This window comes from Ictalurus furcatus, chromosome 5 (genome assembly GCF_023375685.1).
Source record: "Ictalurus furcatus strain D&B chromosome 5, Billie_1.0, whole genome shotgun sequence".
Lineage (NCBI taxonomy): Eukaryota > Metazoa > Chordata > Actinopteri > Siluriformes > Ictaluridae > Ictalurus > Ictalurus furcatus.
The window spans coordinates 20,982,269-21,043,216 of record NC_071259.1 but is presented as its reverse complement, the minus strand read 5'-3'; the positions used below and the strand labels follow the sequence as shown (position 1 = coordinate 21,043,216).

General features: G+C 37.3%; 5 protein-coding genes across 9 annotated transcripts; 1 reads left to right on the top strand and 4 right to left on the bottom strand.

Annotated features, from left to right (window-relative positions):
• Positions 1-2,853: 2,853 nt before the first annotated feature.
• LOC128607899 (pepsin A) lies at positions 2,854-10,073 on the top strand. The gene is made up of 10 exons (XM_053625154.1): positions 2,854-2,921; positions 5,222-5,293; positions 5,625-5,766; positions 5,937-6,054; positions 6,186-6,304; positions 7,415-7,614; positions 7,832-7,945; positions 9,306-9,450; positions 9,556-9,654; positions 9,780-10,073. The coding sequence occupies exons 1-10, from the start codon at positions 2,869-2,871 to the stop codon at positions 9,921-9,923; spliced, it is 1,206 nt and encodes a 401-aa protein (XP_053481129.1). The 5' UTR covers positions 2,854-2,868; the 3' UTR covers positions 9,924-10,073.
• Positions 10,074-10,842: 769 nt separating this feature from the next.
• LOC128607902 (uncharacterized) lies at positions 10,843-13,085 on the bottom strand. Its single transcript, XM_053625159.1, has 6 exons — positions 12,823-13,085; positions 12,429-12,734; positions 12,194-12,296; positions 11,899-12,008; positions 11,740-11,783; positions 10,843-11,556 (listed from the first exon to the last, which is right to left on the bottom strand). Exons 1-6 carry the CDS (start codon positions 12,860-12,862, stop codon positions 11,392-11,394), a joined length of 768 nt encoding a protein of 255 aa, XP_053481134.1. The 5' UTR covers positions 12,863-13,085; the 3' UTR covers positions 10,843-11,391.
• Positions 13,086-13,207: 122 nt separating this feature from the next.
• On the bottom strand, positions 13,208-30,556 carry LOC128607896 (zinc finger protein 335). 5 transcript variants are annotated; one of them, XM_053625151.1, is made up of 28 exons: positions 30,422-30,556; positions 28,676-28,886; positions 28,294-28,564; positions 28,063-28,140; positions 27,126-27,806; positions 26,553-26,693; positions 26,289-26,453; positions 25,663-25,924; positions 25,338-25,515; positions 24,897-25,009; positions 24,677-24,695; positions 24,421-24,558; positions 23,160-23,236; positions 22,865-23,025; positions 21,871-22,088; positions 20,919-21,018; positions 20,734-20,822; positions 20,311-20,591; positions 20,003-20,141; positions 18,820-19,026; positions 18,567-18,709; positions 17,856-17,995; positions 17,650-17,750; positions 17,468-17,545; positions 16,037-16,120; positions 15,742-15,807; positions 15,475-15,580; positions 13,208-13,910 (listed from the first exon to the last, which is right to left on the bottom strand). In XM_053625151.1, the coding sequence occupies exons 2-28, from the start codon at positions 28,865-28,867 to the stop codon at positions 13,786-13,788; spliced, it is 4,353 nt and encodes a 1,450-aa protein (XP_053481126.1). In that variant the 5' UTR covers positions 28,868-28,886; positions 30,422-30,556; the 3' UTR covers positions 13,208-13,785. The 5 variants fall into 5 exon arrangements, with proteins under 5 accessions (XP_053481126.1, XP_053481125.1, XP_053481127.1 ...); XM_053625150.1 differs by having other exon boundaries at positions 28,676-28,874; XM_053625152.1 differs by lacking the exon at positions 30,422-30,556 and adding an exon at positions 30,205-30,407 and having other exon boundaries at positions 28,676-28,874.
• A 1,637-nt stretch (positions 30,557-32,193) lies between these two features.
• On the bottom strand, positions 32,194-38,815 carry LOC128607898 (matrix metalloproteinase-9-like). Its single transcript, XM_053625153.1, has 13 exons — positions 38,492-38,815; positions 36,389-36,627; positions 35,948-36,096; positions 35,580-35,708; positions 35,152-35,325; positions 34,886-35,059; positions 34,501-34,674; positions 34,223-34,378; positions 33,857-34,085; positions 32,991-33,130; positions 32,744-32,894; positions 32,532-32,635; positions 32,194-32,386 (listed from the first exon to the last, which is right to left on the bottom strand). Exons 1-13 carry the CDS (start codon positions 38,624-38,626, stop codon positions 32,280-32,282), a joined length of 2,061 nt encoding a protein of 686 aa, XP_053481128.1. The 5' UTR covers positions 38,627-38,815; the 3' UTR covers positions 32,194-32,279.
• A 10,290-nt stretch (positions 38,816-49,105) lies between these two features.
• On the bottom strand, positions 49,106-53,859 carry mmp9 (matrix metallopeptidase 9). The gene is made up of 13 exons (XM_053625147.1): positions 53,616-53,859; positions 53,142-53,380; positions 52,704-52,852; positions 52,303-52,431; positions 51,877-52,050; positions 51,615-51,788; positions 51,270-51,443; positions 50,991-51,146; positions 50,621-50,849; positions 50,209-50,348; positions 49,967-50,117; positions 49,741-49,844; positions 49,106-49,577 (listed from the first exon to the last, which is right to left on the bottom strand). The coding sequence occupies exons 1-13, from the start codon at positions 53,748-53,750 to the stop codon at positions 49,471-49,473; spliced, it is 2,061 nt and encodes a 686-aa protein (XP_053481122.1). The 5' UTR covers positions 53,751-53,859; the 3' UTR covers positions 49,106-49,470.
• Between the last annotated feature and the right edge of the window lie 7,089 nt (positions 53,860-60,948).

Genomic DNA, 60,948 nt, shown 5'->3' with positions numbered 1-60,948 from the left:
CTTGTAATACCCTCCCATTAGATTTCTAGCTATAAACTTTAAAATTGTGCAGGCTGTGTGAAGGAGATTTGTTATCCTGGTGGGTGGGGACATCTTCCAGTTCTACATCATATCAAGCAGAAAAATCAAACAGCTTAGAGTATCACATGTTTTCTGTGAAAGGAAATCCGGCAACAACAGATAATTTATATTTCACCATTTCGGATGAGACGTTAAACTGAGGTCCCGACTCTCTGTGGTTATTAAATATCCCAAGACACTTCTCGTAAAAGAGTAGGGGTATAACCCTGGTGTCCTGGCAAAATTCCCCCATTGGTCCTTATCTATCATGGCCCCCTAATAATCTCCATCCCTGAATTGGCTACATCACTCTCCTCTCCTCTCCACCAATAGCTGGTGTGTGGTTGGCGGTCTGCCGCACTATATATGCCGTTGCATCATCCAGGTGGATGTTACACACTGGAGGTGGTTGAGGAGATTTCCATACAATGTAAAGAGCTTTGAGTGTCTAGAAAAATGCTATATAAATGTAAGGAATTAAGGAATTAAGTCATCCCACGTGGAACAATAACACGTGTGGACTGAAAAGGAAAATGTGAATTTGTTTACCAAGTCACCTTTAAGAAAGAAAGAAACATTGGTATGAGGAATTTGTTTAAGAGACGTTTGCCCTGTAGTTTGACACAGATGACAGCTAGGACGAGGGAGCTGACCACACTAAACACAAAAGAAAGTTGCAGGCAAGATTTCTAGCTTTTTATTTTTATTTTTTATTTATTTTTTTTTACAGGCTACAAATAGCCTTCAAAGTGGATACAGCCACAGAGAAGCTGACTGTACAGCAGGAAATTGAATAAAATCTAAGATTAAAATATGTCATTGTGTCAGTTGTAAAACATACAAAGGATATAAAAAGTCTACACACCCCTGTTAAAATGGCAGGGTTCTGTAAAGTAAAAAATGAAACTAAGACAAATAATGTCAGAACTTTTCCCACCCTCAATATGGAATTACAATGTATAAAATTTGTATATTACAATGTATAAAAGTGGGCGGCTATGGCTCAGGTGGTAGAGCGGGTTGTCCACTAGGGTTGGCGGTTCGATTCCCGAACCACATGACTCCACATGCCGAAATGTCCTTGGGCAAGACACTGAACCCCAAGTTGCTCCCAATGGCAAGTTAGCGCCTTGCATGGCAGCTCTGCTACCATTGGTGTGTGAGTGTGTGTGTGAATGGGTGAATGAGACACAGTGTAAATATATATATATATATATAAGTATATAAGTGTGCCATTTACCATTTAAAAGTTAAGTAATCATCAACAAGTGGAGAAAATGGGGCACCACATTGACATTAGCAAGAACAGGACATTCCTCCAATATTTACAAAAAAGAGCAAGAAAAAAACTGACCAGTGAGGCTGCCAAGAGACCTACAGCAACATTAAAGGAGCTGCCGGAATATCTAATACTCGCTGCATGTGTCAACAATCTCTTGTATTCTTCACATGTCTGGGTTATAGGGCTGCTTATCTTCAGCGAGAACTGGGGCTTTTATCAAGGTGGAGGGAATCATGAATAGCTACAAATACCAGTCAATTTTAGTGTAAAACCTTCAGGTGTCTGCTAGTAATCAGAAGGTGAAAAGTAATTTTCCCCTACAGCATGACAATGACTCAAAGCCAATGCACAGCTGAGTTTTACCCCTAAAACACCAACCCAACATTATCCTTAAAAAAAACAAAAACAAAAAAAACCCAATTTACTCTGTCTCTTAGACCTCTACTCTGCACACTTTGCTTTTCTAGAACTCAGTTTTAAAATCTTGCATGGTAGCACTACTTGTATTGTTCTCCGCTTGATATATCGCTTTGCTTGTATTTCCTCATTTGTAAGTCACTTTGGATAAAAGCGTCTGCTAAATGAATAAATGTAAATGTAAATCTAAATCAAGAAAGCAATGGCTTAACCAAAAGAAGATTAATGTTTTTAAATGGCCTAGCCAGAAGCCAGACCTGAATCCAGCTAACAATCTGTGGGGTGACCTGAAGCAGGCTGTGCACATGAGATGACCTTACAATTAGATGGATCGAGAATGTTTTTTCAAGAAAGAGTGGGAGTATATTGCCAAGTCAAGATAGCTGATAGACTCTTATGCAAAAAGACTGAGTGGTGTAGTAAAATCAAAAGCTGCTTCAACAAAGTGTTAGTTTGGGGTGTGCAAACTTATGCAACCAGATTATTGTACTTTTTCTGTTTTTCCCTTAAAAAAGTTTGATTGTTTTTTCACTTTATTTGAATAGTCTGCAATTTCACATTAAAGGTGGGAAATGTTCTGACATGATCTAGCTTAGTTTCATTTTTTCTTCACAAAAACCTGCTGTTTTCACAAGGGTGTGTAGACTTTTTATATTCTATTCTATATTCTAGTTCATATTGCATTCTTCCAAACCCATTTAGATAGATGAATGAATCCATGCATAATCCATACAGAGGCTATGAAAATTCCTTTTATGTTGGAATTGCACTGTGTCTGTGATTTTATTCATTTTTTTTTTAAATTGACCTAGTTCAAATGTGTAAACTTATTTATTATTTTTTTTTAAAAAAAACAAAACTCTCATGTGTATGGATTTATTAATTTTACTACAATAGGCTTACAGTTTCTAACAATATGTTTTAACTTTCAAATTTGTACAACAGAATTTTCTCTATAGATCTACAGTAAAAACCTAAATAAATGACTGGAGAAAAAATGTGCAGATGCTTTCAGACAGAGGAACTGAATGATAAAATTGACATGTATAAAAATGCTGAGCAGGTCTGTGACCTCAGTTTTGGATTAATCTGGAAAGAGGAAAAGGTCTATGGCACTTCATGGCACTGCAGGACATGAACAGACTCGCAGCAAGAATATTTTGTGGGTATATATATTATAAACTATATATTATAGAGATATATTATAGTAGGCTGCAGTACATAGACCTCTTATCACAAAGACAAATAGAAAATGTTATTTCAGTGGGGAAAATACATGTTATTTCAGTGGGGTCGGTGAGTATGGCATATACTCCGTTATAACGTGGAGGCATTTTACTGGCATGGTTTGGGTCCACTTGTGTCACTGCAAATGAACACAGTTTTTTTCCTGACTGATCACCTTTATCCTATGATACATTTTTAACCTCAGTTGTCTTTTCCAGGAAGATAATGTTCCCATTCACAGGGCACAAAGGCTCACTGAATGGTGTGATGAGTATAGAAATGGTGTTTTGGACCGACGTTTTACACAGTGTTCTCCACAACCATCATTAAAAAAACTTATATTTTGGAAGAAAGGTGTTCATCCCTCTAGTAAATTTCCAGAGACTTGTAGAATAGACTCCACGGCACATTGAAGCTAATACACTTTCTCTTGGGTTTTCCTTGAATATCTATGTATTTTCTTAAATTGTATTTATTATTATTATTATTATTAGTAGTAGTAGTAGTAGTAGTAGTAATAGTAGTAGTAGTAGTAGTAGTAGTAATAGTAGTAGTAGTGGTAGTAATAGTAGTAGTAGTAGTATATAAGTGCAAATGCTCATTTTCTTCAGTACATCACATGGTTCAGGATTGAAGAAGTGTTGCAATAAATGTCACATGTCCAGTATTAGTTCAGCTACTTTCATTATTTTCTCCTCTATTCCTCTATTTCTATTTCTCCTCTAATTTTCTAAATTAGCTTAAAAATGAGAAGGAAAGTAAAACTACACTAATTATGTAGTATTTACATATTAATAGGTTATGGTGGATATTTTACTATTGCAGGCTTAAAAGTTAAAGTTCAGTGGAGTAGTATTCTTCCATATCAGTATTATTATAAACAATCCATTGTGTGTGGAAAATAAAATCACAGGTATATAAACATGGCACTGTGTTTACATGGAAAATACTGATAACACAAAAGATGTAAGTCATACCAGAATTTATCATTGTGTGAAACAGATTAGATTTTGAATCTCATATCTCGATTTCCGCACACATAAATGTTATACTTCTTTAACCAGTTTGATTTGTCACAAACTCTTTAGTTGACATCACTGTTAATTTCTTACTTCTTACTATTTCTTAAATTAACTTTTTTTTTTTTTAATTAAATTCTTATGTCACATTAGGACAAAACAACAACAATGCCTTTCTAACAAACGATCAGTTAAAAGGTTTCAGATAATAAATACACTGAGACAGTGAGATGAAGCTCTACCCTAATATTTGATTCATGCAAACATACAGTACTGTGTAAAAGTTTTAGGCACGCTATTTTATTTAGTACAAACTTTGTTATAGATTTTTATTTTATGACTTCTTTATCGAATCAGTACAAAAACATTTTGGATTACCAAACATTAGTTTTCAAGCACAAAATTAAATGTTAGAGAAAAATGTTTGTATGTCAGTAAAGAAAGCAGAATATTACGTGGTAAGCGACATTTTTCAGACAAAAAACACAATGAAGGCTGCTGGGCTTTGCTGCAAAAATAAGAAGCAAGTCCAACAGTCAACGTCTCCAAAAGAACTGTGGTTGGTTCTGCAAGATACTCAATAAAATGTACAGCTCATATCCTCATAAAACTGCACTAATTCTACATGAGACTACTTTTTTTTTTTTTTTTTTTTTTAAAGCAAAGGGTCGTCACACCAAATATTGCCTTTGTTTCATTTATTACTGTTTACTGCTCTTTATAGTATTTTTTTACATGGAAAAATATTTAATTTAATTATTCCTGAAGTCATCTTTGCTCTACAGCATTTCTTTGCACGTGCCTAAGACTTTTGCACAGTATTGTACATAATTAAATATATAAAGTATCATACATTTTACTAATAAATTTGTTACGACCATGTATTTATGTATATCTATGTTTAGCTTCCTTTGAATATAGTTGTCATAATGCCAGCCCATTATTGACATTTGATATAATTCCTTTATCAAAGGTATTCGGTTATCACAGTGAAGAGGGGGACCTAGTAACCTTGACAAAAAAAAGTTTGATGTTCCAAGATTAAAGCTCCAAAACAATTTAGAAAAACACATATGAAAACAATTCCAGTGTTATACAACAAGATATTCCTCACCTAATCATTCTTTTATCAGTTTCAAATGGAAAAGTAAAGTAAAGAGACTGTAGTCTACCAGTATATAAAGCATCAGGTCTCTCTGTGTTTTATCTTATACAGAAGACCTTCAGTGAAGAAAATGAAACAGATTCTGCTGCTGTGTATGCTGGTGGCACTCTCACAGTGCATCAGGTAAGACTTGACTTTTTTTTGTCTTTTTTTTTAAAGAAATATTATACATTACATGTAAGGACAGAATTTGGTGTTACTATTTAAAATGTCTGGACATGTAAATGTGCTATTTGTATGTCAATGAGGACATTACCTGTGCATTGATATAATATATATATATATATATATATATATATATATATATATATATATATATATATATATATATACTTAATTATGCTTATGGGCTCTGTGCTTTCACTGTTGGTAAATCTGTGCTGGATTCTGTTTTGTGTCATTTTCGATGAAAGCTATATAAATGATATTAATATCATAATAATTTATGGTACAGGGTGCCATTGATTAAGGGCAAAACTGCACGGCAGAGGCTGCAGGAGAAAGGCCTATGGGAGGAATACAGAACTAAATATCCTTATGTCCCCTGGGTCAAGTTTGTTCAGACTGGTCAAGAGTCCATGACCAACGATGCTGATGTATGTTAACCAGAATCATGTTTTTTAATTAGGCTTTTTATTTAATTTGTGTGTCTTATTTTGCTTTCACCCACAAAGAAATAAATATTCAATATATTCATAAAGTGGAAGAAATGCTATGTCTGCTATAACAAAAATTATGTGCTGACATATATTCTTGTCCCTTTTAGCTTTCCTACTATGGTGCGATCACCATCGGGACTCCTCCTCAGTCCTTCACAGTGCTTATGGACACAGGCTCGTCTAATCTGTGGGTGCCGTCTGTCTACTGTTCAAGCCAAGCCTGCCGTGAGTATTATAAGACTTGAAGTTACTGAATATCTAAAGATCTCTTCACTGAAATCCATCTTTCCATGGGGTCAAATGAATCGTATATCCATGGCAGGTAAAGTGGGACTAGATTTTTTTTTTTCCTTTAGAGAACCACGATCAGTTCAATCCACAGCAGTCCAGCACTTTCCAGAGCACCAATGAGTCTATCTCTGTTCAGTACGGCACGGGCAGCATGACCGGATATTTGGGATATGACACTGTGACGGTAATTATAATTTCTTTGACACACAAACTAATCACTGAAACTCCTTCTGGGCGACAAAGGAAATTAATTATTTTTATTTTATATTTAACTTGAGAAAAAATGCAACATGAAAAAGTGGCATCTCTTAATTAATGGCCTACATAGACATATTCAGCGAAAAAAAAAAAAAAAGAAACTGCTTTAATTTCTACCAATTTTTTTTAACATGTGTAAATATTTGTATTAACATAAAAACATTCAACAACTGAGACATAAACTGAACAATTTTCACCGACATTTGATGAACAGAAATGGAATAATGAGTCCCTGAACAAAGAGTGGGTCAATATTAAAATTAACAGTCAGTATCTGGTGTGTTCACCAGCTGCTTTAAGTACTACAGTGCATCTCATCCTCATGGACTGCACCACATTTGTCAGTTCTTGCTGTGAGAAGTTACTCCATTCTTCCACCAAGGCATTTACAAGTTCTCGATCACGTCTGGGGGGACACATGCTTACATGTAATTTTCCATTGCAAGGACGATCAGCTGTCCTTCCTGTCTGCCTGTAGCACTGTCTTAGGTGTGTTACATTGCCAACATTGCAGCTTATTGCTCTGGACACATCTGCAGTCCTCATGCCTCCCTGCAGCAGGCCTATGGCATCTTCACGCATGTTCAGGCATGTTCATACATAAACACGTAAATGTCTAGTACAATATACAAATTCAGGTTTATCTTGTGGGTAGCATGGCATTACTGTCTGAGTTTCTCATAGTTTTGTAATGAGCTCTGGGTTTTCTGCAATTCTGGCTGACATGTTTTATTACCTCAACAAATATACAGATAACAGTATTAAATAACAAAATGCCATTTAAAGTAATAAGAGCAACAACAAAAAAAGTCCTGTTAAAACACTAATACCGTACAGGACTGTCTTGGAGTTGCAGGGCTTAGTATTTTTATCTGAATTAAAAAGGAATTTTTCAAAAGGAATTTTAAATGTGTGTTTGGATATAAAGATGTAAATGTTTATTATTCAATTGCAAGATTGATTAATTGCTTAAAGTCATACCTAAATAACTGATGTTATGTTACTGGAGAGTGACTCCTAAGCGTTTGTGCTGTAGGTTGGTGGAATCTCAGTGCAAAATCAAATCTTCGGACTGAGTGAGACTGAGGCGCCCTTCATGGCCAGCCAAGTACCAGATGGCATCATGGGTCTGGCCTACCAGTCCATTTCCTCTGATGGTGCCACTCCTGTCTTTGACAACATGATAAGTCAGAATTTGGTCTCCCAGAATGTCTTCTCAGTCTACCTGAGCAGCGAGTATGGTGATCCCTAAAACAACTAGTTTTCTAGTGTATCATTAATATTAAAATATAAATACAATTCCAGAAATATCTGTCATTCAAGACTGCTTGCCACTTCAGGTTAGAATTCTTAAGCTCTGAGTGCTTTGAAACTTCTACATAAAATTGTATTGTCTCAAAGGTCTGCTAGGTTTGCTTTGAGAAAGTGAAATGGATCTGTTTATATCTTTTAGTGAGCAATCGGGCAGCATGTTGTTCCTGGGAGAGATTGACACCTCCTACTACACTGGCAGCATCTACTGGATCCCTCTATCCTCTGAGAGCTACTACCAGATCGCCATGGACAGGTAATCTGCAACATGTTATAATCAATTGTATACTGAATCCTGGAGTCAACATAAATAATATTTACAGTAATCTCTTAAACTGCAGAGTTTAATACGTTGGCAATTCCTGTCACACCATTCCTCTTTTCTTTATATTATAAATCTATATTAGAACCTTAATTCCAAAAAAGTTGGGACAGTATGGAAAATGCAAAAAAACCAACAGAAAGAGTAATTTGAAAATTCAATTCACCCTGTACTATATGGAAAACACATTATTAACACATTATTTGATGTTTTACTTTGTGAATTTAATTTATTTGTGAAAATATACTCATTTCAAATTTGATGACTGCAACACACTCCAAAAAAGTTGGGACAGTCGACTGTTTACCACTGTGTAATATCACCTTTTCTTTTAATAACACTTATTAAGCATTTGGGCACTGAAGACACCAGTTGGTTAAGTTTAGCAAGCTGAATTTTCCCCCATTCATCCATTATACATTTCTTCAGCTGCTCAACTGTACGGGGCCTTCGTTGCCTTATTTTGCACTTAATGTGCCACATATTCTCAATCGGAGACAGGTCAGGACTGCAGACAGGCCATGCTAGCACCTGCACTCTCTGCTTACGCAACCATGTGCTTGTAATCCGGGCAGAATCTGGTTTGGCGTTGTCCTGCTCTGAATGGCAGCATATGTTGCTCCAAACTGTGTACATATTTTTCTGCATTAATGGTGCCCTCACAGATGTGCAAGTTACCCATGCCATGGGCACTAACAAACCCCTATACCATGACAGACGCTGGCTTTTGGACCTGACGCTGATAACAGCTTGAATGCTCCTTTTCCTCTTTGGCCCGGAGAAAACGACGGCTGTTTTGTCCCAAAACTATTTGAAATGTTGTCTCGTCGGTCCACAAAACACGATTCCACTGTTCTACAGTCTCGGATGAGACTGAGCTCAGAGAAGTTGGTGGCGAATCTGGACAATTCTGCTTTACATCCTACCGATTTGTCTTTGGGGAATGTTGTTGACAAAGTGTTGGATTATTTGCTGATGCATCTGTTGGTAGATTGGCGAGCCTCAATCCATCGTTTCGCTTGAAGGACTAGGCCTTTTTTGGAGGCTCCTTATGTACTATGATTAGACAATTGCCTCACCTATTTCAAATCACCTTATTTCAACTTGTCACATCGCTATTAGTCGTAAATTGCCCCTCTCCCAACTTTTTTGGAACGTGTTGCATGCATCAATTTCAAAATAAATGTTTACTTTTACAAATCACTCCTCTTTGTTTTTATTGCCATTTTCCATACTGTCCCAATTTTTCAGGAATTGGTGTTGTATAACTCTAGCTTCATCTGGTCTTTTGCAGTGTTACCATCAATGGACAGGTTGTTGGTTGTAGTGGTGGTTGTCAAGCTATTGTTGATACCGGGACTTCCCTTATTATTGGACCAAGCAGTGATATCAGCAACCTGAATGCCTATCTTGGTGCCCAGACAGACCAATATGGAGATGTGAGTGGATGTATAACACCGGCTTTTTGATTTCTACCTAATGTAACTACCTCTAACTAGTTCAAAATTGGCTCTATTGACAATACCAAAATGTTTTTATTGCAGGCTATTGTGAGCTGCAGCAGTATCCAGAGCATGCCTTCAGTTACCTTCACCATTAATGGCTATGCCTTCGCCATCCCTCCATCATCCTTTGTCACCCAGGTCTGTATAACACTCTTTGTGACTTAAATGTTCAAACTGTGTGAGAAATATGATTAACAGATTTGAGCTGGAACATAAAGAAATGTATCTAGGTGAGTAATTCCACGACATTATGCTGCTTCTAGGGCTCCAGCAGCTGCCAAACAGGTTTCTCAGGTGGCAACTTCGGAAGCAGTTTCTCCTGGATCTTGGGTGATGTTTTCATCAGGAATTGGTACACCATCTTTAACAGGGCGAACAGCACTGTGGGCCTGGCTCAGCTGGCTTAAGAACTAATGGCGAAGGGGTTGAAATATTAACCCTTTATGTTTGTCTTTTTCAAGTTATATGTGAAAACATGTAAGATAGCAAATAAAGTGACAAACAATAAAGGAAAAATAGCAACATCACAAATCAACCTGTTTGTGTTACTGCTTTATCACTGTAAAGACATTACAGGTAAATTGATGATACTAGATCCATTTGTGCATAAGGATTAGAACAGGTGCATTGGGTAAAATAAGATGTCTATTTTGAGGTCAAAATGTATAAGATATCATATTAGGAATTTGTAGGAAACAAAACAAAAAAGGCCCTGGCAGTTGTTCACTTATTTGTATAACCATGGTCACATATGTAACTTACCACTCAATAGTCTCAGGCTTGCTTAAATTAGTTTAGGGTTTATTTAAGGTGTGTATGTCCTAGTATGTTTACACTAATATGAGCTGACAACCTATGTGCTCAGAGCTACTACTGGGTCTAATATTATCTTCTTAACCACACTGTAGTGCATTATTCCTCTGTGATTAACTATTTGAATTGCAAACACTATGTTGAAGTGCATCAATGTTGAGAGCAATCAGTCATGGAATCTTTTCCTATTTGTTCCATCAGATGGAGTCAGCATAACACAGTATCATGTGTTTTATACTTTGCTGTAAAGAAAAAAGTCTGATATGCCAATATTTTAACGGTTTTTATTTCCATTTAAAATCGGAAATGAACAGAAGGATTTAGAATTAATATTTAAAACAAATGCTCAACAAACAAAAGGCAAATGCTCAATATCTTGAATATTTAATATTCAAGACTGTACACTATTTCCAGGTCCTTATTTTAAAGTAAGCAAATTTGTGATATTTACCATGTTAACTGCTCTGTACAGAAGTTTAGATTTTCCCCATTGCTAATCTCTTCTATTGAAGCATGTATTCAGACAACACACCAATGAATTTGATCTAAAATGGATCATAAGGTTTTGCACAAACTTGTGGAATCCAAGCCAGTTTGAGTGCACACTGTTGTTAATGCGAAAAGGGGACGTACCAAATATTAAGAAACTCTGAAAATTCATATTTCAAAGACTCTAGTTTTCACTCAAGTTGTTGTCAATGATATAATTAGTAATGGAAATTGTTGTATTAAATTAGAAAAGAATGCAAAATCGTAGCACTTGTGGTCTCAGACTTTTGGACTCCACTGTATTAGACAAGTTCATTAAATATTGAGTGTCATCAAACTTACTTTGAGAAAAAGCAAAGATTGCAATGAACATAAACAAGCAAGTAAATACTGGTATGTGCACATTTACACAGTATAAAAGCTCATACCTTTTTGTTTTTGCTCATACAAAATTGTTTCTACACAAATAGGCCATTGCGGCCTATGTAATATTGTAAAATTTTAGTGTCAAAAAATATTTAATCAACCACTCTAATAAAAACAGTCACATATCATGATTATGTTTTTCACTGATCATAAAACTCCTGCTATTGTAGCGTACTCTACACTGTCCTGTGTTTTCAGTGTATTGCCTGAATCAGGTCTTGAGTTGTGGATGTCCAGGTTGGCATATATGTTGGACGTTTTTTGATGGAGCTTGAAATCCACTGTGGTGTAGATGAGCTCCTGATGTAGCTGCTGCAGAATGCAAAGACACTGAAGTCAGAAATATTACAATAAACTAAATATAATGGTTCAAAATTTGAAATGGCAGTCAAGTGAAAATAATGGCAGTCAAGTGAAAGATATATCCCGGTGTTAAAATGGGTTGCATTTGTTCCAAGCATGTGAGGATGAGTCAGTTAGATGATTCAGTCTTACTTGCGTGACGTTGAGTGCACTAGGGAAGCTTCTACCACACTGATCTAAAATCATGGAATACACAGTGTTAAGTAATATGAATTCATGCTATCTATATGTGAGGTCTTGTTCATGATCTAAAAATCATGTGATATTAAATGTGTCGTTTCTCATGCCTACCTCTTGACTTCTTTTTAAAGTAGACCACGGTCAGTGTGATGGACATGATGAGAATGATTGCCACGATGCCAAAAATGGTTCCCAGTGTGACTTTCAAGCTCCATTTATTGCTGATCAGCAAACAAGAGCGAAGAAGTAAAACTGGACTTAAATGATACCACTATGCAATGATTCAAATTACTGTAGTCAAGAGCAATGTGAGCAGATTGAAAAGTGTAACATGACTAACATATAGGTTGTCATATGCTATGAATGTGTGTTAGAGCTAGGTAGATTATTTAGTGTTTGAGCTTACCTAGATATCTCTTGGTGTTTCTCTAAGAGGTGCTGTGCTGAGCTGACTGGCAAGATGGTGGATTTTGGAAAGGCTAGTATTGGGTTCAGTTCGGTCTCACTGTCTGAATCAACATGCAAGAAAACACTCATTTATGAAACAACAAAACACAGAGTACAGAAATAGACATTATAACATAACTATGAAACAGGTTGTCACAAATCATCTGAACCAAGTTAAGTAATTAAGACCTTACCAGCTATAACAACTTGAAAATCCTGGTATTTTTGTGTCCCAAGGATTTCACATCTGTATCGCCCAGCATCCATTGAGCGCACATTCCAGATTCGTACATCAAATGTTCCAGAGTATGTATAGGTTTCTATTCTTCCTTTGTAAGCGTTATGAACATATCCATTGCTAATCACAAAAATTATGCACCCATAGATAGTAAACTTACAACAGGATTTGTCATAGGAATTATAGTTTGGAAGAAACACAAATCTTAGAAGCATTTCTCCAGACAACTCCAGATGTAGTAGTCCTTTTGTAGGACTTATACCTGATGATGCAAACAATGTAGACAACAATAAGACTTAATTAAAAAAATATCCTTTCTTTTAAATAAACACAAGCAGATACACCCTCACCATTTGTGAAACAGAAAAGGAAGAAGTAGAAAAGCTTCATTTTGGCTCCTCAGACTCACAGGCTTCCTCACAGATCCAGGATGATTCTGCTCAGTGACTGAAATGAGGAACCACACTTACAAGGATATGATGTACTGCCTGATAGAACTATTTTGCTTATCAAGACACCAGTCTTGCGTAAGTTATTTCCCCTTTTTCACAATGCGTTCGCTCCAACACAACAGATCAGAAAATTGGGATATACAATAGTTTATCATTATAAGAAGTTCACATAAAAACAATTAAATGCATAACTAAACACCCTAATGTGAATACAAGTATACATAACTGTATAATATTAGTGCATTAAAAGTTATAAAAAAATATATGAATAGCAACAAATAGCTGAGACTTAAGTGGTATTAGCTTTATTAATGCCAAAGCAAAACCTCATGGAAAAATCATATACAATTAAAAAACAAAACAAAAACAAACAAACAAACAAACAAACAAACAAACAAAAAACATGAATGAAAAATGAATGAAAGCTACTATTTCAGAACAGTGTTTCAGGAAAACATGACAAAATAAAGACCACAGAACTAAACCAGACTTCCAAAGTACATACGTAGTACCACCAGTAGTCGTTATGCTCTCTTAATCGCTACAGCAAACCAAGCAATCATTTAAATTTAATTAAGTACAGAATTTTGTATGGTTTTTTTTTTTTTACAAAGCAGAATAGTGGAGGCAGAGCAAGATAAATCATTTTAAATAATTACAAGGCATGATTTGCTTTTATATTCCACTATTGTACTTCCCCACTCTTTCTATAATTGTACTTTACATAATATACAAAAACAAACAAAAAATAATCATTTGCATGTTAATTTTCCATTATGGATAGTAACAGTGAGTTGTTACTATGGCCTCTTGATCGTAATGCTCCATGGCACCAGCAGGCCATGCAACCTGTACGTGTCCTTATTCCCTTGTAAATGTGATGACATCGTATTGAATGCCTTGCTGCTGCATCTGCTCCAGCTGTTCAGGTGTGGCCTCTGTGGTGTAGACTGTTTGACCTTGGGCCATGGCTGCATCAGCTACAGCTAGAAACAGAAAGCCACTCTTATTTACATCACCAATCTGCTGCTTCGCCATTTTCGTATTGAAATCTCTTTTAGAAAACTACTTCCTGCCTGAAATTTTGAGCCCATGGACATCACAGATTGCTGAATTTCCTCCCTTGAGATGCTTTGCCAGGCCTTTACTACAGCCGCCTTTAGTTGCTGTTTGTTTGTGGGTCTTTCAGCATTCAGTTTTGTCTTCAGTAAGTGAAAAGCATTTGTGTTTAAGAACATTCCATTTCTTTGCCTTAAGAAGCTCTTGGGTTGCTTTCATGGTACGTTTTGGGTCACAATCCATCTGTACTCTGAAGCTCTGTACTATGAGTTTTGCACTATGTGACTGAATCTAAGCAGAAAGTATAGATGTATACACTTCAGAATTCATCCTGCTACTTCCATCAGCAGTCACATCAACAATAAACACCAGTAACCCAGTTCCATAGTCAGCCATACATGACCATGCCATAACATTACCTCCACCATGTTTGACAGATGATGTGATATGCTTTGGAACATGAGCCCTTCCTTTCCTTCTCCATACTCTTCTCTTCCCATTATTCTGGTACAAGTTAATCTTGCATCAGAATTGGTCAGGTTTTTTATTATTTTATTTATTTATTTATTTATTTTTAGAATTCTTTTTTTTTTTTTTAAAGCAAAGTCTAATCTGGCATTTCTGTTCTTGAGTGTTACCAGTGGTTTGCATCTTAAGGTAAACCCGCTTTATTTACATTCATGAAGGCATCTCTTGATTGTAGACGTTGACAATGATATGCCTACCTCCTCTAGAGTGTAACTGACTTGGCTAGATGTTGTGAAGGGGTTTTTTCCTCACCAAGAAATAATTCATTTTCTTTAGTTATCTTCCAGGCCTTTTGGTGTTCACCAGTGCATTCCTTCTTTTTAAGAATGCACCAAATTGTTGATTTGGCCACTCCTAAAGTTTCTGCTAATAGTTTTTTCAGCCTAATGATGGCTTCCTTCACGTGCCTCAACACCTCTTTGGACTGCATATTGAGAGTTCCCATGTACAGCTAGCAAATGCAAATTCAACACTTGGAATCAACTCCAGACCTTTTATTTCCTTAATTTGTCATGAAATAATAAGGAAACAGGCCACACATGGCCATGAAACTGTTTATCAATCAAGTGTCCAATTACTTTTATGCCTGTGAAAATGGAGGGACTCTGTAAAAATGTCTGTAATTCCTAAAGTGCTTCATTTCAAATCCCTTGTGTTGGCGTACAGAGGCAAAATGCAATAAAATTGTGTTACTGTCAAAATACTTATGGACGTGAGTGTATATTTTACAGTTATAGGAGGTCCATGGGTAATAAAAAAAACCTGACAATCCATGATTATTACAATTTTCCATCAGTATTTTTTCCATAGGCAAAGAATTCTGGTTTAACTCACATAAATGTCAGAAGATTTATTCATTTGGGATGCTTGTTGGTGAAGGGGAATCATCCTGCCATAAGGATTTACCCCAGTGATTTGTAATGATTTTACTTAAACAATGAAAGCAGGTGGAAAAGGTCATACCGGTGACAGCAGAGTGTGCAGCAGCTTCTAGATCCTCAGGGCTCACTATCTGTTGCTCAGTGCTGATAGGGAAGTACTGGATTTGTCCATTGTGAGTCACAGCAATCTACACACATGCACGCACACACACATACACACGCACACACATACACACGCACATACACACACCACGTGAGGTGAACATGCACTGACAGTAAACTTACCATAAATTTAAATTTACCATAAATTCAATAATAAAAGTGTGCCACTGTTGTTTCTGTTCCACACCTGCTGTTCTTGTAGGAGTGTCCCGTCATGCTCATACTGGATATGAGCAATCTGGCCATCCTCCATCTGAGGAACAAAGTAGACATTATTTAAACAGATAGGTTTTTCTTAGAAATAACCTTTACCTTTTTTGCCAATCATATTGAATAACATGTATATAACAACTAATTTATATATATATTTTTTTTTTTTACATTTCATTGATTAATTTCATTACAGTATTTAAATTTAGCTGTTTCAGGAACACACCTGAAGGAATGGTTAAATCAAGACTTGTATTAAAGTGCATGCTGACCTGAATGTGGTTGCCATTGGATACAACAACATATTCCTGTGGGATCAAGTGCTGAACACTGTCCTGTGAGATGATGTATTGGACCTAAAGGGCAGAAAGAAGGGAATATCATTACTTACCTAAAGCAGCCGAAACACATGATGTAGAAAAGCCCAGCTTAGATTTTGCAGCAATATAAAGTGCATATTAAATAATAATAATAATAATAATAATAATCAAAAGAAGTAGAAGACGCTTTGATGCGTCCCATTTCTTGAAAGGAAAAAGCATTTTACTAATGCCATTAACTCAAAGATAACACTAAGTTTCCTAACTTAATTTTTTGTTTTCACATTTTCCAGTCAGTTAAAGACTTTTCTCCTTTTTGCTTCTTTACCAAAAACGACAATTTCCTCTTGTTAAAAATAATCCTGGAATCACAGATTATATAAAGCAATGTGTATCGCCCACACACTAGGAACGCTGCCTTCATGGGAAAAAAAAACAAAACAATACTCATATGAAAATAGTCATAGTGTCCAAGCGCTTAGTGTTAGACTAACACTGTAATAAGATCATTACAATTAATATGTGGAAAAGTAACAGAGAAATAATGAAAGATCTGTGTGTAGGTGATTGGTACAAAGAGACATAAAACACTGACATGATTCTAACTGATTAGTTTGGTAACAAGGTGTGTGTACTTTGGTGAATGCAAAAAAGCAAAAAATGAGGTAATTCAAAAAACAGTCATGTGAAAATGTAAGTACACCCCATGGAAATGGTTGGCGTTTTTGACATATTTGGTCATCTTTGAAAGAGTGCCTATTAATTAAATTGATATACTTGAACAAAGCCACAAGGAAAATGAGCTTTTTCAATCATTTATTCAACAGAAATATCAATATATGTGATATTCTTCTGTGGAAAATGTAAGTACAGTCTGACATCAGCTTGCTGGGATTTTTGACCACTCTTCTGTGCAATATTCTTGTAGTCGCAAGATGTTTGAGGGTTTTCTTGCATATACTGCCTGTTTCAAATCCCCCCACAACATTTCAGTGGGATTCAAATCTGGGCTTTGACTAGGCCATTCCATAACCCTCCATTTCTTCTTTTTGAGCTATTCCTTGGTGGATTTGCTAGTGTGCTTAGGATCATTATCCTGTTGAAAGGTCCTTTCGTTTAAACTTAAATATTTGGACAGATGGCTTCACATTATCTTCAAGCACTCTTTGATATGATGCAGAATTAATTAGTGCATCATTTATTGAAATACATTTTCATTTGTCTCACTTTCTTTTTCAGAAGTGTGCAAAAGACCCGATACAATAATTTTGGCTGTTTTTTTTGTTTTTGTTTTTTTAAATGGGGTCTTGTAGCCATCCCCAAGGTACAGAAGTCATCAGAGACTGCTTCTAAATATGATAAGAAAACGGTCACTTCTGTCACCTGATTATCCGCCGTCATTAAGTGTTGCACTGTCTGGCCATCTACTGTAGTTATCTGCTGAATGTATGCAGCATCCTCCTGACAAGGAATTTGTTTATTAATAATAAATAATTATGAATAATGATCTTTTTTCATCATAAATGACTACCATCACTGTAACAGTAACAGACGTAGGGCAGTACCTGGTCAGAGAGAGACTGTTCCTGGGCCACTATTATGTGCTCCTGTCCTAAAGCCTGCTGCAGTTGCTCTGGACTGATCACAGTCTGACCTGCCTGCAATGCTGTCACACACAAAAACACAAAATGAGTGGACAGGCAGGTTTAAACAAAATGCTAAGACAAAAATAATGAAAATCAGACTCCTCAGATGTGTTAGGTCTACTCACTCTGCAGTGTAGCCAAGGCCTCCTCATCACTGTTCACAATAATGGTCTGTTGGGAGCTGCTGGATCTGGGCTTGCGAGGCGGGGGGTCCTGCGTGTGCAGCCTCTCCATGTGGAACTTCAGATGGCCATTCCTATTAAACCTGAGCCAAACACACACACACAAATTTGAATTTGAAAGGGGTGAAAGAAATATGCTGAATTTGTGGATTTTCAGTTTTTGCAGTTGCTTACAGAGTGATATAAGGTACAGACAAACTGCCTAGCCTTCAAGTCCTGGTAAAGAACTTAGCCATCATCATTGTGGAGATGAGAATATAGCAAATGCATACTAAACTAGGAGCTGTCTCTGAGTCAGCCTTGCTCTTAGTGCATAGTGGAAAATTGTACAGGATGAAGCCTTAGTCATTATTCATTTACTTTTTCATTCATCTTCAGTAACCACTTTATCCTGTCACGGTGGATCTGGAGCCTATTCCATGAACGCTGTGTGCGAGACGGGAATAGACTCCGGATGGGACACCTGTCCATCGTAGGTCGCCATGCACAGACACACATTAACACACTCCTTTACGTCTAGGGTTAACTGAATGTAACTAATCCACCTGCATAGTTTGGGAGGTGGGAAGAAACCAGAGAACCTAGAGGAAATCTACTAAAAAAAAAAAAAAAAAAATCAAAATATCTGGGTCACTGTAAAGTCCTGTTTCTCACCTCTGTCCACAGACTTCGCACGAAAAAGGCTTCTCATTGGTGTGCGTCATCATATGGCGCCGCAGGTCCTTCTTGTTTTTGGAGGCAAAGCTGCAGCTTGGGCATTTATGAGGCCGCAGGTAGGCATGCATAGCCATATGAGTCTACAGAGAATAATCGATGCATCATGTTTGTTGTACTACAGGATGGAGTCTGTTTCTCCACCTCTAAACTTAAACTAAAACATTACTGGTTTTATAATCGCATTGTCTACCTTAACCTCTGGCCACGATGTAGCAGTGAATTCACAGTCAGGACATTTGAATGTGTTGGGGTCCAGGTGCGCCCTCTTGTGGTTCTCCATGTCGGAGCGTCCATGAAAAGTCTCCATGCAGACCCGACAGCAGAAGCGTTTGGTGTTGAGCTGCTGGGGCTGGGAAGATGAGCTCTGAGATGGAGAGCCTGGGGCTTCACTACTCAGCTATCAAAGAGAATTGCACATTTAGGTCTAGTGCACAAACAGCACAGACTTGACACTAAACATTCTCATTCTAACATCATGCTTTAAAAAAAATAGGTATTTTATTAACATTTAATATAATAAAAAAATAATTTTTAATAAATCAGCTGATTTGATGTTAAAATGTCATACTAAATCTTTCAAATGTTAAAATTTTATATAATTCTATTTTGCCCTACTTTATAGTGCAAGAGTTCATTTTTGTAGACATTAGATAAAATGTCCCTGAAGTCAGTTTTCTTTTCTTTTATAAAATGTAATACTAATGCTTGCTGGTAGTTACTTAGCAAATACATCATGCATCTACCAGCAAACAGTAGTATTACATCATGATACTTGTAGTGCATAACAGAAATGCCTTCAATTTTTATATTATATTATATATATATATATATATATATATATATATATATATATATTTAAACTGCTGGTTTTGTTATGCTGTGGAAGGCATTTTTGCTCGCATTGTTTGGGTTGTATGTAATAGTGTGTTTGCAAATCAATACAAAGCGTTGTGACTGACTGACTTTATCCTATAATGAATTACTATCCTGATGGCAGTGTTCTCTACCAGGATGACAATTCCCTCATTCGCAGGGTATGACGGCAAGAATGATGTAAATCATATGCCATGGCCTTCACAGACATCAGAACTCAACCCAACTGAACACTTATGTGAGATTTTGTACTGACATGTTAGACATTTTATTTATTTATTTATTTTTGAAGAATGGTGTTCAAGCTTTAGATTTGTATAATCTATGTCAAGGCACACTGAAGCTGTTTGAAAGGATTGTGATGACCTTAATAAGACACTTTGGGTATGATAAACACACTATTAGTATAAAGGTATAATGCATGCATTTGCTTCTCAACTAAGACTTGCAGAATAACCTTTATTTAAGGTTATTTAAAACACCCAAGCAGTAATGCTCACCTCCACTTGCTGAAGCACGCCATCAGTCAAACTGGAGCTCAGGTAGAACTTGTCTTTGTGTTCCTTCAACGGTGTAGAGAGAGACACTGACTCACTGCTTACCTCCACAGTCTGATGATCAGCTGAGCTCTCCTCCACACTGCAGCCACACAAAACGTTTAGAGATTATCAAAAGTCACAAAGATCAGCCCTATAAACAGTAGTGTGTACAGCGGTATTCTCAAAGTATGTGAAAATATTCCATGCGATTACTTCCACATACTTCAAACAGCTGTGCTGGTGATGTTGGTTGTGCTAATCATGAATACCTATAAGCTGTGGCGGTGCTGTGAATCTCCTCAGCAGCCTGTTCCACCACGCTAAACTCTCTGGCGGTCGCATAAGCGCTGATGGCAATCTGTGCAAACTCCTGTTCGCCTTCTGCGGCCTCCTCCTGAGTCAGCGCCTCCTGCACGAGGGTCTCCCCGTTCTCAGACACGTGATAGGTCACGACGTTCTGTGGCTGCAGGGATGAGTCTTGACCTGCAGACTCCGCTGTGACCCAAGGACCCGCCTCCAGGGTCTTGCCATCCGATTTCAGAACAGCTACCTGAAAAGAGCATTGTTGAATGTGAGACACAGAGTTACTGCAACAGATGGTGTGAAAGACTATTTGGATCGCTCCAGGATTCTGAACATGTAATTACTCATTACATATTTAAAATAAATAGGCAACCTCCAGACCGCAGTACCTGGAGTGAATTTCCAACCAGCTCTCGTGCATTGCTCATGTTCAGGAGCAGGTCCAGTGCATTCTGGGCGGACAGATCTGACGACTGGCCTACAACAAGTAAAATAAAATTACTTATCAATACACATATTGTACGTTTACTGTATTGAGTAAGGTCATTCATGTAACACCAGATGCTATCCAGACCTTGCTCGTAGATGATGGTGGTGTTTCCCAGTGCATCCTGGGACACAGATGCATTCCCCATTGGCTCCATGGTTTGAAGAGTTAACGGATCCACGGTTACCTGTGGAGGAATGATCAGGATTGGTGATGAATACATCTCTTAAATCTTTAACATACAATTAAAAAAAACTAAGTAGCTAAATCTAACGTAACATTTATTATTATACCACAGTGCTGTTAAATTCTCAATTTGTCAGAAGGTCTTGTTTAATTTTCTATCACAAGAAATACTATCAGCTGCAAGGCAGATAAAAAGAAAGGTGTATATTAACGTTCAAATATCGTTTTTAGAGTAACAACGTACATAGGGACTTTTATGGCACATGCTCACAAACAGATTTTGAGAAAAAGTGTGTAACTGTTGATATGGTGAAGTTTTCTGAGAGGAGATGTTTATTAAGCATTTTTGGAAGGAGTCTCCAGTGTCTCTCTGGTACTTGTAACACTCAGAGGTAAAGCGGTTATTTTCAGTTTTCCGACATGGGAAATTATTCAGGATGGATAGCGTTGTAGTTTCTTGGTAACATGACAAGCTACATTTCTGTATTCTTACTTTCAAGTGAGAAAAAAATGCTATAAATTCAAGTGAAAACAGGACCAAACTTGTTTTGCGGATGTGCCACAGTATTAATGCAACTATAAATGGATAACAAAAAAAGTATGTTTTTTTTAACAAATAAAAAAAATTGTTAGTGTTAGCAAATTGCTGTAGTATAAGAGGAATATTTCAAGACCTGCTCTTATATGCAAAATAATCAACACATCACGCTACCTTGTCTTGAGTATTTTGCTATATAATACAATAATTGATTCCATGAAAAGAGCTTAATGTCACCAGTAAGTGTCTAGTGTACTCAGACTGTTACTCTACTTTAACCACTCAGTCAAAGTCAGAGTTTATTTGAGGACTCACAATGGTGCTCCCTAGTGTCTGGCTCTCGTGCTGTTGTTTGAGTGCCTCTATCTGTTGCAGGGTGAAGAAGGGCTTCCTGCGCCTCCTCACTGGCTCCTCAGGATTAGACTCGCACCACCTTTCGAAGGCCTCAGGGTGACGGCACTGCATGTGCAGCCGCAGATTCTTCTTGTGCTTGGTCATGAAGTGGCACAGGTCACAGCAGAACGGCTTCTCTCCTGAGGAACACACGGAAACTAACAGCTGCGTCATTATATAGTGACAGAAATCACTTCCATTACTTGCCATGTTAGCCACGTTATCTTCACAGCAATAGCGCCAAACTAAAGAAATGAACATAATAATAATAATAATAATAATAATAATAATTATTATTATTATTATTATTGGTCACATCTTAGAACATAGGCTGCATTCAAATAAGATTTTATGCAGACTTTCTGACCCGAGACTAATAAAAACCAAAGAAAACACCCTTTCAACTTCGAATGGTCTCCTCAACCCGAAGGTCTGCATATGACATCAAATCATCATGTCTGCTCACACCGTGAAATATCACTTCTCTACTTTATAAATGAGTTTATAGACATATTTACTTTATATCAACCAACAAAGACATATTAGTTGGTTAAATCTAAAACAGTAACCATGCAGTTTGCTATTTTGAGAATGGAAATGAATCATAGACGTGCCATCACTCATGTTAGCTGGCTAGCTTGTTGTTACCAAAACACATACTTTCATGGCAGCTTCCATGATTTTTCCCCACCTTGTAGCAAAAAAATAAAAATAAAAAAAATCCTTCGGAATTCAGCGTTCTCATTTCAGAGTTAAGTCGAATTTAGCAATAATGTTACGATTACCACAAAAACAAATGCGACGACTGAATCTTAATATTGACAAAACAAAATGAATTTGAAAATTAAGTGCATAGCTATATAACCTAATCACAATATATGTGACATAAGTTACTCAGTGTAGATCCTCAACTCACCAGTGTGTTTGATAGCAATGTGAGACAACAGGAAGTCCTCTTTGCTCGTGGAGTACTTGCAGTAGTCACATTTGAAAGGCTTGTCATTGGTGTGAGACAGCTGGTGGTTTAGAAGCTGCTTCTTATCATTACAAGTGACCTCACAGAACTCACACTTAAACCTGATCGAAAAAGAAAAAGAAAAAAGACACATTTATTTACTTTAGTTTATATTGTGAAAAGCTTCAGTTTACACTGGACTTGAATTTGAAGTATGAAAAATCAGAAATGGAGAAACACATGAATGGCAACTTACAAGCTGTTTCCACAGTTTTGGATGTGTGTGAGCAGATGCATTTTGAAAGTATATCGTTTCTTGAAAGACTTTCCACACTGCAATACAAAAAAATTATTTCGGTCAGAAACTGTAAATTCCAAACCAAAAAACAAAAATCATGTTATGCTACATGAGTAAGTCTAAATTTCAAAATTCAGTTTCTTCTATAGACATGTGACAAATTAAAGGAAAAAAACAACAAAGTGCACTAGTACATAGATGTTTTGCTGATTGTAGTAGAGAGCGCTGTCGCTTCAAAATCCCCCATAGGTATTCAAGTTTACTGAGATATAGTGACTGTGAAGGGCAAAGCATATGATTTACATAATTTTCATACTCATCAAACCATTTCACGACATGTTGTGCTTTGTGGATTTTGGCACCATCATTCCAAAAGAGCCCTCTTCCATAACAATAGAAAGCTCATCATAGGATGAAGGTGATCAATCAGAATAACTTGATTTGCAATGACCATTTCAAAGTTGCTGTTTTCCTTTAAATTGTCACCAGTCTCCATTTCTACTGCATTACTTGCTTCTTTTTCCTCCTTGCACCACACTGTCGAACATACAGTCCCCTCCAAAAGTACTGGGACAGCAAGATCATTTCTTTTGTTTTTGTTATACACTGAAGATATTTGGGTTTGAGATCAAAGATGAGTGAGAATAGATCAGAATTTCAGGTTTTATTGCCTTATATTTACAGCTACATGTGTAAAACTAAGAAAATCAACTAAGAAAATCACCAGCAACCTCCAAAGGGCAGGGGTAAAGGTATCACAATCCACCTGTCAAAGAGGACTTCGAGTGTGGAGGTCATACCATAAGATGCAAAACACTCATCAGAAATAAGAATCAGAATGCCAGAATGGAATTTGCAAAGAAATACAGTTTTGTAAACAAGATTCTGTAATCAAGATTTTTGTAACCAAGATTAACATCTACCAAAGTTATGGAAAGGCCAAAGTGTGGAGAAAGAAAGGATCTGCTCATGATCCAAAACATATAAGCTCATGTGTCAAGCATGGTGGAGATAGTGTCATGGCTTGTGCTTGCATGGCTGCTTCCAGTCTTGGGGAGTAATGGAGTACATGTAACGGTGTTACGTAATCAGGACACAAAAAACTGGTAACTGTAATCAGTTACAGTTACGTCAAAAAACAAAGTAATCAGATTACAGGTACATTTTGTAAAAAAAAAAAAAAAAGTACCTAATGTAAAAATGTAACTTATGTTCGTACCTTATCACACATGTGCGGTTTCTCTGAGCTGTGCGTCTTCATATGCTGCGTGAGGCGTTTCTGCATGGGGTAAACACGATGGCAGATTGGGCACGGGAACTCAGACACCTTTGGAATCTGGGGAAGACCATCAAAAGGCTGCCATCATATTAAAAGCTGATAGTGACTTCAGATGTATGTAAATTGATATGACGTCACACTTTGAACTAAAGGACACTGTGCTTTAAATATCAACCCAGAAAACAGTAAATCTTACCAGGCCTGTCTTCTTACTCCTGAGGAGAGGGAAAAAAGGACGTGTTATATAGAAGAATCTTATTTCAATAATAATAATAATAATAATAATAATAATAAAAATAAAATGATGGTTAACTCAGATATCAATTATACTTCATGAATTATTTCTGAAACCACATCTGCATAGTGTTTCAAGGCTGTATTTTAACCTTCCAGTATTGCACCATGAGAAACCTTACTTTTCTTTGCTGTGAACTGCAGAATGTCGGACAACGTCCTTCTTGTAGACACTTGAATAGTCACAGACGTCACACTTAAATGGTTTGGTACCTTGGTGGTTGAACATATGCTCCTACAACACATGGAAGGATGTCTTTAACTGCATTTCATTGAAGAGTGGCACATTCCTGAACCAAACAAGTATGAAATAACTGAGCTATAGCTCTTTATGTTGGCAAACGCTACACAAAAAGAATAGAAATATGTCTTCACACATCTCGGTCAGACCACCACATGCCATTTTGCCATTGGGAAGAGCTAAAATACATATATTTGTTTAAACACCATTACAGTACACCTCGTCGGAAAACACAAAAGTCAGCTGAGAGTTACTTTTTCCAGTGCTAAGCAGAGTAGCAGATCTCTCTGTGATAGAAGAACGAATGTTTTAACCAACTTACCTTAAGTGAAGACCAACGTTTACAGCGGTAACTGCACTGCTGACACTTAAAGCGTTCTGGATCGTTGCCCTCATGAGAATCCACATGAAATCGGAGGTCCTCTTGAGACAGAAAGCGTGACCCACAGATCCAGCAGTTATGAGGTCTCAACAGAGGCTTGAGGGATTTGTAGTACTTGCTTCACATACAAAAATAATGAGTACGCATAAATAAAAGTCTGTCACTTTTGATGAAATATGTCCGTGTTCTGACTGATGAAGGAATGTATATGCACTGGTTACACCTAGTTTAAGATGAATGAAAAGGTACATAAGAGGGAACTTACTTTCTGTTAATATATTTTTTATATTTTTTGCGAAGAAAACGCCTTGATGGTCGTCCGCGCCTCCGTGGGAAAAACTCCTCGTCATCAGGGCCATTGTTTGATGAAGGATCTTTGTTCTCTGAATCTGATTGGCTGACACCTTGCTCCACAGTACAGCCATTAGATATCGAGACAGTGCCATTCTCCAGCCCAGAGGAACTGGCCTCTTCAGGAGCCTGGGGGTCCACTATAGTGCTTGTCTGAGACACTGACACTGCTGTTTCTGTGAAGCAGAAACATTTTTTTCACTACAAAGACACATTCACAAAAGACATGTTAGCATGGAGTACACATTAAAGTTGAGTCAATGCTCTCCGTCCTATGCACCTTGAAAGAAAAACTGTTTTGTAACTTGAGTTAAGATTAATCAGGTTATTAACTCTTCTTCTATGGTGCCACATGACCATGGTGAGGAAAACTCGAGACCTAATTAACTTACATGTACATTAGTCATTGTTGTTGTCAGTCACTATAACCTACATAAACAGCAGTTGCAAGGTATGGCTTCTTATAAATAATAAATGTGATATCGAGGCGCATACAATCATCGTCATTTTGTAATTGTTGTTGTTTTGTTACTCACTGACCTGTGTAACTTTGAGGGTAGAGAAATTTGCGGGGCGGGCCCACCATCCTGCGAGGACGCTTCAGTGAGTTAGAGGAGAAAGATGAAGAGCAGGAGGCAGGAGATGGTCGTTGAGTAGGTGGTCTGGCTCTTAGCTGCTCATCTGCTGGATTATAGTCACTGTCCTCTGAAAAATTAAAGAAATACATTAGAAAGGATAAATACGAATCAACCAAATATACTGCTCTGTACACACACAAAATCAATAAGAAAAAACAATACCCACCTTCAGGATCATCAATGGCACCGGCGTCTATGATGTCATCTTCATCTTCCTCTGGCGGCTCTTTTTTCATCTTTGCCCCCAGTTGGGCCAGTGTCTCAGATTTTCTTGGTCTTCCACGTCCTCGCTTTTTAGGAGGATCACCTTGGTGACAAACGTTACAGATGATTATAAAGACATTTTTAACTCCTAAAAGAGTACTTTCAACTAACAAACATATGACTTCCTTTGTTCTGAGCATGTGTAGCTCATGCTCACTGGCCTGTCGTTGTCATAGGTCTTTATCGCAGTGTACAGACGTGTGTGGGATCCGCCTCAATATTCTGTTACGATGTTTAAACCATGCTTTATGTACCATTTGTACATATGCGAAAGGACAAATTTTCCATTATTTTCTCAATAAAGGGAAACATGTAGAAATTTGTGTCATACATTACAGAGGTGGCAGAGATTTTTTTTTTTTAAATACAGTTTTTTTCTTTAAGGAACCTCCAGTTTTCCCCAAAATACCTGTTAAAAAAATAAAAAAAGAGAGAGAACTTAAAAATGCAGCAAGAAATGCTCAGTTCTCCTCACCTGCAGGTTTGAAGTGCCTGTCTCTCATATGATTGATGAGAGTGTCTTTAGAAACGCTCTTATATGGACACATCTTGCACTTGAACTGTTGCACAATGACCACCTCCATCATTTCTTCAAGCTCAGCCAGGTCGGGAGCCCTGTCCCCTGGCCCTGCTGCCACTCCGGACTCCACCACAACTCCATCGTCCTCCCTGGGTGCTGCCTCAGGCTCTGGAAGGGTGGAGTAAGTACCACTGCTGCTGATGTATGGCCCGGCTTGGCTTTCGCTGCATTCCATTTGGTCTTGGAGATGTGAGCCAGCTGTGTCAGCCAACGAGTGCCGCACAGTGCCATCATCCACACAGCTGCTGTCGCTACATTCAACCGCGCCACTGCACTCGGCCACGTAGCCTCTCAGCGGTTCCTCTGATTCATCTGCACCATAGTCTTCAAACCGGGACTGACCCGGATCGCCCGTCTGATCTGGATCAGGCCGACTAATGCTGCTGCTGCTGCTGCTGCTGCTACTACTGCCGTCCTCATGCTCACTGTAGTCTGAATGGCCCGGCTGGTCGGGCTGCAGGCTCTCTGATAGGTCTGCCTGATCCAAACAGGTGGAGGTTGGCCCATCCGATAAAGCGTCAATAGTGAGGCGGCTGCATAGTGCCGAGGAAGACATCTGCGCCACCATAGGAGCTCCTACAGACAGAAAAAGATTTTAAAACCGATTTTGACAGACATCGTTACAAAATCGAGAGATGCCCTGGGCCAATAACAATCTATTATTTAGCAAACCAGTAGTAATATGTAATCAGTCTCATAGTAGAACAAAATGACCCAAAACGTTTTAGAGAGATATTTATTCAGGGAAGACTGAGGTGTTCACACCTCCAGGGTTAAGGCAGCAACAAAAAGACAGATAATGCCAAACACAAGAATTTTTTTACGTGCTCACCATCATCAGGTCCTTGCAGGATCAGATACTGAGTGGCCTCTGCATTGTCATCTTCTGCACTTGTTACTGCAATACATCCTGTAGATCAGGAAAATATTTAAACATTGAATAATATTGTGAAAATGGAGGACATATTTGACAAAAAAAACCTTTGATTTTATTGCACAGACGAACTTAATGTTCTAGTCTCGTTGAGATTTAACATAATATGAAAGACAAGTATTTTCCCACCATTCATTATATCAGGCCCAATGGTGGACTCAATTATTTTGTCAATGGCAGAGCCCAGGTCTGAAGAGGTGGAGGCTGTTGAATCAGACACCATCATCCCTCCTTCAGATACAGCACTGGAGTGCACGAGGACCTGAGGTGACTCGGACACCAACAATGACTGGGTGACTGTGGACACACTGGAGACACTGGTGGACTGCGCGACAGAGGAGGAGTCTGGGAGATGGACACCGCGCACATCTGTACTGGAGCTTGTCTCTGGGATAAAAACCTATGACAAGAACAGGCCAGTAAGCATAAGAAACACATGCTTAGAACAAAGGAAGTCTTTATGTAAGCTTATTAACTACATATTTTCTATTAAACTGATAATTTTTCTTACCACAATGCCCTCAGAGCTCTGTCCAACATGGCAGTCAGACTCAGGTGCAAGGGCTGGCAGTGTGGCTGCATCACTGCTGTCTGCAGACATGGCTTCTGATGACTCCATTGCCATGCCGCTCTCGGACGGTTCCTCCATCCCTGAATGCCCCACATCGCTGCTACTCTCCACCTCCATATCCTCTGAATCCATCTCAGCTCTGGAGGAGATACTGTGCATAGTTGAACACTGTCTGACTCTGAGCTTATGTACATGACAAGTGCAATTAAGCAGCTTCATGTGTATGGTTACACTGTTCATGTATATGGTTGTACTTGTGAGCAGTGCTTGGATTATAGAACCATATGCTGCCTGAAAAACCGCTTACAAATATGAAAGATTGTTAAGATTAAGATTTCCTGCTATGTGTTCTCCTCAGTGGTGAAAAGTTGAAAATAAAATTCAGGGTAGATGGTGGGTTTAAATGACAGAGAGGTTGTGATCTGTGGCTACATTTAAACATATTATTTAAGAAAATGGGGAAAAAATCTTTATCCTAGTCAAGGTCACGGTGGATCAGGAGCCTATCCCAGTAACACTGGGCATGAGGTGGCAGTACACCCTGGATTGGGACGCCAGTCAATCCAAGGGCAGTGTGCAGACACACGTTCACACCTAGGAACCATTTTAGAGTAGCCAATATGCCTACGGTCATATTTTTGAGAGGTGGGAGGAAATCAGAGAACCCGGGGGGGGGGGACTATAGTGAAGGCGTATACAGATGTTGTTTTGAATGGACAGTATTTCTCAGCTAATTCAATACTCAAATAAGGCTCAGGGTGAGAAAACCATGTCGAGGACCCGAGTTTGTTAAAAATATTTTGTATCCGTAGGAAAGAAACATCCTTTATTTAACAACACGAGAGAGAGAGAGAAGCTAAGTTCGTGATGGGGACACGTGAAAGAAACACACACACACACACAAACTTTCCCTCCTCATCGCCTCAGAAACTCGCAGCCACAAACAAAAGTTAAATCAACTAACAAACAACAAATATGAGTTTACGTTTGTCTTCGAAATAAAGCTGCAGTGAATAGTTTAATGGAGTCAAAACAACCGTATCAGTGAGTCGCATTATGAACACAACGCCAAACCTGTCACATAGGGATATTATGAAACAGTTACCAACTGTAATGCTAATTCCAAGACTATCATTAACCACTACAGCTACTTAAATTAACTGTGTTTAGATTTAAGTCCATGTAGAAGACACATTAACACGCAGCTAAATTAATTAGCTTTACATGATTTTCTGCTTACAAACTTAGCGTTAGTGACAGAAGCACGAGAGAGGGAGAGAGTGAGTTTGTTGTTGGTTAGCTAACACGACTCAATATTCAAGGGCATCAAGAAGGCCATATTTGTGTTTGACATTCCTAAACGCAGAGGACAAAAATACTTAATTCCCAGTATGATTTAAAAAAAACAAAAAAAAAACTTTATGCCAACTGTGTACGCGTACAATTCACGCCAAACTACGACCACTCACTAAACCGTAGTTGTTTAAATAGGAAAAGCTGCCCTCCGTCCTGCCTGCAGCACGACGCCATTTCAGAGCCTCGTTCTTTTGCACTCAGGCAGTGTGAGAAACTGCTCAGGGACCTCGAGGGCCTACATGCGACACAGACCGCCCGAATTTTCCCCCTGAATAAAAACATTAAGCGTAAACTTGATGACAAACTCTAAAATCCAAACATTTTTCTTACCGCGTATGCGCTTCCGGTTTGTGTTACTAGTCCTTGATGCTCTTAAATAAACAAGCGTTTGTAAGCGATCCTCGCTACTGCTTTCTAGTCGGGCGCCATCAGTATTTCCTCGCTTCCTGTTTCAGCTGACCGGATCCTATTTATCTGAGAGAGCACGGCTCCTCACGGTGTCTTCGTATTCAAAAATAAACATTTTTTCGTCGTAAGAATATATAATTTAGACTCTGTTTGCGCAGGCATATAGTATAATACCGCATTAAATGTATGTATATTTTTTCATAGGTCAGTTTTTGTGGATTAATGAGTTTACAAGTAGTTTATTGCAAGATTTCAAAATGGCTGCTAACTTTAGTCAGTTACCAATGTATTGTTATAGAGCAGGGGTTCTCAAACCTTTAGTAAGTGTCCCCGTACCCCAGTAGAGATTTATTTCATTAACATAAATATGTACAGTAATATTTTGTCAATTTGTGCTGTGTTTCCACTGCTGTAACTACATTTAATAATCATAGACCCCCTGGCTTTTCTTCACAGACCCCATTTTGAGGAACACACAATAGAGAATATCGTCTTTGTTTACATTTCAAATTGTAAATTACTCCTAAGTTAGTAGTATAATTAATGTCACATCATTTAATGAATGAAATCCACGTGTGCAATGAAAGTGGCATGTGATCAGAATATACACGCAGCAGGTAATTTATTAGGAACACCTGTACTCCTGCTCATTCATGTAATCATCCAATCTGCCACTCATGTGGCAGTAGCACAATTGCTTTGCAAAAAACAAACAAACAAACATGCATATACAGGTCAGGAGCTCACATCAAACATCAGATTGGGGGAAAATAATGTGCTCTTGAGTTGTCCAGTTTGGGGAAGCTACACACTGTAGCTTCAGATTGTTGCTCTTGGCTGATGGGGTGAAACCAGATTTAAGGTTCACCGTGGTGTGCTTTTTGTGTACTGTAGCTGGTATCATCAAAAAGTAAGACTGTAGCAGTCAAATATAGGTCTATGGGGAAAACTGGGAACTTTGGTAAAGAATGAAAGGAAAAACAAACATAGCCTTTCTAATTTATCCAGAATTTCTGGGCATTGCAATTCTGAAAAGTTACTAATATGATTGGTTTAAATTATAACCCTGCCTCCAATCATAGCCGTGAGTTTTTGAACATTGTTTGTGGTTTCATGTCCATTGTAAACTGTATTGGCCACTTTGATTTAAACCTTCTGAATTATATTTGTTTAAACCTAAACAGTTTCAGATCATTATTGCTGAATATTCTCAGCTACGCCATAAGTAGCTCCAGAATATGGGCTATGACAGTGGACCGCACATTCTTGCTTTGTCTCCTCTGATCCTTCCTCTTCTCTTAATCGTAATCATGACATTCCTCCGTCCCATGTAAGCCTGCGCTTACAGTAATTATATACTGAATATTAGATGGATGTGTAGATTTTTAAACAATGTTTTCTTATTTGCCATTTAAAATACTGCAAAAGGAAAAAAAAAGTGAAAATTCTTGCTCATATATGTGATCACAATACCATTAGTGATAAAGATAAGAGAAAATAATACATAGATGCTTAAAATACATTTTATGTAATTATTAATTTGACAAAATACTTATTTTAAGAAATAATTCAGACAATTGTTAAAAACTTTTACTTGTACAAACTTAGATTTAATACAAAGAACAGAAAATACAGAAGATAAAATATATTTTAATATAAATTAATCAATATATTCTTAACTGAATTTATCATTTGCTACAGGCAAAGATTTCTTAATATAACTCCTAAAAAATATTTGGCCATTATTATAATAAAATACTTTAATCTGATGGAATCAGATTCAGAACTTGGGACAATTCAGGAGTTCATAGACATATCCAACTTTATCAACCTGTCTCTTGCTGGTCATTCTCCAGTAGTAGATGTCTCGACAGAAGTAATAGTTTCCTGGAAAAAAATAAATAGTGATATTTTGTTTAATTCATGACCTCTGAGTAGGATCTCTAAAAACTGTAATTTGGACAAATGAAATATAACTGAAATTTGATACTTAGATGTTTTTTGCAAATGGATACCACATAAAGTGATTTACTGTTATAGAGGAACACATCGTGAGCATCCATTGGGACCTCAGGGAAGGTCACGTCAATGTGGCGAGGATATCCTTTATCTATCTGCTGAGTCTTCAGATCCAGACTAAGAAAATGAACAAGGGCCAAAAGCAGTGGAAATTAGTTAAAACTCATTTTATATGTAGTTTTTATTTAACTGAGGGATCAGAAAGATTTAGATAGACTTATTCACCTCCAGTAATTTTCCCCACTAAAAAGCAGCACCTTGCCTTTTCCCCTCTGCAATGCTCCTTCAACCTTCTTCAAACTGACAGGCAAGCCAAGTTTCTCAATTCTGCGTGGTCCCAGTACATTCTTTCCAGTGAACACCCAGAACTTAGTGCCTGAAACGGATAATCTCTGTTAAATCTAATCATCATTAATTATATAACCTATATATGGAATGATAAATTATAACAAGCTACCTAACTCTTTCTTACCTGCAAAGAAGTACATCTTATTAGTAAGAGAGCCCTCAAAAGCAGTGTCGAGCTTGGCTGGCAGGGCAGGCCATCTCTCAGAGACCATGAAAGGGCCTTTGCGTGCCTTGTTACCACGATTTGAGGACTTCCAGTAGTACCTAATGGGAATAAAAGATTATTTCCTTTAATTTCTTGAGAGATTACTGATTAATTATATATGACTAAACATCCAGGAGTACCACAGATATTAATTATTATCTGAAAGGAAATTCTCTTATATCATGTACTCTCTTATATTATGAACTGCTATCAAATACCTATGATGAATGTATACATTTAATTACCTCTTTGAATAAGCTGATCATCTGCCATCTTTATTATAGTAGACTTATTTTGTTGTATGACCCTGGGTGCTGTGTGTTTTGTCTAAAACTGTCTGGCCCCTGCACCAGTAGAAACTGTCCACGCACTACTTCTTATCAATGTGTATAAATACTCTTGGTTTGCATGAATAACCTCGGACGTCCTCTGTGAGCATGCATGTGTCCGTGTGTGTTCAGTTAGGCTCCCCACATCTGAAACGTTCTAAGGAAAACCACACTTTCTAGCTCATATCAGCACAGAACTAAAAGTTAATAGAAGTAAATAATTGTAGAACAGGCTGAAAGGGCTGACAGAGATCTGAAGACATAAATATGAGATTCTTGAGATACTTGGAAATCTAACATTATCTATACTCGTAATTATTTTAATACTTGAAGCTGCACCTGCTCTATTCCTCAAGCACACCCAACCAGGTACCTGGTCATAAAAATTCACTTTGTGTATTCTGGGTGTATATAGAGCCTTGATCGTTCTGTTGCATTCAGGCTACTAGTTCTTACCCATCTTTGAAGAAATGAAGCTCTCCCTGGATCTCTGTGATTGCATCAAATTTATCCACCTTGCAAGGATCTACTGATGGATCCACAGGCGTATACACAGATGGAGTTGTGGTGGGAGTTGTAGATGGAGTAGTATTTGGTGTTTTTTTAGTGGGTTTGAGAGTAGAAACTGGGGAAGTTGTAGTGGTTGATGGCTTGGGTGGAGTAGGGTCTGGGCCTGTTTTGGGTCCTGAATAAGGTAAAAGATGTGAATACATTATTAGGTACCATGATTTTTTTTTGTCAATAGTTGTGTCCAATATGTCTTTTTGTTAAGTCAGGGTTATAAAATGGGTGAATATATAATATCCATGTTCATGTGCATACCATAGAGATACTGGATGCCCTCAATGTCGTCCTGATGCAGAGAGAAGTCCGCTATATATTTGTACATGGGGTACATCAGAGCATCCTGAATGTTGGAATGCTCCAGACCAAGAGCATGTCCAAACTCGTGGGCTGCCACCAGGAACAGACTGTATCCTGTGACAAGCAGAAATAGGGGTTCATAGCAGTCCTTGAATTTTGCATATATGTGTTAGTGTAGTGGTTAAGAGATGTATTATTAGCTACACTTATAAAATGCTAAAGGCTCAGAAAATTACCTTTATCTGGACAAAATCCCCATTTACTGTCCTTGTCATAGTTGCTAGTTGTGGCACACCACAGTTTTCCATCACTGCGACCTTCACTTGTGCAGGAAGTATAGGTTTTCCCCAGGAAGCTGAAAGGAAACTGACATGGCTCCCCCTCAGAGTTTCCACCAATCACAGCAGTATCTGTTTCAAAATTTATACACACACATTTCATTTGCTAATGAACATCACTTGTATGTAGTAGCACCTCCTTAGAGAAAAAAATGATGTGCTGATAAACATCAACTGTATCATGAAGCACTTCCTTTAAGTAACTTTGACCTAATACTTAGTTTTACGTAATAGCTAGGTTCTCAGAAGTGATTAAGCCAAATGGTCCATTAAAGGCTCTCACCTCGGTTAGGACAGAACCCATATTTTTTGTCCTGGTCAAAGTTGGCTGTAGTAGCGCACCAGCGATACCCATCATCACGTCCTTCAGTGGTGCAACTGGTGTATGTTTTCCCCTCAAACACAAATGGAAAGACACATTCTTGACCATCTCCATTCCCGTCAAATGTGTACAGAACTGTGAAGAAAGAGAGACAAGCTCAGTTACTTTATCATCTCACATACACTGAAATGTTGCTCGGGTCTTGCCATATATAATAAAGAACTTACGCTCGCTAGGGCAGAAACCATATTTCCCATCTTTGCCATAGTCAGCAGTCGTGGCACACCATGGCAGGCCATCTTCACGACCTTCAGTGGTGCAAGTGGAATATGACTTCCCCTCAAACCGGAAAGGGAAATGACACAAAGCACCCTCTGCATTGCCATAGTAGGTCTTGATTGCTGAAAGAAAAAGACATATTCATGCTTACATGAAACTGTGATAATCAGCTCACACTTTGAAGGAAGTTATGCACTACTGAGTTTGCATGACAATCCTCAGTGAGTATACTGTATAAGCAAAACTCTAGAGGGAGCTATAGTTCTATTTTTGAGCATTTGTGCAGCATCACTGCTATTTGACAAATATTTTATGTTTGGTAAATTGATAAAATTTGATAATATTTATTTATTTTTTTTAAGTAAAAGACTCTTACCTGGTCCACTGCCAAGGGTCCAGTATTCATCATCATCAAAGTGAGCATCTCCCTGCACCCCTTCACCTGGAGGATAAGCATGTGCCAGCAGGCCGTCTTTCCCATCAAATGGGTAGAAATCTCCATGATCTGCAATATTCATATCCTAACAGTTTTCCCCTTTTGTTTTGTATTTGTATCACACAATTGCATGATGTTAAACACTGCATAAACCATTGATCTGGAAAAGTGATGAAACTCAGTTATTGTCCTCTTGACTCATAAAATTGTAAAATTCCCAGTGACAGGGCACTGCTTAAAGAGATCTGACTTGGCAGTATTTATGCTTTATTCTACTCTATTCTGTAATCTTATGATTTAAAACTAACCCTTTTTTCCAAACGAGATCATGATGTCAGCAATGCCATTGTAGAGACGTGTGAAAGTTAGGGGTGTGACATCACTCCACACCTTGAAGGCTCTGACAAAGGCATCATCAATAATAGAGGCATCTAAGTCTGGTGAGTAGCTCAGAATCCTACAGAAAATATAACAGAAAGTAATTAGTATTACAATCAGTAACTTTTGCCCTAATCCTGTAGCTGTAGTTCTGATGCTGGGTATTCTGCTGTCTTCATTTGTCACACAGATCGCATCTTCCCTTAGACTCGTTCTTTAAATGATGATCCATTTTATTTCTAAACAAATGACTATTGATTTCCATGAATGTTCATCTGTAGTGACAGTGGGGAAGTATAGCTATTTGCAAAAGCACAGGAAAAGATACAATTGTATAAAAAAGCTAACTTGTTAAACACTAAAATAGTTACCTATATGTAATGTCATTGTGATCCCACTTTAGGTCTCCATCAAATGTCTGGTAGTTGCGGACATCTGGCACACCGCAGCGTGGTGTCTTTATGGCATCAATTGTCGGTTGATCCAGCTTGCCAGTCTCTTTCAGACCCAGTTGATTTTGCAGCCTCCTCAGAGCTTTGGAAGTAGACAGTGCTCCCTGTTGTCCACTCTTATCCAGAATCTCCATATAACCAAAGCGCTTCAGGTAACTCTGGAGACAAACAAAATAGAAAAAGGCAATCAGGCAAGCTTACTTGAATACATGTATAATTTCCTCTGGTAATATATTTAGATGTGCTATTTAACCACATATACAGTGAGGGAAAAAAGTATTTGATCCCCTGCTGATTTTGTACGTTTGCCCACTGACAAAGAAATGATCAGTCTATAATTTTAATGGTAGATTTATTTGAACAGTGAGAGACAGAATAACAACAAGAAAATCCAGAAAACCGCATGTCAAAAATGTTATAAATTGATTTACATTTTAATGAGGGAAATAAGTATTTGAACCCTCTGCAAAACATGACTTAGTACTTGATGGCAAAACCCTTGTTGGCAATCACAGAGGTCAGACGTTTCTTGTAGTTGGCCACCAGGTTTGCACACATCTCAGGAGGGATTTTGTCCCACTCCTCTTTGCAGATCTTCTCCAAGTCATTAAGGTTTCGAGGCTGATGTTTGGCAACTCGAACCTTCAGCTCCCTCCACAGATTTTCTATGGGATTAAGGTCTGGAGACTGGCTAGGCCACTCCAGGACCTTAATGTGCTTCTTCTTGAGCCACTCCTTTGTTGCCTTGGCCGTGTTTTGGGTCATCGTCATGCTGGAATACCCATCCACGACCCATTTTCAATGCCCTGGCTGAGGGAAGGAGGTTCTCACCCAAGATTTGACGGTACATGGCCCCGTCCATCGTCCCTTTGATGCGGTGAAGTTGTCCTGTCCCCTTAGCAGAAAAACACCCCCAAAGCATAATGTTTCCACCTCCATGTTTGACGGTGGGGATGGTGTTCTTGGGGTCATAGGCAGCATTCCTCCTCCTACAAACACGGCGAGTTGAGTTGATGTCAAAGAGCTCCATTTTGGTCTCATCTGACCACAACACTTTCACCCAGTTGTCCTCTGAATCATTCAGATGTTCATTGGCAAACTTCAGACGGGCATGTATATGTGCTTTCTTGAACAGCGGACCTTGCGGGCGCTGCAGGATTTCAGTCCTTCACGGCGTAGTGTGTTACCAATTGTTTTCTTGGTGACTATGGTCCCAGCTGCCTTGAGATCATTGACAAGATCCTCCCGTATAGTTCTGGGCTGATTCCTCACTGTTCTCATGATCGTTACAACTCCACGAGGTGAGATCTTGCATGGAGCCCCAGGCCGAGGGAGATTGACAGTTCTTTTGTGTTTCTTCCATTTGCGAATAATCGCACCAACTGTTGTCACCTTCTCACCAAGCTGCTTGGCAATGGTCCAAGCCCATTCCAGACTTGTGTAGGTCTACAATCTTGTCCCTGACATCCTTGGAGAGCTCTTTGGTCTTGGCCATGGTAGAGAGTTTGGAATCTGATTGATTGACTGCTTCTGTGGACAGGTGTCTTTTATACAGGTAACAAGCTGAGATTAGGAGCACTCCCTTTAAGAGTGTGCTCCTAATCTCAGCTCGTTACCTGTATAAAAGACACCTGGGAGCCAGAAATCTTTCTGATTGAGAGGGGGTCAAATACTTATTTCCCTCATTAAAATGCAAATCAATTTATAACATTTTTGACATGCGTTTTTCTGGATTTTCTTGTTGTTATTCTGTCTCTCACTGTTCAAATAAATCTACCATTAAAATTATAGACTGATCATTTCTTTGTCAGTGGGCAAACGTACAAAATCAGCAGGGGATCAAATACTTTTTTCCCTCACTGTATATTGTGTATATATGGATGAATAAATGGTAATGTTAACTACGGTTACCAAGTATCCTTCAGTTATAGTTAAATAATTTATTTAGCAGAAGATGTTTAACAAGGTGCTCTATACATTTCCGTGAATCTGCAAAAATGAAGGAAGACAAGCAATACTCACTTCAGCCAGCTCAAAGTCTGTCATGTTTTTGATTACATCCCCGGGGAAGGTCACGAAGATGGTTTTAATTGGGTGACACCATGCACTTAACGTGTAGGTCCCAAGAATCATAACTGCCAAGATACTTATTCTCATGCTGAGAGCTTTCAGCCACTGATTTCTGAAAGTCTGTCAAAGTCTCTGAAGTTGAGTCTTTTTTCGTCTTCTTCTTCTGGTTGGTCTTACTCTCTGTCTAGCTTTGAAATCCTGCAACCAGTATTTATAGTTCTGATGAGACATAAATTACTCAACCTCATCCCTTTTGTGCCGCCCACGCCAGTGTTGTTTTTCTTCTTTTTTTCATTCTCTAGTGCTTATTCCAAAAAAGGAGTTCCTTTATCTATCTACCGAGTCTTCAGATCCAGCCTAAGATAATAAACAAAGAAAACGAATAACACTTTGGTGTTAAATGAACTAGCATATCAAATGAAAAAAACAAACAAACCCTGTTTTAGGCAGTTTACCAAAAGAGACAAAAACTAAAAGTATTTAGCTTGTTATTTACAATAAATGAAAAGATTACAACACTTTAGCCACCAGCAATGTTCTTAGTTACCACAATGACGTCCTCTGATTTTATATTTGATAATTTTCCAGAACAGAATAGTACTTTCCCACACATTCACACTGTAATTCTGCTTATTTTGTTCTACTGAATGAAGTAAATATTAAAATGCAATACATTGGAAGTTGGAGTCAGTACTGAAAGATACAGAGCATTATTCATGTGAACTTTAGCAATAGTTGTATTGCATAATATGTGATGCCATTTAACCACACGGCTGTACATCACAGCTGCTCATTACATAACTTTCCATATCATAATATAATCAGATCAGGAAATGTGTAGCTTCCTTCCATCCATCCTATTTTTGTTATGGTTCTGACATTCTTGTTGATTATTTATAACACTTTTATTTACATAAAACACATTAACCTGAAAAATACCTGAGAAACGAGTAAATAATATTACAGAATCATTCCGGAATTGATATTTTGAGAATAGGGTTTTGAGCAGAAAACAAAACCACGTATACAATCAACTATATGTTTGTATGTAAAGTCAAATGGTGAAGTGGTAGCTAAGTGGTCTAATGTGGGCTGTTGAGCAACACATTTAACCTTCAACTGCTCAGTTGTATAAATTGAGATACATGTAAGTTGCTCTGGATGAGGGTGTCTGCTGTATGTTGTTTTAAAGAAAGTTAAGTTTATTTACATATGTACATGCTTGTAGCAAGTAAAAAGTAAGCTGCTCATGTATTGTAACAAAAAATGTTACACACACGCACACACACGCACACACACACACACACACACACACACACACACACACGCACGCACATGACAAGCACATTACAATAAACAAAGTACAATATGTAGTATACTATAACAGTGACAGGAAAGCTACTTAGAGCACATTTAATAGCATTAATGTTGTGTAAAGTGTCCAAGTGTAAATTGTCCAAGTGACAAAGGGGGATTGAAGGGAAAAACAAATGAAAAGTCAAGTAACATGGTGATACTGGGACATAGATAATTTCTCTGCAGGCTGTTTAGGAGCCTAATAGCCTGCAGGTAAGAACTGCTCTTACCATATACAAGCTGGCTTGTCTATGTCGGATGGCAATTCGAAGAATAGACTGTGTGCTGGGTAACTGAGGTCTGAGGTGATTTTGTGTGCTTTCTTCAGGCACTGTGACCAGTAGATGTCCTCGATGGCCTGGAGTTTGTTGCCTGCAATGAATTCTGCGGTTCTCATTACTTTTTGGAGAGGGTTGCAGTTGTGGGCAGAGTATGCTTACTAGAGAGATATACTTTGTATATATTGTAACCTTAGTTTTGACAGGTATAGGTCAAAGGTCAAAAAGATACACATTCTAACTCTCTATATCTAGATCAAAGGTCATGATCATAAAAATATTTATAGTTATGTTAAATCGGGATCACATACATTCGTTACCATACATGGTATGGCCATGTGTTTTCCACCCCACACACGTTGCACACATGTTCTTTCTAACACTCTGTGGTAGGTCATAAAAATATATATAGTTATGTTAAATCTGGATCATATCCATTCGTTACCATACATGGTGCGGCCATGTGTTTTCAACCCCACACACGTTGCACACATGTTCTTTCTAACACTCTGTGGTAGGTCATAAAAATATATATAGTTATGTTAAATCTGGTTCACATCCATTCGTTACCATACATGGTGCGGCCATGTGTTTTCCACCCCACACACACATTGCACACATGTTCTTTCTAACACTCTGTGGTAGGTCATAAAGATATATATAGTTATGTTAAATCTGGATCACATCCATTCGTTACCATACATGGTGCGGCCATGTGTTTTCCACCCCACACACGTTGCACACATGTTCTTTCTAACACTCTGTGGTAGGTCATAAAAATATATATAGTTATGTTAAATCTGGTTCACATCCATTCGTGACAGAAACGTTACCATACATGGTACGGCCATGTGTTTTCCACCCACACAAGTTGCACACATGTTCTTTCTAACACTCTGTGGTAGGTCATAAAAATATATATAGTTATGTTAAATCTGGTTCACATCCATTCGTGACAGAAACGTTACCATACATGGTACGGCCATGTGTTTTCCACCCCACACACGTTGCACACATGTTCTTTCTAACACTCTGTGGTAGGTCATAAAAATATATATAGTTATGTTAAATCTGGATCACATCCATTCGTGACAGAAACGTTACCATACCTGGTACGGTCATATGTTTTCCACCCACACAAGTTGCACACATGTTCTTTCTTTTCACATAGAATATGAAACTCTCTGTGGTAGGTCATAAAAATATATATAGTTATGTTAAATCTGGATCACATCCATTCGTGACACAAACGTTACCATACCTGGTACGGCCATATGTTTTCCACCCACACAGTTGCAGCTGTGTGTCTCTCTCTCTCTCTCACACACCCACCCCCGCACACCCACATGGTAATCAGAGGTCATAATTGTACTGCTGGGACATGGGATGTCAAAGCATAGACAAAAGCTTATGTATTTAGCGATAGTTCTGTGTAAGTATCCTCGTTGGCGTACCATTTTCTGAAATCTTGTTTATAGTTTAAACAAAATGCACGACTCTTTTAAAACACAATCTTTAAAAAAGGTTTTTTCACCCTTAAATTAACCTGGTTAGAAGGTAGGTTATGTAATACATATTTTCATTTTCTTCAGACATATTGTCACTTCAGTCTCCACAACGAATAACACTGATGGTTTTGACCTTTCTTTCAGTAAAAGAGAACAACGACATCATACAGCCTCGAAGGACTGTAGAAATGTTTTACACATCACAGTGTTTTTCTCAACAACGTAGCCAATAAATAGTTCAATTATTTCATAAACCTCAGTCTGTTCATTTCTTGACAGAAGGATTATACATAGATCATACACATAGGGAGCTACACATGCATAACATGTCCAAAATTCTAATACATCTACCACATTCAGTCACCAGGTCTAGTATTTTCTGATAGATTAGTTACACAAACTGATAATTACCACAGAAGTAATTTCAGAAACAAAGATTCACTTAAACCACAAATGTACACATTGGTAGGGATAGTTAAACCCTGAAACACACGACTCGTCCCTTAATTCATTAACATAAACACACTGTAAGCATTCTGGTCAGCAAACCCCCAGGAAACACATGACTCTCTCTCTCTCTCTCTCTCTCTCTCTCTCTCTCTCTAACACACCCACACACGCATGCACACCCACACACCCACATACACACACACTTCAGACACTGTCACCAGAGCTCATAAATGTAAAACAAAACTCTCGATTCTTTTAAGCAGCACTTTAAACATTTTACATCCTAAAGGGTTAGGTTTAGAAGGCATGTAATACGCGCGTTTCTTATAAAACACCGTCTTTAAAACGTTTACCTCATAAAGGGACCTATTTAGAAGGTATGTAAAAACTTTTTTTTTTCTTTTTTTCTTTTTTACATTTCTTCGGGTATATCAATGTTTTAGAGTATTTATTTCAGTAATTTTTTATTCAAAGTCATGCCATTTTCTCAAAAGTGCAATCAGTAAAGTTTAATTTATTTCACAAGCTTACATTCTGCTCATTTATTTTCACATTCAACCATCATGTATTTTCTAACAGCGGAGCTATACAAAACAAACCCCCACAATCTAAATTTAATGTGTGGTTGCAAGAAAAAAATTCTAATTTATTGAATTAAATAAATATTTAAAGTCGTACACATTATTTTGATGAGTTGTGTTGACATAATAGTGTTGATAATTACATCAACTTAATATTGTGTGTAATTTCTGCGTTAACTGATTTAAAACAAAATTTACGTCGTAGTACATTTACATTTATTCATTTAACAGAGTGTTAGAGGACCTGTAGACTGAACAAATACTAAGGACATTACAATTTGAATATCATTTCACTTACAATTAAATTCTACTAAAGCAATGAATTTGGGGGCATGTTCTCAATTGTGATATGACCAGCAGTGGACTCGTGTATAGGCTACACCTGCTAATACATTTGATGGACTATTTTGCACTACTACACGTAGCTAATGCTAGTCATATTTAGCAGTGTAATTTGAAAATCTACACTTTAGTTTACCGTAGCAGTGGATAAGAAGGAAAAAGTTTCATTTGACAAATCTGTTCATCTAGAGAGGGCTTTTCATTTGTGCTATAGGAAAGTTAAGCATGATTACATTTCTGCTTATTCATGTAAACCTCAACTACATTGTGTAATCTAATTTCATGTATTGATACATTTTTTATTTTATTTTTTAAAATCTTTTGTCATTCGCACACGTAGCCTTCTAGCTCCACAGCCTTTGGACTGTGGATAGTTCTATGAGAGAGATAAAAGTAGTAGACACAGAGTGTTTATTTTTTGTCTATATTGCTCATTTCATTCAGTGCTTTAACGTCTGTAAAGCCTGCAGAGATGATACGTATGGGATTTGTAATGTAAATCACACTGGATTTTACTATTGTTATAAAACTTAAAGGCAGTCATTTTTCCTGGTTTAAAAGACTGCATTCTACTGCAGACAATCTAAATGGAGAAACGTAATTTTAAAAATGATTGTCAACTCAACAACTTGTGTTCATAATTATGGTAATTTAGTACATAACACTTAAATTCCTTTTAAATAATGTGAAAATAAAGTGTGTTTGTGTGTGTCATATTTTTGTTTGGATGTGTAATACACATGGCCGTACCATGTATAGTAACATTTGTGTCAGGAATGGATGGGAACCCGATTTAACATAACTAGTAACGTTTGTGTCAGGAATAGATGGGAACCCGATTTAACGTAACTATATATATTTTTATGACCTACCTCAGAGAGTTTCATATTCTATGTGAAAAGAAAGAACGTGTGTGCAACTTGTGTGGGTGGAAAACATATGGCCGTACCAGGTATGGTAACGTTTCTGTCACGAATGTATGTGATCCAGATTTAACATAACTATATATATTTTTATGACCTACCACAGAGTGTTAGAAAGAACATGTGTGCAACGTGTGTGGGGTGGAAAACACATGGCCGTACCATGTATGGTAACGTTTCTGTCACGAATGGATGTGAACCAGATTTAACATAACTATATATATTTTTATGACCTACCACAGAGTGTTAGAAAGAACATGTGTGCAACGTGTGTGTTCGTGGAAAACACATGGCCGCACCATGTATGGTAACGAATGGATGTGAACCAGATTTAACATAACTATATATATTTTTATGACCTACCACAGAGTGTTAGAAAGAACATGTGTGCAACGTGTGTGGGGTGGAAAACACATGGCCATACCATGTATGGTAACGTTTCTGTCACGAATGGATGTGAACCAGATTTAACATAACTATATATATTTTTATGACCTACCACAGAGTGTTAGAAAGAACATGTGTGCAACGTGTGTGGGGTGGAAAACATATGGCCGCACCATGTATGGTAACGAATGGATGTGAACCAGATTTAACATAACTATATATATTTTTATGACCTACCACAGAGTGTTAGAAAGAACATGTGTGCAACGTGTGTGGGGTGGAAAACACATGGCCGCACCATGTATGGTAACGAATGGATGTGATCCAGATTTAACATAACTATAAATATTTTTATGATCATGACCTTTGATCTAGATATAGAGAGTTAGAATGTGTATCTTTTTGACCTTTGACCTATACCTGTCAAAACTAAGGTTACAATATATACAAAGTATATCTCTCTCTTACTGATTCCATTGTCCAATCAGTAACTTATGTGGCAGCAGCACAATGCATAAAAGCATGCAGATACAGGTGAAGAGCTTCAGGTAATGTTCACATCAAACATCAGAATTGGGAGAAATCTCTAATGCTATCTTTGGCTGTGGCATAGTTGTTGGTGCCAGATGGGCTGGGTTTTGAATATGTCAGAAACTGCTAATCTCCTGGGATTTTCACATACAAAAGTCTATAGAATTTACACTGAATGATTTAAAAAACAAACAAACAAACCATTCAGTAAGAGACAGTTCTGCCTTGTAGATGAGAGGTCAGAGGAGAATGGCCAAGTTTGAGCTGACAAGAAGGTTCTGCTAGCTCAAATAACTACTGTTAGGATATGATTTATAGGGTACATTTTTCATCTATTTATTTACTAAAAGGACATTAACCAACCTCGTTCAATCTGACAGCAATTTCATTTGGATTCTCCTTAATCAGTTTACTGTATTACAACTGAGGTGTACGGTATTTTTATTTATTTATTTATTTATTTACAGTTTTGCTTCAATCACTTTGTATGAGTCTAACCTGCTTTGTTTTTCTGTTGTTGCTTTTCTGCAAAATTGTTTTATGTATGGACCAAAAATCTTTGTACAGGCAATTTCTTTTTGAATAATAAAAGGTTTTCAGAAATACTCCAGTGCTAAAAAACTTTCCTTTGTGATACTGAACTAGCACTACCACTTAAAATGTAAGTGTACAGCCCTGTTAAGAAATTAGTGCACTTGAAATCTTGTTGGACCACTCTTCAAATGAAAGACTGTTTTGGTGGTGAAAATACCAATTGACTAGTGGTGCAAGTGATGTGTCAAGCATTGCAGGCTATTTGCCCATTAAGAACGTTTCAGATTTTCATGGGGAAATTAATACCTGTGTAAAGGTTTGTGTCTGTAGGCTCTGTGTGCAAATGAGAGATTGGAGTGAACATATTGAGGGACATTGACCTGTGCAATCTTTATTGCTTAATAGGCTGCCTGATCCCCCTGAGAGTACCTCTTTGAAAACTTGTCAATTTGAGGGTGTGGATGGAGAACATGGCGGTTTTCTATTCCACAAGGTGTTTCCAGCCTCCAACTTAGTCATTGGTTATATCACAGTAATATAGCTTTTGCCTAAAGGCATTAGTCTCATTCTGGGAAATGACCTAGCAGGAAGCCACACACACACACACACACACACATAAACACACACACAGTGCCCTCCACTATTATTGGCACCCTTGGTAAATATGAGCAAAGAAAGCTGTGAAAAATTGTCTTTATTAATGAACCTTTTGACATTTTGTTCCCACTACCAGTCAATAGTTTTAGGACACCCCCATTTTTCTAGTTTTTATTGAAATTTAAGCAGTTCAAGTCCAGTGAATAATCTGAAATGGTACAAAGGTAGGCGGTAAACTGCCAGAGGTTAAAAAAAAGTTTAGGTTACCAAAAACCAAAATATAATGTGCATTTCAAAGTTACACAAAAAGGCCTTTATCAGGGAGCAAGTAATGGTTTAACAACTTACAGATGTTCTGCAGCAATGAAAGTAAATTAAGCCTTGAAAGTTGATGCTAACAATTCCTACAGGTTTCCCAAACATCTGTTGATTATTTACAAACTCTCTGTCTGTATAAAAGCAGTGTTGGAGCAGACTGTGTTACTACACCCTCTTAAGCATTATTTGGACAGTATTGTACTACAGGAAGTAGTATATTGCTCTCATAATGGTGACAAAAAGGCAATAAACAAAGCAAGACAGACAGACCATTATAACCCTTAAAAGTATAGGTTTTTCCTTCAGAGAATTTGCAAAGAAAACCAAGGTTTCAATGGGTACAGTTTTCTGCACCGTCAAAAAGCAGTGGAGGAAACTCTGACAGGAAGAGGCTGATCTGGCAGACCCAATGTCACAACAGAAGCAGAAGACAAGTTTCTGAGAGTCAACAGCTTGCGTGATAGACGGCTCACAGGACAACAGCTTCAAGCACAGCTTAACACTGGTTGAAGTAAGCAAGTCTCAGTTTCAACTGTGAAGGGAAGACTTTGAGTTGCAGGTTTGACAGGTCGAGTGGCAGGAAGAAAGCCATTGCTAAGATGGCAAAATAAGAAAAAGAGGCTTGCCTGGGCTATGAAGCACCTCCAGTGGACTACTGAAGACTGGAAGAAGGTCCAATTTATGGAACAATTTCAAAATTGCAATCTTCGGTTCATCACGCAGGGTTTTTGTATGCTATCAAGTAGGCAAAAGGATAGTACCTCGGTGTGTGACACCAACTGTCAAGCATGGAGGAAGAAGCGCGAAAGTCTGGGGCTCTTTTGCTGGATCCAGAGTCGGCAACTTGCACAGAGTGAGTGACACCCTGAACCAAAACTGCTACCATAGCATTTGCAGCGCCATGCAATACCCACTGGTATACGCCTAGTTGGTTAGGGGTTCATCCTACAGCAAGATAATGACCCAAAAACATACCTCCAGGCTATGTCAGAACTACCTTAGAAGAAAAGTACAAGACGGTAGGCTTCAAATCATGGAATGGCCAGCACTTAAACCAGACTTAAACCCCATCAAGCTGGTTTGGGATGAACTGGACAGAAGGGTGAAAAGCAACGCAAAGCAACAAGTGCAACACATTTGTGGGACCTTCTGCAACAGTGTTGGGAAGAACTTTCCGACCAATATTTGATTTCCATTGTAGAAGGAATGCCACAAGTGTGTTTGGCGGTTATATCTGCAAAATGTGGCTACCTTGATGAGTCAAAATTTTTTATTAAATTTGGGTAAACAAAACGGTTCCATGATTTCTTTTTTTTTTTTATCTCCAATTGTTTATTTGTACTATGTTTTAATTTCAGAGTACAGAGTACAACTGAATTTACCACAGGTGGACTCCAATCAAGTTGTAGAAACATCTCAAGGATGATCAGTGGAAACAGGATGCACCTGAGCTCAATTTTGAATGTCATGGCAAAGGCTGTGAATACTTATGTACATGTGCTTTTTTGTTTTTTATTTTTAATGAATTTGCAAAGATTTCAAACAAACTTCTTTCACATTGACATTATGGGGTGTTGTTTGTAGAATTTTGAGGAAAATAATGAATTTAATCCATTTTGGAATAAGGCTGTAACATAACAAAATGTGGAAAAAGTGAAGCGCTGTGAATACTTTCCGGAGGCACTATCGCTTCACTTTTTCCACATTTTGTTATGTTATGTTACCAAGGCCAGATGTGATGTTACCTGATTCATTAGACATACAAAGCATCAAAAGCAGTTATATATATATATATATATATATATATATATATATATATATATATATATATATATATATATATATATATAACTGCTTTTAGACATTAGACATACAAAGCATCAAAAGCAGTTATATATATATATATATATATATATATATATATATATATATATATATATATATATATATATATATATATATATATATAACTGCTTTTGATGCTTTGTATGTCTAATGAATCAGGTAACATCACATCTGGCCTTGGTAACATAATCATTTACATTGATAATTTGGTCATTCACAGTCATTTGTGGCTGGAATGTATATACTGCTTACAGCAAGCTGGGCTCTAGTCACTTATGTGAGTCAGCAGGTTGCACATCACATCTCACAATGCAGCATTTCTTTACTTTGCTTGGGATTCCCCCCAGCTGGGTCTCAGTAACTCTAATCCAGGCAGGGTACACTTAGTCCTTATTTGTACCATTCATGTGGGTCTTTAGGACCAACCTTTGTCTGATCTCTCCCCTAAGATCCATTCATCAAGGGTGACCCTACTGCACTACGGTTCACCATGCTTAATCCATGAAGGGAATGCATAGATGAATGAAGGTTTATATGATTAAAAGGTTTAAGATCATCATAAATTAATATTTTCAGGAGGCAGCCTGTTTAATGAATAAATATTCTCAGCCATTAGTATTCACCCATTGTTCAGCATATGGGCTATTAAAGTGAATCTGACTGAATTTTACAAATATTCTCTATTTTTATTTTTTTTTTTTGCTTTGCCTCCTCCGGCTTTTTTTCTTGTCTTCTTCTTAGTCGTATAATTCCTCCTTCTCTTACTAGTGCTGACTGTTATGATCATGTGAATCTGGACCTGTGATATGAATATCTGTGGCTACAGTAATTACTTGCTGAAAATGGGATAAATGTGTATATTTGTAAACAATGTTTAACAGTATGCCATTTAACATATTGCAAAAAATATCATATAGAGACTTAAAATAAAAATTTATTTAATTATTCATATGACAAAATACTACTGATTTTATAAATAAATTAGACAATTGTGAAAAACATTCACTTGTGCAAATTTAGGCTATTTGAAAAAGAAATAGAACAGAGAAGACAAAATATATTTTAACATACTTTAACCAATGTAACCTTAACTAACTTAACCTTAATTAAATTTATTATTTGCTCCAGGCAAATATTTCTTAATATAACACACAAAAACATTATTACAAAGTTTCTACTCTTTCAATAATACTATACTTTCTTTTTGAAAACACATATCTGGGATTTGCATTTCAGTTAGATGCGCTTTCCTTATAATACTTCAGTCTGATAAAGTCAGATTCAGTAGTTGGGACAATTCAGGAGTTCATAGACATATCCAACTCTATCAACCTGCCGCCTGCTGGTCATTCTCCAGTAGTAGATGTCTCGACAGAAGTAATAGTTTCCTGAAATGAAACAAACAAATAGTGGTATTTTGCTTAATTCATGACATCAGAGTATGATCTCTAAAAGCTGTACTGGAACAAATTAAAATTTTATTGAAATATGATATTTAGATATTTTTGCAAATGGATACTGACTATTTAATACTGAATAAAAGCAAATTACCCTTATAGAGGAACACATCGTGAGCATCCACTGGAACCCCACCAAAGGTCACGTCAATGTGGCGAGGATATCCTTTATCGATCTGCTGAGTCTTCAGATCCAGCCTAAGAAAATGAACAAAGGTCAAAAGCAGTGGAAATTAGTTCTACCTCTTTAGTTTTTTATAAAAGATAAGCAAGTCTTTAATGTAAGAGCATCAGAAAGCTTTAGATAGACTTATATTCACCTCCAGTAATCTTCCCCACTAAAGAGCAGCACCTTGCCTTTTCCCCTCTGCAATGTTCCTTCAACCTTCTTCAAGCTGACAGGCAAGCCAAGTTTCTCGATTCTGCGTGGTCCCAATACATCCTGTCCAGTGAACACCCAGAACTGATTGCCTGAAATAGATGGAGAATCTCATATGTAAATTTGATAAATGAAATAATTGGAAATTCTTAATTAGAGCAAATTATCTCAATCTTGCGTTACCTGCAAAGAAGTACATCTTATTAGTAAGAGGGTCCTCAAAAGCAGTGTCGAGCTCAGTTGGCAGGGCAGGCCATCTCTCAGAGACTATGAAAGGGCCTTTCCGTTCCTCGTTACCACGATTTGAGGACTTCCAGTAGTACCTAATGGGAATGAAAGATTTCTGAGTAATCACCGATTAATTGCATATGACTTAACTTTCGAGTCTTGCTATACTCATAATTACTTTATTACTTGAAGCTGCACCTGCTCTAGTCTTCATGCATCCCAACCAAACCACAAAGACGCACAATTTGGACTGATCAGCTGTTCTTGTGGTTATTTATTGGGAGTACTTGATCATAAATATTCACTATATATACAGGTGTATATAGAGCTTTGGTCGTACTGTTGCATTCAGGCTACCAGTTCTTACCCATCTTTGAAGAAATGAAGCTCTCCCTGGATCTCTGTGATTACGTCAAATTTATCCACCTTGCAAGGATCTACTGAGGGATCCACAGGCGTATACACAGATGGAGTTGTGGTGGAAGTTGTAGATGGAGTAGTCTTTGGTGTTTTTTTAGTGGGTTTGAGAGTAGAAACTGGGGAAGTTGTAGTGGTTGATGGCTTGGGTGGAGTAGGGTCTGGGCCTGTTTTGGGTCCTGAATAAGGTAAAAGATGTGAATACATTATTAGGTGCCATATTTATTTTGTTTATCATAATAGTTGTGACCAATATGCCTTTTTATTAGGTCAGGGTTATAAAATGGGTGAATATATAATATCCATGTTCATGTGCATACCATAGAGATACTGGATGCCTTCAATGTCATCCTGATGCAGAGAGAAGTCCGCTATATATTTGTACATGGGGTACATCAGAGCATCCTGAATGTTGGAATGGTCCAGACCAAGAGCATGTCCAAACTCGTGGGCTGCCACCAGGAACAGACTGTATCCTGTGACAAGCAGAAATAGGGGTTCATAGCAGTCCTTGAGTTTTGCATATATGTGTTAGCTGTAGTGGTTATGAGATGTATTATTAGCTACACTTATAAAATGCTAAAGGATCAGAAAATTACCTTTATCTGGACAAAATCCCCATTTACTGTCCTTGTCATAGTTGCTAGTTGTGGCGCACCACAGTTTTCCATCACTGCGACCTTCACTCGTGCAGGAAGTATAGGTTTTCCCCAGGAAGCTGAAAGGAAACTGACATGGCTCCCCCTCAGAGTTTCCACCAATCACAGCAGTATCTGTTGGCCCAAATTTATACACATACATTTAATTTGCTAATGAACATCACCTGTATGTTGTAATACTTCCTTTGAGTAACTTTGACCTAATACTTGGTTTTAAAAATGCTAACAAGTAATAGCTAGGTTCTTGGAAGTGATTAAGCCAAATGGTCCATTAAAGGCTCTCACCTCGGTTAGGACAGAACCCATATTTTTTGTCCTGGTCAAAGTTGGCTGTAGTAGCACACCAGCGATACCCATCATCACGTCCTTCAGTGGTGCAACTGGTGTATTTTTTCCCCTCAAACACAAATGGAAAGACACAAGCTGCACCATCACCATTCCCGTCAAATGTGTACAGAACTGTGAAGAGAGACAAGCTCAGTTAATTTATCATCTCACATACACTGAAATGTTGCTCTGGTCTTGCCATATATAATAAAGAACTTACGCTCGCTAGGGCAGAAACCATATTTCCCATCTTTGCCATAGTCAGCAGTCGTGGCACACCATGGCAGGCCATCTTCACGACCTTCAGTGGTGCAAGTGGAATATGACTTCCCCTCAAACCGGAAAGGGAAATGACACAAAGCACCCTCTGCATTGCCATAGTAGGTCTTGATTGCTGAAGGAAAAAGACACATTCATGCTTACATGAAACTGTGATAATCAGCTCACACTTTGAAGGAAGTTATGCACTACTGAGTTTGCATGACTATCCTCAGTGAGTATACTGTATAAGCAAAACTCTAGAGGGAGCTATAGTTCTATTTTTGAGCATTTGTGCAGCATCACTACTATTTGACAAATATTTTATGTTTGGTAAATTGATAAAATTTGATAATTTTTATTTATTTTTTAAGTAAAAGACTCTTACCTGGTCCATTGCCAAGGGTCCAGTATTCATCATCATCAAAGTGAGCATCTCCCTGCACCCCTTCACCTGGAGGATAAGCATGTGCCAGCAGGCCGTCTTTCCCATCAAATGGGTAGGGATCTCCATGATCTGCAATATAAATATCCTGTTTAAACTGTAATCCTCTTTTGTTTTATATTTGTATTATACCATGGCCTCATGTTAAACATAACATAACATTAACAGTCAATTATAAAAAGTGATGAAACATGAACAACTAAAAAGAGTCTGTCCTTTTAATCTAACAAACTGTAAAATCCCCAGTGATATGGCACTTTCTTAAAGAGATCTAATGTATTCTGTATTTATGCTTTATTCTTGGGAAGCTGGTGGAAATTCTAATCTTATGATTTAAAACTAACCCTTTTTTCCAAACGAGATCATGATGTCAGCAATGCCATTGTAGAGACGTGTGAAAGTTAGGGGTGTGACATCACTCCACACCTTGAAGGCTCTGGCAAAGGCATCATCAATAACAGAGGCATCTAAGTCTGGTGAGTAGTTCAGAATCCTACAGAAAATATAACAGAAAGTAATTAGTATTGCAATCAGTAACTTTTGCTCTAATCCTGTAGCTGTAGTTCTGATGCTGGGTATTCTGCTGTCTTCATTTGTCACACAGATCGCATCTTCCTTAGACTCGTTCTTAAATAATGATCCATTTTATTTCTAAACAAATGACTATTGATTTCCATGAATGATCATCTGTAGTGACAGTGAGGAAGTATAGCTGTTTGCAAAAGCACAGGAAAAGATACAATTTTATACAAAGCTAACTTGTTAAACACTAAAATAGTTACCTATATGTAACGTCATCGTGATCCCACTTCAGGTCTCCATCAAATGTCTGGTAGTTGCGGACATCTGGCACACCGCAGCGTGGTGCCTTTATGGCATCGATTGTCGGTTGATCCAGCTTGCCAGTCTCTTTCAGACCCAGCTGATTCTGCAGCCTCCTCAGAGCTTTGGAAGTAGACACTGTTCCCTGTCGTCCACTCTTATCGAGAATCTCCATATAACCAAAGCGCTTCAGGTAACTCTGGAGACAAACAAAATAGAAAAAGGCAATCAGGCAAGCTTACTTGAATACATGTATGTGCTATTTAACCACATATATTTTGTGTATGTATGGATGAATAAATGGTAATGTTACCTACAGTTACGAAGTATCCTTCAGTTATAGTTAAATAATTCATTTAGCAGAAGATGTTTAGCAAGGTGCTCTATACATTTCTGTGAATCTGCAAAAATGAAGGAAGACAAGCAATACTCACTTCAGCCAGCTCTAAGTCTGTCGTGTTTTTGATTACATCCCCGGGGAAGGTCACGAAGATGCTTTTAATTGGGTGACACCATGCACTTAAAGTGCAGGTCCCAAGAACCATAAACGCCAAGATACTTATTCTCATGCTGAGAGCTTTCAGCCACTGATTTCTGCAAGTCTGTCAAAGTCTCTGAAGTTGAGTCTTCTTTCGTCTTCTTCTTCTGGTTGGTCTTACTCTCTGTCTAGCCTTGAAATCCTGCAACCAGTATTTATAGTTCTGATGAGACATAAATTACTCAACCTCATCCCCTTTATGCCGCCCACACCATCCACCCCAAACCCGCAACACATCGTTTTTTTTTCTTTTCTTTTCTTTTTTTTTTTTAAATTCTCATTCTAAGGGGAATTCCATGAAAGATGCTTACCTACAAAAATAGAATATATACAATGCATTTTTTAAATTATTCTTGAACATTTTCTCATACAAATTTTTATTTTAATGAAACTTACTCCATAATTATTATCTAATTAATTTTTTATTAATATGATAATACATAGAATTTCAGTTAATTAAAAATTATTTTGCAGAAAAGGTGAAGGATGAACTTTAATGATTTTAGTTAACACAAGGGCTTCCTATTGTGATTGCGAAATCCATTACTTTTGTGCCACTACTTGTTTATTCCCTCAAACACTATGTATAAATAAAGTCATTATAAATAAAGACAGTTTTGAATACCCATAGAAAACAGCATATGCAATCTTTTTATAATAAATTAGTAATATAATAATATACATTTTCACTGCTAATACAGTCAAACAATTTCCATGTACTTAGAAATATAGTCAGAATGTAATATTTTTCTCAGATTCAAATAAAGATATGTTGAGCATATTCCATTGTAAGAAAATGAACAAATATTCAATTATCTTTGCTTTAGTTTTGGTTGATTTATGAAAATCCACAGTGCAGTTATATTTGATAATATTACTGATTATAAATATTGTCTTCCACAGACACTCTGTAATTACACTCTTTTTCTCCTACTGTTGTAAATATCCTAATATATATATATATATATATATATATATATATATATATATATATATATATATATATATATATATATACTGCATGTTGAAATGTGGAAGTTAGATTAAATACAGAATAATACAAAGTATTTCCCTGTTAATTATATCAGCTTTAGCAATAGTCAGAGTGAATAATATTGGATGTCATTTAACCACAGAATTATGCATCACCACTGCTCATTACATCACTATTCATTTGCAGAATATGTGTATGTTTGATGTGTATACATTTTATTTAAAAAAAAATATGGTTATGCCAAGGAAGCATAAATGTGTATCGTAGGATTACATTATAAAATCAGTTTGGACTACATGCAGTCCAAATATCTGTCACATTCCTTCAGTACACAGCACATTTCCCATCATGCTGTGTGCTGATTTCACCTTTATCGTGCATGTGTTACTTCCATGTGCAAGTCCAAGCCTTGTTTCTGTGTATCTGTGTTGGTCTATGATTATGGATATACCTTGTTTGATGCTGCTTGCTTGTAATTTGACTTATGCTGTGGATTATGACTATGAATATTAAATTGGCCTTAATATAGAAGCCTGACTATAAACACTTGCTCCCTGCCTCTAAGTACTGTACAGTACAATTACTTTTTTTGTTCAACCTGTATAGGTTATACGTTCTCCCCATGCTTACTTGGGTTTCCTTTGGGTTTTATAGTTTCCTTCCATGTCCCAAAGAAATGCCAGTAGGCAGATTGGCTATGCTAAAATTGCCCCTAGGTGTGAATGAGTGTGTAAGTGTGTGTGCATGGTGACCTGCGATGGACTGGCAACCAGTGTTCATGGGGAAGTCTCCGGTAGTTCTGGAGAGAAACAAAATAGAAAAAGGCAATCAGGCAAGCATACTTGAATATGTGTATAATTTCCTCTGGTAATATATTTAGATGTGCTATTTAACCACATACACATTGTGTATGTATGGATGAATAAATGGTAATGTTACCTACAGTTACCAAGTATCCTTCAATTATAGTTAAATAATTCATTTACCAGAGCATGTTTAGCAAGGTGCTCTATACATTTCTGTGAATCTGCAAAAATGAAGGAAGACAAGCAATACTCACTTCAGAAAGATGCTTAACTACAAAAATAGAATATATACAATGTATTACTTTATCAGTCTCAAACATTTTCTTATACAACTTTTTATTTTAATGAAACTTACTCCATGATTATTAACTAAGCAAATTCTCATTAATATGATAATACATTGCATTTCAGTTATTTTAATATTATTTTAGAGAAAAGATGAAGGATGAACTTTGGTGTTAAAGGAACCAGCATAACAAATAAAATGAACAGCTGAGGCACTTTACTAAAAGAAATACAGAAATAGAGGAATAAAAATATTCAGATTGTTTTTCTAGTGAATAAGTGGATTACAACATATGGGCCAACTGTAATGGTTTTCGTTAACACAATCAATTCCTGTTTTGATTGTAAAATCCAATACTTTTGTGCCACTCCTTGTTTATTTCCTCAAACACATAGTGTGTGAGGACATACATAGTCATACCCTTAGAAAACAGTATATGCAATGCTTTTATAATAAATTAATAATATAATAATATATCTTTTCACTAATAAATAATAAATGGTCTGTGCTTATATAGCACTTTTTTAACCTTAGCAGTTCCAAAGCGCTTTACACTGGTTCTCATACACCCATTCACACACACACACACACACACACACACTCACACACCAATAGTAGCAATAGTAATACATTCAAACAATATCCATGTGCTTAGAAATATACTCAGAATGTAATATTTTTCTCAGATTCAAATAAAGATATGCTAAACAAATTTGACTGTAAGAAAATGAACAAATATTAAATCATATTTGCTTTAGTTTTGGCTGATTTATGAAAATCCACAGTACAGTTATATTTGATAATATTATTGATTATAAATATTGTCTTCCACACAGACACTCTATAATTATACTCTTTTTACTCTTGTAAAAATATTCTAATAAAACAATATACTGCATGTTGAAATGTGGAAGTTAGATTAAATACCGAATAATACAAAGCATTTCCCTGTTAATTATATCAGCTTTAGCAAAAGTCAGAGTGAATAATATTGGATGTCATTTATCCACAGGATTATGCATCACCACTGCTCATTACATCACTATTCATTAGCAGAATATGTGTGTTTGATGTGTATGCATGTTTTTTTTTTAAAATATCGTTATGCCAATAACTAATAACTAATAACCAATAATAAATGTGTATCGTAGGATTACAGTATAAAGTCAGTTTGGACCAAATGCAGTCCAAATAAGTATAACATTCCTTCAGTGTATAGCACATTTCCCAGCATGCTGTGTGCTGATCGCACCTTTATCATGCATGTGCAAGTCCAAGCCTTGTTTCTGTGCATCTGTGTTGGTCTGTGATTATGGATATACCTTGTTTGATGCTGCCTGCTTGTAATTTGACCTATGCTGTGGCTTATGACTATGAATATTAAATTGGCGTTAATATAGAAGCCTGACTATAAACATTTGCGTCCTACCTCTAAGTACATATAGGTATAGGTTATATGCTCTCCCTGTGTTTACTTGGGTTTCCTCATGGTTTTAGAGAAAGTGAGCAAAAAGGGGAAGCATTGGGGATTGGCTGCTGAAACTATAAAATTCTTGGTATTTATACTTATGGTGGATTTTATTCTAATTATAGCATCTTAAATTTATCTGACAGTGAATAGATAACGAAAAAATTATCTATCACATCTATTGTGCCTTACTAACAATCACTGTATCACTGTGTACTGTGTCTTTCAAACCGTGACTTCAATAACAATACTGTGTCTGGCACCGAAGTATTGTACTGAGGGTGAAATCAACAAAGCTGACTGTATTCAAGGTGAGGTAAGACTCTAATGTGTGTGTTCAGGGAATAGAAGGGAGTGACATAATAAAGCAGGATGTTGACTAACATCCTGCCGCCACATTTAAACATTCAGCTAAAAAAATTGCCCAAGTGCTTCTTTTTCCTCAATGTGGACATATCTAACCACATCAACCGGATATTCTGATTACTACAACCTAAATAACTATTCTTTGTGCATCAGTACTACTCCAGTGTGTACCGGTTTTATTCGGAATAGAGCTTGAATAAAAGAGAAGCATTACTGTATGTTGATAACACCATGCATTTCCAAATATGTAATGTTTCATTTATAGGGGTGTTCACCCTCAGAAAAGCCAAATGTACAACCCGGACAGAAACTCAAATGTACTAACGTACTAGAATTTAGAAAGTGCCTATATGGTGTTACAACATACAACAAAACTTACAGTGAAATGGCTCCTATATATGTTTCATATATTTAACTGACAACACAAACATATCTTTATATTTAATAATTTTTATTATTAAATGACAAACTAGTACAAGCAGGGGTGCGGTTGGGGATGAGTAGTATGGGTGGTAGTGCGGGTAAATTGCTCAGGGTTTCCAGATGTTGACATGACTCTCAAAGGAGAGAGTGGTGCACTCACAATGAAAAAGGTTCAGTCTAGAACCCTTATGAGTTCTACACTTTATCCTGCTAGGGGAATGCTCAAAGGTTTCAGACAATGTGTTTCCCTGTCAGAAAGAAAGAAAGAAATAGAACCTTTTTAGGAACCCTTTTATGAGGCAAAGTAGAGCCCAGTTAGGAACCAAATCTTTGTGTAGAATGGAGTGGCCTCTTAGCATTACCCATGTCTACAAACAGAGAACCTGTGTATCAAAATGTATGAGAGTAAAGGTGTACTTTTCTAAGGAAGTGCCATGATTGGAGTTCTCTTTTGCTTTGCACATACCATAACAGCAGAACCTGTATTAATTATGTCTTTCATTTTGCCCTTCCTTTTGCTTCACTTGCCACATGAGGGTCAGAATTATAAAGATGCATTGTAATTACAATATGTGTATATGTGTGTGTGTGTGTGTGTGTGTGTGTGTGTGTGTGTGTGTGTAAACATATAATAACAATAGATCATGTCCATAGATTTTCAGATGGGAACATGAATACTTTATTATTCAACCGTACAAAAGCCGTCATGACTTTGAAGTGGAAACTGGGTTCCTCAACAGAAATATCCATATAAAATGCGTTTTAACACAAGACTCAAAGACATTCAAATCCAGTTTCTGCCATTTAAAGTAGCAGCACTTGGTTATAAGGGTTGCAACACACCCTTTCATAAGCCACTTCCAGACACTGACAAAGATTATAAAATCATTGGGTTATGACTCATGAAACTTTGCTCATGGTTTTCTGTGACTTCCTTGCCATTGTTATTGTGGTAAGAATACTAGGCCATATAATGTTTGTAAACAAAGCCTTTACATATTACATAAGGAATATACGTTTACTATGATAATATAGTATGTACTGTGTATATATACTCATTCAGCTTAGGCTATTTGACACCATTTAGACACAACCGTATATATCTTGTTCTATTTTTACCATAGACATTTCTAAAGCATAAGAAAAACATCAACATCTGCCACTGTTTAAGCTTGGCGTCAAATGCTTAATGAAATTGGCTCTGGGGCTGCACCGGATGGCAGCATGGTTTTGTTTCTCTGCTCCAAAAGGCCTGGCTCTGCTGTAAACAAATTCACATCTTTGTTTGGCAACGATAATATTCACCCCCTCATTTGGCAACAGCAGTTTACATCCATTATGTGAACATGCAAAGTATACTAGATGAGGGTATTGGCTGACCACATTTTACACATTTTAAATGAGACAATCCATAGACAGTGTGGTTTAGCTGCTGTTTGCTTACATAACAAAAGTCCAGGATGGTTTGTTGGATTTACCTTGGTTATGGGCCTTAAGAGTTTATCTATACACTTCAGTTTTAGGGGTTCAATTCTGAAAAAAGCGAGGAAAAGTTATTGCCTGCAGCTTCATTTCTTTAAAAACCACCCTTTCATGCATTAAAATTATTCTTTAAAAACTGCAGGCAGAGAAGTTGGGCTATAAAAGAACCACAGCAGCAGAATATGCCCTACCCTTCTCATTTAGACCAAATCCCACTCAGATTTTGAATGCACACAAACACTTGGCTTAACTTTGCAAATAAGCATCAGACAAGGAAAAAAGTACTCCCATGAGACTTTATATTATATTTGGCACATTGGTTTGTATTAAAATAATTAATGGCTGTGTAATTAACTACAGATACAAAAGTAATTTTCTAAGGCATGTCAACATTTATAAATGGCCATAATGACATTAACAGGACGGTTGCATTTAGACCCATATTTAAAATATTTTAGTAATTTTTTTGTTTCTATGTTACAGTATGCAATTGAATTTAATGTGGAAAATAGACTTCTAGGGATTTTTGAGCTATACAAGACATAATAAGACCATCCAAGGTCTGTTGTATTTGTCCAAAATGCATATCCTTCCTCCTTTTGATATGTAATACATGTATTGTGAACATTGTTAATAAACACAGTCAGTGAAAATCCCTTCCTATTATGGTCTGTGTTTATATGACGTAAGTGTAGTGCTGTTTAACACAAGACAAATGTGTTTTAGGGGATTTTTTCTTTATACAAAAACAGAATGAAAACCACATATGACCAGTGTAAGTTTGATACAGGACTTTTCCCTGACATCAGCTTATGCCAAGTGGTCAGAAATGCACAGCCACAGCTTTTTTAGAGCAGCTGTCTCATATGTGTGGTTGGCATGAATAAGCTGGTATGTGTGTGACCATTATGTAGAAATTTACTGAATATAGGACCACAGATTCTAATGAATTGTGTTCACAGTGAGGGAGGGTGTATGCACCTCTTTAGCAGCTATTACCTGGAAGCAAAGCATGTTTTTTTAACTGACAAATAAAGCACAAGTGACTAAGTGGCTGTGTGCACAGGTGCTCATCTACTTGTACTGACTAAAAAGTAAAAAAAAAAAAAAAAAAAAAATGTCTTCCAAAATTTTAGCACATACTTATATGTATAAAAATGTATGTATTTTTCAGATAGCCTTTCAGAATGCCTTTGACAAAAGAAGAACATATTGAAATCATTCTCATGGCTGGATTGGGAAGCTGTCGCAGGGTTGCGATGGACTTTAACAGGAAGCACATCTCACACAACACTGTTGCTAAATGTATTAACAAATTTCAAAAAGAACTGGACATCCTCAAACATCCATGGCAAAGGCACAACCGACATGGTGCTGGCATACATAGTCCCCTATGTATGGAGA

Bases quoted from the DNA above. Each gene is read 5' to 3' on its own strand.
- LOC128607899 (XM_053625154.1), top strand. From the start codon at position 2,869: ATGGCACTTCATGGCACTGCAGGACATGAACAGACTCGCAGCAAGAAT. The intron at 6,305-7,414 runs GTAATTATAATT...TTTGTGCTGTAG, and splicing joins TGGGATATGACACTGTGACG to GTTGGTGGAATCTCAGTGCA. The intron at 9,451-9,555 runs GTGAGTGGATGT...TTTTTATTGCAG, and splicing joins AGACAGACCAATATGGAGAT to GCTATTGTGAGCTGCAGCAG.
- LOC128607902 (XM_053625159.1), bottom strand. From the start codon at position 12,862: ATGAAGCTTTTCTACTTCTTCCTTTTCTGTTTCACAAATG. The intron at 12,735-12,822 runs GTGAGGGTGTAT...TTGCATCATCAG, and splicing joins CCTTTTCTGTTTCACAAATG to GTATAAGTCCTACAAAAGGA. The intron at 11,557-11,739 runs GTAAGACTGAAT...TGCATTCTGCAG, and splicing joins GTGCACTCAACGTCACGCAA to CAGCTACATCAGGAGCTCAT.
- LOC128607896 (XM_053625148.1), bottom strand. From the start codon at position 28,975: ATGAACAGTGTAACCATACACATGAAGCTGCTTAATTGCACTTGTCAT. The intron at 28,141-28,293 runs GTGGGAAAATAC...CCTGATCTACAG, and splicing joins TGGGCCTGATATAATGAATG to GATGTATTGCAGTAACAAGT. The intron at 15,581-15,741 runs GTGTGGAACAGA...GCATGTGTGTAG, and splicing joins CACTCCTACAAGAACAGCAG to ATTGCTGTGACTCACAATGG.
- LOC128607898 (XM_053625153.1), bottom strand. From the start codon at position 38,626: ATGAGAATAAGTATCTTGGCAGTTATGATTCTTGGGACCTACACGTTA. The intron at 34,086-34,222 runs GTATGCACATGA...TACCTTATTCAG, and splicing joins GGGCATCCAGTATCTCTATG to GACCCAAAACAGGCCCAGAC. The intron at 32,895-32,990 runs GTAAGAAAGAGT...TATCCGTTTCAG, and splicing joins TAAGATGTACTTCTTTGCAG to GCACTAAGTTCTGGGTGTTC.
- mmp9 (XM_053625147.1), bottom strand. From the start codon at position 53,750: ATGAGAATAAGTATCTTGGCGTTTATGGTTCTTGGGACCTGCACTTTA. The intron at 51,789-51,876 runs GTAAGTTCTTTA...CTCTCTTCACAG, and splicing joins TGGTTTCTGCCCTAGCGAGC to TTCTGTACACATTTGACGGG. The intron at 49,578-49,740 runs GTAATTTGCTTT...GTTTCATTTCAG, and splicing joins CGATGTGTTCCTCTATAAGG to GAAACTATTACTTCTGTCGA.